The 72,089-nt window shown below is 42.9% G+C and overlaps 1 long non-coding RNA gene across 1 annotated transcript; it reads left to right on the top strand.

Annotated features, from left to right (window-relative positions):
- The first annotated feature begins 63,216 nt into the window (after positions 1-63,216).
- Positions 63,217-70,803, top strand: LOC149970617 (uncharacterized). Its single transcript, XR_016493443.1, has 2 exons — positions 63,217-63,422; positions 67,744-70,803. It is a non-coding gene; the product is annotated as an uncharacterized LOC149970617 (long non-coding RNA).
- The last annotated feature ends 1,286 nt before the right edge of the window (positions 70,804-72,089 follow it).

Below are 72,089 nucleotides of genomic sequence, written 5' to 3'. Positions count from 1 at the left end.
CTTTGGAAGTATGCTTTGGGTCGTTGTCCATTTGGAAGACCCATTTGCGACCAAGCTTTAACTTCCTGACTGATGTCTTGAGATGTTGCTCAATATGTCCACATAATTTTCCTACCTCATGATGCCATCTATTTTGTGAAGTGCACCAGTCCCTCCTTCAGCAAAGCACCCCCACAACATGATGCTACCACAAGGCACTACAGAGGGTAGTGTATATGGCCCAGTATATCACTGGGGCCAAGCTACCTGCCATCCAGGACCTCTATACCAGGCGATGTCAGAGGAAGGCCCTAAATTTGTCAAAGACTCCCGCCACCCCAGTCATAGACTGTTCTCTCTGCTACCGCATGGCAAGCGGTACCGGAGTGCTAAGTCTAGGACCAATAGGCTTCTAAACAGCTTCTACCTCCAAGCCATAAGACTCCTGAACAGCTAATCAAATGGCTACCCAGACTATTTGCATTGCCCCCCCCCTTCTACTATGCTGCGACTCTCTGTTATTATCTATGCATAGTCACTTTAACTCTACCTACATGTACATATTACCTCAATTACCTCGACACCGGTGCCCCCGCACATTGACTCTGAACCTAATCGAACCTAAACTAATCTACTGTATTCAATTCATATAGTATGTTACTGTTGTTCATAAAGTAATCTGCCGTGTGAAGTTTTTCCTTACCGTGTACTGTACAGGACATTATCTGAACGGTCACTTTTCTCCAGGGTGGTTATATTCGCTATGGCTTTCTACTACAATTTGTGCATACCAAATGAAAAATAAGATGTTATTTTAAAGAGGAGTTGGAGAATGAGACTAATTGCACTTATTGCTGAGATCCCAGCTATAGTGTTTACGGCTGTATACTAACCTGAATTTATTAGTAAACTTTGAGCTGCATTTTAGCGTGGTTAGGTGGTGTCTGCATGGGTCTCTCAAACTGAAATGGATCCATTAAATTGAACCCCAAACAAGGTCTCAACCTGGAATGTTAAACCATTTCTGACTGTTTTTTAAATATAATGGATGTGGTACTTAGGTCAAAATCCTGACTATAGTCTATAGTATACTGATTATTTCATTATATCTTCAGATGTTAGGAGTCTTGGGGTAACAATTCTCCAATACTTTATCATTTTGGATCTTGTTTGGCGTAAGTTAGCCTACTATAGATGTTTTTTTACACAAAGCCTCAACTTCTGCCTCATCCTCAGTAATAGCTATCTTTCCCTCACTACTTTTAAAGCAATGACATCATTGCTAAACTGCATGACTAACTCTTTGTCACTTCGCCACCTTTTCTTGGGATTGAATACTGTTGATTACAATGTGTCATAGCCGCATGCAGTCCCCATTGGCTCCCTCTTTAGCATCCGATGATAAACAAGTGTCCTTTATAGCACATCAGTAGCGGAATAGGCTGTGCCAAAGGCTTCCTTGGCTCCTCCAGAGAATTCTGGAGAGAACTTATCTCTGAAGGGGTCGGCAATAACACAGCCCTTCCGAGAGACAATGCAGAGCCATCAAGAAAAAGAAGTGGCGAAAGGGATGCGATATTTGCAAACACTCCATATACAGTAGATGGTGAACGAAGATTGGAGCGATAGAGAGATGAAAATAGAGAGAGAGAGATGTAGGAATAGCAGGGGAAAAACACAAATGGAGCAGGAGAGACAGAGAGAGGGAGAGAGCGATAACCCCGGCCTAGCTCTGGCGCTGTGACTGAGACGGGAGGAAGCTAGACCTCTGTGGACACGAGCTGGTAACCATGGCGACGGGGCGAAAGGAGGAACAGGAAGCAGAGGCAGAAAATAGAATCTCATTTGTGCTGAGATCTGCAGTAGTGCTGCAGTGCTGTGTGCCTTTTTCAGGAGATGAAGGAGAGAACAGGCGAATAATAACAGAGGGAGATAGAGAGATGGAGAAAAGACGGCAAATAGAGAGAGGGAGGGAGGGATACGAGGGTAGAATGAGTCAAAGAAAGGAGAAAGAAAAAGATGGGAAAATGGGGGTAAATAGACATGAGAAGAGAGGGAGTGAGGGATGCAAGGAGAGAACAGGAGAGCTAAAGAGGGAGAGGGAGAGAATGGAAAAAGACGTGGTAAAAAGACAAGGAGAGTGGGATTGAGGGATGCCAGGGTCATAGAGAGAAGGAAGTAGAAATAGAGAACGAACAGGAGAGATGGATAGAGTGAGGGAGTGAGGGATGCCAGGGGCATGGAGAGAAGGAAGTAGAAATAGAGAACGAACAGGAGAGATGGATAGAGTGAGGGAGTGAGGGATGCCAGGGGCATAGAGAGAAGGAAGTAGAAATAGAGAACGAACAGGAGAGATGGATAGAGTGAGGGAGTGAGGGATGCCAGGGGCATGGAGAGAAGGAAGTAGAAATAGAGAACGAACAGGAGAGATGGATAGAGTGAGGGAGTGAGGGATGCCAGGGTCATAGAGATAAGGAAGTAGAAATAGAGAATGAACAGGAGAGATGGATAGAGTGAGGGAGTGAGGGATGACAAGGGCATAGAGAGAAGGAAGTAGAAATAGAGAACAAACAGGAGAGATGTATAGAGTGAGGGAGTGAGGGATGCCAGGGGCATAGAGAGAAGGAAGTAGAAATAGAGGACGAACAGGAGAGATGGATAGAGTGAGGGAGTGAGGGATGCCAGGGCCATAGAGAGAAGGAAGTAGAAATAGAGAACGAACAGGAGAGATGGATAGAGTGAGGGAGTGAGGGATGCCAGGGCCATAGAGAGAAGGAAGTAGAAATAGAGAACGAACAGGAGTGATGGATAGAGTGAGGGAGTGAGGGATGCCAGGGCCATAGAGAGAAAGAAGTAGAAATAGAGAACGAACAGGAGCGATGGATAGAGTGAGGGAGTGAGGGATGCCAGGGGTATGGAGAGAAGGAAGTAGAAAGAGAGAATGAAGTGGAGAGATGGATAGAGTGAGGGAGTGAGGGATGCCAGGGGTATGGAGAGAAGGAAGTAGAAATAGAGAATGAAGTGGAGAGATGGATAGAGTGAGGGAGTGAGGGATACCAGGGGCATAGAGAGAAGGAAGTAGAAATAGAGGGGGAAACAAAAAATGATGAGAGGATGTGGACTCGAAGTGGGGATCGAAATGAGGGAGTGGAGGGAAAAATAGGGAATAAAAAAGGATCGGTAATGGGGAAATAGAAAGAGAAATGTGGGAGAGGTAAGAAAAAACAGAGGGGAAGAAGAACCGAGAGAGAGGGAGGAGAAGTGACGAAGAGAGCATAGAAAGAGGTAAATAAAAAACAATTGTGGATCGAGGACAAACAGATAGTGGGGGAAAGGGGAGAGATAAGGTCAAGAGTGATAGAGGTCAATATGTGAAAGGAGAAGTGGAAGCTGCAGCAGAGGAGGAGGAATAGGAATACAGAAGTGGAAGATGCAGCAGAGGAGGAGGAATAGGAATACAGAAGTGGAAGATGCAGCAGAGGAGGAGGAATAGGAAAGGAGAAGTGGAAGATGCAGCAGAGGAGGAGGAATAGGAATACAGAAGTGGAAGATGCAGCAGAGGAGGAGGAATAGGAATACAGAAGTGGAAGATGCAGCAGAGGAGCAGGAATATGAATACAGAAGTGGAAGATGCAGCAGAGGAGGAGGAATAGGAATCCAGAAGTGGAAGATGCAGCAGAGGCGGAATAGGAATACAGAAGTGGAAGATGCAGCAGAGGAGCAGGAATAGGAATACAGAAGTGGAAGATGCAGCAGAGGAGGAGGAATAGGAATACAGAAGTGGAAGATGCAGCAGAGGAGGAGGAATAGGAATCCAGAAGTGGAAGATGCAGCAGAGGAGGAGGAATAGGAATACAGAAGTGGAAGATGCAGCAGAGGAGGAGGAATAGGAATATAGAAGTGGAAGATGCAGCAGAGGAGGAGGAATAGGAATACAGAAGTGGAAGATGCTGCAGAGGATGAGGAATAGGAATACAGAAGTGGAAGATGCAGCAGAGGAGGAGGAATAGGAATACAGAAGTGGAAGATGCAGCAGAGGAGGAGGAATAGGAAAGTGGAAGATGCAGCAGAGGAGGAATAGGAATACAGAAGTGGAAGATGCAGCAGAGGAGGAGGAATAGGAAAGGAGAAGTGGAAGATGCAGCAGAGGAAGAGGAATAGGAATACAGAAGTGGAAAAGCAGAAACAGAACCCGGAAGTAAAGGAAAGAAAACGGTGATGAGTGGAAGATAGAGGGATTAGAGAGTGATAAAAAGGAGAGAAGAAGGGAGGAGGGAGTGAAAGAGAGCAGAGTTCTTATTAAAGATAAATGCCATATCTCTTCTCTCTGCCGTGGTCAACTAGTAGTGCTCCCACAAGTAGAGCTGAAGTGGAGGAGAAAGAAGAGCCCTTGTAATTCAGGATGAGTGGAGACCTCATAAACCATGTAAGCTTACCTGGAGCTGTTTGGGACAGTCTACGTCTCTTCCAATACTACCACAATCCCATTCCTCAACAATCCTCACAATTTTGGATCATGCACCCATTTTTTTACAGTTATTTCATCCTAGACCAATGCAGTGTTGGCAAGCTCAAGTATGGCTCCCTAGCCATCATTATGACAGGCGAAGCCTACATTTGCCACTGACAACATAGAAATATGCTCTATGGGAATATACTCTATACAAATCTACAGCTCTTGTCATGATGGATTCTAGTAGAGATAGTGTAGCTCTTCGACCTGCTCTGACGGACCTTGCTCCCTCACATGTGCTCCTTATTACCACCACTAAGTAGAGATTTCTGTAAATAAAGCCTAATGTCCTCTTTATCCCTCTGAAGCTGATTTACAGCCTTCTTAACGTAATTGTCTATTAAATAGCGATTTTCACCGCAATTCAGGGGGGATTTGGGAGAGAAGCAGACAATATATTTTGAAGGGAAACTATGTGGTTGTAAACTGGCCTGCTGGCTGGGGGTGGTCTATGTGTCAGCTGTCCGTGGAATTGGACAGAAGTCCGGCTGTATTGAGCAGACACGTGGCCATAGTGACCTTTTGTCTGTAATTGAGACTGTGGGCGGGCGGGCGGGGGGGGGGGGGGGGGGGGGGGTTGTGTGTGTGTGTAGGGAGGAGGATTAAACAGCTGCAGTCTGGATGGAAAGAACAGGGGAGCAGGCTCAGGACCTTGCAGATGGATGAAATGGTGGTGGTGGGGCTTTCCTTTTCTTTATCTCTCTGGATCTCTCTCCCGCTCTCCTTTTCTGTCTCTCTCTTCTCCAAAACGCAATTGTCTCAAGTCTACTCTATTCATTTGAGGGGCAGCTTGCACAAGCATCTCTCTCTCATCCAAGGATGTATGTCTCACCAAACATGAACTGTTTAATGTGTTGTCTATTCAAGTGAGAGAATATACTTATGTGTGTATCATTAATATTTACTCTGTCTTCAATATCTTGTCATTTTGAAGGATCTGATATTTTGTTTGGTACCAGACAGACGGCCAAATTACCATAAACAAGGTTGATGTGGTTCAATTCAACATCAAAACAAGGTACAACAATTGTTTCTCTGTGCCTGTCAGAGTTACCTTGTTGGATAATGGCTTCATTAACAGTTAAGTAACTCTGGGACGCCGTTGTCCCAGCCACGGTGGGTCTTGCTGGGCTGCGGCAGTAAGCCCGAAGTGGGTGTCTGAAGGACTGAGCGACCTTGACACCAGCCTGACACAACGGGCCATTCTTGCAGCAGGCTGGATGGAATGACTCATTGAGGCACTGTAGTCTGGGACTTTGTCTTGCACCCTCCACCCACCCTCTTTTCCCTCCCCTTCCCCATCTGTGTGTGGCCACCAACCGAAAGGTCTATTGCTGTACACCACCGATAGCTCCCGAAAATCTAGAGAGGCCTCCTTGACTCCACAAAGGAGCCTCTATGCTCTGGACGGGAGCGTCTGAAAGTCTGAATGGAAGCCTTCTTTTCTCTGTAACATCAATGGGGCTCCTTCTGCCCGCTCTGTAGACTTGGGCCTTCAAAGAACCATCCCTGTGGCGATTGAGGCCATAGCACTCCCTCCTATGGCCTTCCGTTCTCGTTTCAAATCACAACACTGGTGGCTCGTAACGGACGAGGCTCTCGCCAAGAACGGGTAGGTTCGAGGAGCCTCGCAGAATATTCTCTGTGTGACCATTTCTTTGTGGGAGGATGGCGATAAGAAAAGGTGAGATGACACTCATCTCTGTAGTCTCGAAGTCTTGAGAAAATCTCCCGCAAGTCATAGGCCGGGGCTTGGTTGGTCTGCGAGATTACTTGTGGGTGATGCTATCTGCAAGAAATGAGCTTTTCTTCATTCCACCATTAGACGACATGGCTGTGTGATACTGCTCCTCCAGTGTAGTCTTGTTCTGTGTTCAGTTGGCTATGGCACCCATTTTAGCCCAGTTTATACGTGGTTTTAACAGGTGTAGACAAACTAAAAGACGCATTGTGAACTGGTTTTGATCAGATCTTATAAGTGTGTAAATGGACAAGATCAGGACAAAGTATGCATTTTAGCAGCAGGTTTAAACTGGACTGTTGAAACACAATACCGCAAATGTATTTAATCTGTATTGTTGTGATGTGTAGCAGATTGTAGAGAGGAAGTACCTATCATCATAGAAAACCAAGACACATGTTTACATTTGGTAACACTTGGACAGTGTTTAAAGCAGGGCTCTCCAACCATGTTCCTGGAGAGCTACCCTCACGTAGGTTTTCACACCAACCTCAGTTGTAACTAACCTGATTCAGTTTATCAACCAGCTAATTATTAGATTCAGGTGCAATAGATTAGGCTTGGAGTGAAAATTTAAGGAACAGTAGCTCTCCAGGAGCAAGGTTGAGGAACCCTGGTTTAAAGTATAGATCGCTTCACATTAGGTTGCTCTTGTACCTGTGTAGTAATTATGTAATTATAGCGTCTGTTACTTAGTTTAATTGCATAACAACTGAATGTTCTTTATTCCAAGTAACTCCATTATGATGCAATTACAAAGCAATTAATAAGTTACTATGGAACAATATGTTAAAGGACAATACTGCCAAATTTCTAACTCATATTCATTATCTCCAGCACAATACTAGTGTCTACAAATGTAAAAACTGTGTGTTTCTATGATCTGTGGTTAAAAATATTACAGGGTAGGATTGAAAGTAAGAAAAACATTATTTCATTATGAAAATGAGATTTAAAAATGGTGGAGTTGCCCTTTAATACAATGTTGTTACAATAGTAATTGCATTGTTTCCACAATGGTTTAAGAGTAATTTAATGTTAAAGGGCAATTCCACCACTTTTCAACCTCATTTTCATTATATCCAACACAATACCAGTGTCTACAATTGTGAAAATGGCCTGTCTATGTTATGAAGAAAAAAAAGGAAGTTAAAAAGATCTACCCAATGAACTAATCAAAAGTTAAAACATTTTTAAAACAGTGATTTTCAAACACTGTGAGATTCGTGGTGACGTGGGGAGCGAGAAAATACCCTCCCACTGTCTAGAAACTAGTTGCAGAGTTTGGAAATCACTTTTTCTTACTTTTAATCTTATCCTATGATGTCACAATATAGGTTTCCATCCAAGAAAATATGTGCATTTTCCCACCAGTGGTGTTTCCACCAAATGATTGTGGATAAAAATCAGTGCGTGATCACGCAGTGCACACCAAATGTACTGTTTCGCTCTCTAGTCAACAGCTCACAGATACAGTGCTGGTAGGCTGTGCGGGTAGTCTACATGATGAGCTTATTATGGATAAGGGCGAGAATATTTTATTTGTCAATCAGCAGTCGAGCATCGACCATCGTCATCTCGCCAGAACCAGACCCTCGATGTTTATTAGAAAGGAGCATCAAGATCACCATGCACTTTCAACACCCAGTGAAGTTCACCATAAGCTATTTTATCTGTAGCTGAATAAACTGCATAGTTACCCAAGTTGTAGTGGGAGGACCACACACCATATCATCGCTGTGACTCCAAGTTACTTTGATATGATGGTTATTATACCAATATTTGCGCAAAAAAAGGCTTTTCCACCATCATTTCTTGCATAATGAATTTTACCGACACAAAAAGATCTTACCATGTTCAACGAATAAATTACATGTCGGCATTTATAACATTATACCAAAATGTCCTTTTCCATCACAGCTTCAGTGATCATTTTTTATACGGTGTTAGACACCTGTATGGTGCCGGAGACACTGAATATGAGGTTGAAAAGTGGCAGAATTGCCCTTTCAGTGTTGCAGATACTCCATGAAATGAGGTGTCAACTAGAACTCTGTCGATGTCCATAAAAAATGAATGTATTGACTCTGGTCGATCTAAAAATATAAAACAAAGGTCCACTGGTAGGGTGCACTGACCACCTCCACCCTGATTCCAGCTTGCCATTATGTCTCACAGACACCGAGACCCCAGTGTAAGGGATATAGGGGTGGAGGAAGGGTAGACATATAATCTGTTAACCTGAACAACGCACAGAGAACCCTGAGAGAACCTCCCCTCAACCCCCACCCAGCTTGCTCTGAGGAGGGAATGACATCATGAGCCGGATCAGCAGTGGTGGCTAGCGGTACCATGTGCCACAGTGCTGATTTAGCTGTTGTGGATAACAGAACCATTTCCGTGATTAACTGTCGATCCGACCCCATCAATCACCCCAGTGTGCTGCCTCCTGAGCCATATTCCTGCACCAAGCATGTTTTTTTGTGTCATTTTCCAAATGGGTTGTTTGTTGTGTGCCCTATGGTCAGTAGAAGGAGTATGCGTGTGTGTGTTTGTGTGTGTGTGTGATTGTGTTAAAATATGAGGAGGATAAAAAAGAGGAAAGGTGAGTGTGTGCGTGTGTGTGTGTGTGTGTGTGTGTGTGTGTGTGTGTGTGTGTGTGTGTGTGTGTGTGTGTGTGTGTGTGTGTGTGATTGTGTTAATGTGAGGAGGATAAAAAAGAGGAAAGGTGAGTGTGTGCGTGTGTGCGTATTTGTCAGTGGAAGAGATTCACAAATAAATCGTATTATTCTATAAAAAACAAGTCTAATTCCTCCAACTCATAACATAGCTCACAACCTGACCAGTTCTGTGAACCAAAGTTTAGGTCAGTTATATTTTACAATTCAGTTAATTCAATTCAGTGATTCAATTAGCACGTAAACATTTTTTTATGAATTGCAGAGGCATTACCTTGTGGAGCACCTTTTGTTCTCCAACCTCTATCCTATCTTGTTAATGAAGTTGACGCATATTCCAGAAACATTTAGTCGTGATGATGCTGTTGAAAAAACAAGTCTAATTCCAGGCTGAATTAATGTATAATTAAGACTGATTTAGAATGGGGTATCGATTGAACGTGAGCCGGTCATGTGTGTGTGTGTGTGTGTGTTTGTGCGTGCGTCTGCGCGTGTGCTTTTGTTCTCTATGCTGGTGGAAGCTGTCCTTGCCACACTTTGGGCTTCTCACAAGGCTGGATAAGAAAACCCACAGACACATTTCAATACCATCAGGTATTATTTTCTTGAAGCCCATCTTTCCTCTAGCATTTCACCATAAAGCACCATTTTAATGCTTTACCCCAAGAATATGTGTTGTTGCATGGTTTCCGCATAAGGGATGGGCAAAAAAGACACCAGTAGTAGGCAGGGCACAGTAGTGCAAACCCTTTTTGTTGATTTCTGGTGTATCATCAAAATAAATCCATTGCAGCACGTTTTTGGACTCATTCAGCAGTTTCTACATGATTAGGAACAATTCCATTAACTTCTTGACGCTACCCATCCCTTTAGCCGGATAATTGTAATCAACAACCGCTGAATTGTAGAGCGCCACATTCAAATAATATTACTAAAAATAAGTGCAATATAGCAAAACACAGTTTAGCATTTTGTTAATCCACCTGTCGTGTCAGATTTTGAAAATATGCTTTACAGCGAAAGCAATCTAAACTTTGGGTAAGTTTATCGATCACTAGACAAAACATTATGAACACCTAGCATCAAAGTAGCTTGGTCACGACAATCAGAAAAGCAATAAAATGAATCGCTTACCTTCACTCACGAGACTCCCAGTTACACAATAAATGTTCCTTTTGTTCCATGAAGATTATTTTTATATCCAAAATACCTCTGTTTGTTTTGTGCGTTATGTTCAGAAATCCACAGGCTCGAGCGGCCACGACAACGCAGACGAAAATTCCAAATAGTATCCGTAATGTCCACAGAAACATGTCAAACGTTTTTTTTAATCAATCCTCAGGTTGTTTTTAAAATATATAATAGATAATATATCGAACGGCACTGTCTTTTTCAGTAGGAGAGAGGATGGCTGCCCAAGCTCTGTTGTGCAAAACTCATGCGAACACCATTTTTTTTAAAAAGCCTGAAACTATGTCTAAAGACGGTTGACACCTCAAGGAAGCCGTAGGACAAGGAATATGGTTGATATCTCTTTAAATTGAGCGAAGGCAGGATATGGAACATGGAGCTTTCAAAATAGAAGCCACTTCCTGGTTTGATTTTCCTCAGGTTTTTGCCTGCAATATCAGTGCTGTTATACTCACAGACAATATTTTTGACAGTTTTGGAAACTTTAGAGTGTTTTCTATCGTCTGTTAATTATTTGTATATTCTAGCATCTGTGCCTGATAAATAGTCTGTTTACTTTGGGAACGTTATTTTTTCCAAACATAAAAATAGTGTCCCCTAGCTGAAAGAGGTTAAATCCCTAAAACGTAAGTTGAAAATGATGCTATTGCCGCTTCCTGTTGACAGATATATTGATAAAGAGCCAAATGTCAAAACACAGTTTTGACTTGTCCAACTCAATAAATCAAATCAAATCTAATCAAATCAAATGTATTTATATAGCCCTTCGTAAATCAGCTGATATCTCAAAGTGCTGTACAGAAACCCAGCCTAAAACCCCAAACAGCAAGCAATGCAGGTGTAGAAGCCAATATCCAGAAACAGATTGTGATATATTGAAAACATAAACATAAAATATACTATCTACACATACATGTCCAACAATAGTAAACCAATGACTTGTGTTTTTTTTATACGTGCCCTGGCCTTAGTATTTTGTGTTTTCTTTATTATTGTGGTTAGGCCAGGGTGTGACATGGGTGATTGTGTGTTTATCTTGTCTAGGGGTTTTGTAGATTGATGGGGTTGTGTTCAGTGTAGTATTCTAGGTAAGACTATGGTTGCCTAGAGTGGTTCTCAATCAGAGGCAGGTGTTTATCGTTGTCTCTGATTGGGAACCATATTTAGGCAGCCATATTCATTGGGTATTTCGTGGGTGATTATTCCTGTCTCTGTGTTTTGCACCAGTTACAGTGCCTTGCGAAAGTATTCGGCCCCCTTGAACTTTGCGACCTTTTGCCACATTTCAGGCTCACAGTGCAGGTGCATTTATACGGAGACTTGATTACACACAGGTGGATTGTATTTATCATCATTAGTAATTTAGGTCAACATTGGATCATTCAGAGATCCTCACTGTTCCACTTCCACTTCATGATTGTGTCCCACTTGTTGTTGATTCTTCACAAAAAAACAGTTTTATATCTTTGTTTGAAGCCTGAAATGTGGCAAAAGGTCGCAAAGTTCAAGGGGGCCGAATACTTTCGCAAGGCACTGTAGGACTGTTTTTGGTTTTCCACATGTTCTTATTTTGTATTATACATTGTTCAAGTTATCATCTTTATTAAAGATGTTTATAAATAACCACGCTGCATTTTGGTCCGCCTCTCTTTCACCAGAAGAAAACCGTTACAGCACTTTATAAACTTCACATGCACAAAAACCCTGTTGTTTTGACAAGTATCAATAAATCACTGAAATCAATTCAAAATTTATCTGGGATCATTGTCCCATCCACAGGACGGTTGAGCTAACTTAGGCTAATGCAATTAGCATGAGGTTGTAAGTAACAAGAACATTTCCCAGGACATAGACATATCTGATATAGGCAGAAAGTCAATATCAATATCTTGATGATCTAACTGCACTGTCCAAATTACAGAAGCTATTACAGTGAAATAATACCATGCTATTGTTTGAGGAGAGTGCACAGTTTTGAACATGAAAAGTAATTAATAAACAAATTAGAAACATTTTGGCAGTCTTGACACAAAACATTGCGCACCAGCGACTCCTGTGGCAGGCCAGGTGCAGTGCATGCTAACCAAGGTCACCAGGTGCACAGTGTTTCCTCCGAAACATTGGTGCACATTGGTGCAGCTGGCTTCCGGGTTGGATGCGTGCTGTGTTAAGAAGCAATGCGGCTTGGTTGGGTTGTCAGAGGACACATGACTTTCGACCTTCGTCTCTCCAGAGCCCGTACGGGAGTTGTAGCGATGAGACACGATAGTAACTACTAACAATTGGATACCATGAAATTGGGGAGAAAAAAGGGGGGTAAAAATAAAATAAATAAAAAATGTTTTTAAAAACAGTTGGATCCTACAAGTTTTTAAGAGGGAAATCAGGTTGTACTAACAGCTAGCAACTAGGGCGTTGCCACTCAAATCGATAGCAACTAGGGGGTTGCCACTCAAATCGATAGCAACTAGGGGGTTGCCACTCAAATCGATAGCAACTAGTGGGTTGCCACTCAAATCGAAAGCAACTAGGGGTTTGCCACTCAAATTGATAGCAACTAGGGGGTTACCACTCAAATCGATAGCAACTAGTGGGTTGCCACTCAAATCGATAGCAACTAGGGGGTTGCCACTCAAATCGATAGCAACTAGGGGGTTGCCACTCAAATCGATAGCAACTAGGGGGTTGCCACTCAAATCGATAGCAACTAGGGGGTTGCCACTCAAATCGATAGCAACTAGGGGGTTGCCACTCAAATCGATAGCAACTAGGGGGTTGCCACTCAAATCGATAGCAACTAGGGGGTTGCCACTCAAATCGATAGCAACTAGGGGGTTGCCACTCAAATCGATAGCAACTAGTGGGTTGCCACTCAAATCGATAGCAACTAGGGGGTTGCCACTCAAATCGATAGCAACTAGGGGGTTGCCACTCAAATCGATAGCAACTAGGGGGTTGCCACTCAAATCGATAGCAACTAGGGGGTTGCCACTCAAATCGATAGCAACTAGTGGGTTGCCACTCAAATCGATAGCAACTAGGGGGTTGCCACTCAAATCGATAGCAACTAGGGGTTTGCCACTCAAATCGATAGCAACTAGGGGGTTGCCACTCAAATCGATAGCAACTAGGGGGTTGCCACTCAAATCGATAGCAACTAGGGGGTTGCCACTCAAATCGATAGCAACTAGGGGGTTGCCACTCAAATCGATAGCAACTAGGGGGTTGCCACTCAAATCGATAGCAACTAGGGGGTTGCCACTCAAATCGATAGCAACTAGGGGGTTGCCACTCAAATCGATAGCAACTAGGGGGTTGCCACTCAAATCGATAGCAACTAGGGGGTTGCCACTCAAATCGATAGCAACTAGGGGGTTGCCACTCAAATCGATAGCAACTAGTGGGTTGCCACTCAAATCGAAAGCAACTAGGGGTTTGCCACTCAAATTGATAGCAACTAGGGGGTTACCACTCAAATCGATAGCAACTAGTGGGTTGCCACTCAAATCGATAGCAACTAGGGGGTTGCCACTCAAATCGATAGCAACTAGGGGGTTGCCACTCAAATCGATAGCAACTAGGGGGTTGCCACTCAAATCGATAGCAACTAGGGGGTTGCCACTCAAATCGATAGCAACTAGGGGGTTGCCACTCAAATCGATAGCAACTAGGGGGTTGCCACTCAAATCGATAGCAACTAGGGGGTTGCCACTCAAATCGATAGCAACTAGGGGGTTGCCACTCAAATCGATAGCAACTAGTGGGTTGCCACTCAAATCGATAGCAACTAGGGGGTTGCCACTCAAATCGATAGCAACTAGGGGGTTGCCACTCAAATCGATAGCAACTAGGGGGTTGCCACTCAAATCGATAGCAACTAGGGGGTTGCCACTCAAATCGATAGCAACTAGTGGGTTGCCACTCAAATCGATAGCAACTAGGGGGTTGCCACTCAAATCGATAGCAACTAGGGGTTTGCCACTCAAATCGATAGCAACTAGGGGGTTGCCACTCAAATCGATAGCAACTAGGGGGTTGCCACTCAAATCGATAGCAACTAGGGGGTTGCCACTCAAATCGATAGCAACTAGGGGGTTGCCACTCAAATCGATAGCAACTAGGGGGTTGCCACTCAAATCGATAGCAACTAGGGGGTTGCCACTCAAATCGATAGCAACTAGGGGGTTGCCACTCAAATTGATATCATGTTGCTTTACATGTTTTTTGAACACTTCACATGTGATCACGTGAAATTCATGTGGTTTTTCTATACGTTTTTCTTATTATGTTGAAACCAATAGAACAGGAGCAAAACTGGTCTGTATGTATGCACTGTTCAAATGTACATTATACAAGACCCCTCAGAAACCTCAGAATAATCTATATGTGCTTGAGGCTGCTATTTATATTTTGGGATGTCGGATGTTGATTTCAAGAGGCTGCCAATACGGAAATGGGAAGAAAACACTTGTTCTCTTATATAACTTCAACAAATCAAGACCTGGCATAGGATATCAACACTTACAAGGGTTGGCTGTTATTTGAGTGATTAAAATTCATGTTTTGGTGTGCGATCAACAACATTTTAAGTGACTGCCCCGAATTATCCGTGCCATTGACAAAGAAAACAATAGCTGCATTCTAAGTCATGCAACCCCTAATGTGTATGACAACATAAACTGTACAAAACAAAATATTTTTAAGCAATTGATGTTGTGTCATTGTGTTGACTATAAACTTTTATACTAACATCAACAATCTAAGGTAAAAATATTGTGTAATTACCACCAATTTGATGTGGTCAGAACGGCAGCTTGTGTAATGTAGTAGCACATACTGTCCACATCATAGAATGTAGCATAATACACATTAATTAGACATGGCAAAATAATTCAATATCCTAATTTAGGATGATAGTAAATGAAGCAAACTCACTGATTTGTTCAATAACAACATATATTTTTCACTAGTTAAACCATTTAGAGATTTAAAAAAGTGCTCTTATTCACTCCACTAACTTACTCTATCATATAGCAAGCTACCCTAAATAAATCACTTTTGATTTAACTTTTATCTAAATGAATTAATAATGCCTACATGAGGTTGTCATATACATGACTTAGAACCTGACATAGCATGTAAGAACAGCTATGCTTGTGGTAATAGCTCTCACCATTGCCCCTTGTGGCTATTATTGAAGGCACATCCCAACGTCCTGGACGAACGTTGAATATTGAATTGGTGCCACAGGGACCTGGCTGTCTTTATCGGGGTGCACTTCACTTGGTCACTGGTCAAAGACACTTCCAAAAAGACTTAGCGACAAAAGGTACTGTAGCGTATTCTGGGGGTAGCTTCGATTGGTATTTGAACTCAACACCTTAGCCAGCACTCCAACAGATTCAAACCACTTGGTGAGGTTGTTAAGTGTTTGGTCAAGGTCAGTACAATACTTTACTGACTGGTTCGAGCTCAACACAGTCTATATTCTGAAGGCGTAACTTCTGTCAGTTCATTACTATTTTGTACATGTTCTGTTATTTCTGGGCTACCGTCAGAACAGACTTGCTGTGTGGTGGGTAGACTCAGTTCTGGTGTATTGCAAGCCATGTGTCTGTGAGTATGGCTTCAAGTGTAGCTCGCTCTCTGAGGCAAAAAACAAAGAGAGCTTGTTGCCCAGGGAGCTGCTTCTCTAGGTATGGTTTGCTTTCATAAGGGCTTCTCTCTCGATTCAATTCAATTTTCAATTTGAGGGCTTTATTGGCATGGGAAACGTATGTTAACATTGGCAAAGAAAGTGAAGAAGATAATAAACAAAAAAATGAACAGTAAACAAACATTACACTCACAAAAGATCCAAAAGAATAAAGACATTTCAAATGTCAAATTATGTGCTAATAGTTAAAATACAAAAGGGAAAGTAAATAAACATAAATATGGGTTGTATTTAGAATGGTATTTGTTCTTCACTTGTTTCCCTTTTCTTGTGGCAACAGGTGCTGTGATGGCACAGTGTGGTATTTCACCCAATAGATATGGGAGTTCAGCAAAATTGGGTTTGTTTTCAAGTTCTTTGTGGATCTGTGTAATCTGAGGGCAATATGTGTCTCTAATATTGCCATCCATTGGGCAGGAGGTTAGGAAGTGCAGCTCATTTTCCACCTCATTTTGTGTGCAGTCTGCACATAGCCTGTCCTCTCTTGAGAGCCAGGTCTGACTACAGCGACCTTTCTCAATAGCAAGGCTATGCTCGCTGAGTCTGTACATAGTCAAAGCATTCCTTAAATTTGGTCAGGTAGTATGCCACTGTGTACTCTCTGTTTAGGGCCAAATAGCATTCTAGTTTGCTCAGGTTTTTTGTTAGTTATTTCCAATGTGTCAAGTAATTATCTTTTTGTTTTCCATTGATATGGTTGGGTCTAATTGTGTTGCTGTCCTGGGGCTCTATGGGGTCTGTTTGTGTTTGTGAACAGTGCCCCAGGACCAGCTTACTTAAGGGACTCCAGATTCTCCAGATTCATCTCTCTGCAGGGGATGGCTTTGTTATGGAAGGTTTTGTCTCCTTTTAGGTGGTTGTAGAATTTAACAGCTCTTTTCTGGATTTTGATAATTAGCGATGTCGTGACTCTCCTGTAAGGATCAGAATGGGTCAGATCAGACTGATCAGCCCACAGAGGGGGGAGGGAGCTGCTGAATGGTCAACAGTTCACACCCTGTTGTAAATTTTAGCAGACTTAGACTTTCTTTCCCCCTCCAGTATTTAACCCAATGAATGTTATTTGTTAACCCCCTTTTTCCCGCTAAAGCTCTAACACGGTCAAACGTGAATACTGGGACAATAAGTATTCTAACATAAGAATTTGGGGAATGGTCAGTGTGGAGCTATAGAAAACCAATGTCATATTGGTTTTTATTTTGTGATGTCATTAAAAAGTGCATGGACGATATACTGTAACGTGGAAAGTACATCCCCTTTATCTGTCAAGTTTCCATCCAATACATTGTGCGTATGAGATTCATAATGATGAAGGTATTTTTGTTAAGATGTGACTGTGATTCTTGGAGTCATAAGAGGTAACTTGCAATCACATCCTTTGCACAGTAAGTAGCCAGTCCCCGAGTGAGGTCAGAAGAGCGTGTTAGTGTGATAGAACCGTCCTTTTTGATTAGAGTGCTTAAAAGGACTGGCTAAGAATGAACATTTCAGACCAGAACATTGCCAGGTTGCATCTGTGCCTGTAAAGTGGGCTGAATCCTGAACCCTGAAAAATCTGCACGAGGTGTAGGAGAGACCCTCATTCCCCAGACAATCACTGGTATGGCTGATTAGCTGTCATGAGTCAGATATCGAGAAAAGAGAATCAAAGAGGGATCATCCTACGACTCTTCAAACCATCCCATCCTACTATGAGTCTCAAATCACCGTATTCGCCTACCATCATCACCCATGGGAACCTTCGACACGGCTGGCTATCTTCCAGAGTGAACAACAGTAGAAGGGACTGGTCCAACCCACATCCTTCCTAAGAAGGCCTGGTTCCGACAGAGATAAACGGTGAACAAAGGCACTCACACGTAAATACATTCATGATTTCTTATTCCAAACGGGCAATGTTTCTTGTGCAAAGTATTTTATTAATGTGAGAATAGCTCTAAAATGTATCCACGATAAGTGTCCCTTTTTCTCTCTCCCCCCCCCCCCCCTCTCCATCTCTGTTGTAACAAGCTGTCATATTGTCAGTCAGCTAGGGACCTTCCTCTCATGTATTACTTGTGTATGTTATCTTGTTTTCTCATTTATTTAGCTAGTAATGAGTAATAGCTAGTAATAGTAATGAGTAAGTCAGTTTTTTTTGCAGATGCATGAGGTTACGACTGTTCAGAGTGATCATATGATAAGAGGTTATGATTAATATGTTGACTGTTTTATGGATGTTATAGGTAAAGAGTTTAATTTGGGAGATGGTAACTCTTTAAACAACCTCTTCTGTGGTGCCTCATATTCCTAATGAGTTAATTGTGACATCATTAATTTTATCGGGTAACAATTAAACATAGTGGATAAAATAAATAACAGTCATCAGATTAATGAAAGTAAAGTCACGACAGCGGGTATCGGCCTATTTCTGCTCTGCATTCTGTGGGTATCGCCTAATTCTGCTCTCTCTCTGTCTCGCGCACACTCTCGCTCTCTCTCTTCATCGCTCTCTCTCATTCTATCTCTCCCTCACACCACAGCTTCCTGCAGTACTGAGAGTCAAAAGCACCCCTCTCCCCATCCCACGGTTGGCCTCTCTCTATCTTTCACTGCATCCCCTCTTTCTTGAATTCACTTTCTCTGTTAGTTATCTAACCAAACCCAACAGATTCTTCTCAGTGCTGACAAAATCTGTTCTTTTTTTTCTGCCTGGGTCCCCACTGGCTCGCTCTGCTGCTCACCCCCTCCTCTTCCCTCCCTCCCCCTTCCCTCCACTCCTTTCTCTCTGTTTTACTGGCTCCGCTTTCATTCTAACCTCCCCCTCCCCTTCCCTCAAGGGAATAAAGGTCATTGCGCAAATGATTACTCAGACCTTGGTCGCCATGGAAACGTGGTCATGTGACAGCGACAGGCATGCATCTAGCACAACAAAGAGGCCGATTAGTAATCCAGCAATGGAGAGCTATTGCTGCCTTTGTGTAGTTGTGTTTTCTATATCCCCCTTCTCTCTCCCTTTCTCCAGTTTACTGGGAAGGGAGGGAGTGAGTGGCTGATTGAGGGAAAGAAGAAAAAGAGAGCCTAGCAAACAGCCTGGCTCCAAGTGTTCTGTCTCAGTCTTTGCTTTACCATTTGAATGAAACCTGACCTCTTCAAAATAATTTACGCGCCTTTTAAAAACAGTTATGAGTTTTAGATCGACTCTCTGAGGCGGCATGGCTGGTGTGTTTATGATTTGGCGGAAAGGAGGAAATAAAGGAAGAATACGAATTAAAACAGTTTTTTCAGTCACAAACGAGCCCAAACGATCCCTGTCTTTGTTATATCAGAGCACAACAAGAGGAATTATTCATAACTTTGCTATCTTGAGTGTGGAAAACATCTTTATTTTCCCACACAAGCTGCTTTCAAGTTAGGAGATCCAAACCTCTTATCAACTGATGTTTGTGATTCCAACAAAATCAGAAATTACTCCACCAGCTAGATAATTGTAATATCAAACAAGAAGTAAATTAAAGAAATTATAAATGTATAGAGATATGTTTTTCTTTGAGTTACTATAACATTGAGATGAATAGGAGAATCCTAAAATAGGCTAGTTTCTTTTTTCAAATCATGTGGTGCAAATTACACCTTCAAACTAATAGTATTCAGTCATTTCAACAGCAAATTCTAATAAAAAGTGTCTTCTAGCAACTTGTCTTCTAATAACTTGTGTGTCCTAGTCCCAGCATGGTTCTCAGAAGTCTATTAGTTGAAACTTGGCTGCAAGGAACACAGGGTTATATTTATATATATATACACAGTACCAGTCAAAAGTTTGGACACATACTCATTCCAGGGTTTTTATTTAAAATAATAGTGAAGATCAAAGCTATGAAATAACACATGTGGATGTAGTTACCAAAAAAGTGTTAAACAAATCAAAAATATTTTGTGTTTGAAATTCTTCAAAATAGCCACCCTTTGCCTTGATGACAGCTTTGCACACTCTGCAAATAACATTGCCTTTAAATGTAAATTCTCTCAACCAGCTTCACCTGGAATGCTTTTCCAACAGTCTTGAAGCAGTTCCCACATAGAGTGATCATATCCGTAACGCTGAAGATCCGCATTATAGCACGATTGAAATGAAAAGGTAATCGACATATGCAGTGTTTACCGTGAAAGTGGGTAACATTGCCTTTAAATGTCAATCTTCCCCACTATGGATTGAATAGAGCCCATAGACAGAGAAAGTGAGAGAACAAGTGATGGGAGAAGAGGGAAACTGGAAGGCCAGGTCAACACGGCCTTTAAAAATTGAGATATACTGTACAAAGGTGACCCTCCATTAAATCCGGTGTGTTGCGAGGTTGCCATGGCACCACCAAAACATTGCCCCTTGAAATTCCGGAAAACCGGAAGATATGTGCATTTGAGGCATCAATGCAATTCCCATTTTGTTTTCACAGTGATCCTGAGATTTCTCAAATGTTTGTCTCTTCACTATTTTCTATTCAGTATTGACCGTCACTTGATCATTGCTGGTTTTGTACGGTTCTTATTCAGGAGGGACAGGGTAAGGCTCGTACCCTTTTTTTTTTTTTTTTTACATTTTAGCCTAAAATGTAAATGCCTGAAGCTCAGGACCTGAAGCAAGGATATGCATATTCTTGATACCATTTGAAAGGAAACACTTTGAAGTGTGTGGAAATGTGAAATTAATGTAGGAGAATATAACACATTAGATCTGGTAAAATATATTTTTTTGTTTGTTTTTTTACATTTCTTTGAAATACACGAGAAATGCCATACTTTCAGATAGGAGTCTAGGTATAGTTTAGATTTCGGCCACCAGATGGCAGCAGTGTGTGTGCAAAGTTTCAGACTGATCCAGTGAAAAAATACATTACTGCAAAATATGTTGTGTCAAGTCTGTCAGGAGTTTGCCCAAATGTGCTGAACTGGTCAATTGATACATTTTCAAGGACATAACTATAGAAAACATACAACAATGCTATGGTAAAAAAAACATTTACACACTCTCAGGAATGTCATGCATGATGTATCATTAGCTTATACACTAACTTTCACAATTCTAGATGGCCAGGCGGGTTGGGCGTGGAGCCAGAGACAGAAGTGGGTTCAAACTGTAGACCCCAGTTCTTACATTTGAACATAAAAATTGATTTTATCAAACAAAACTGTGCTACATTTTATCTATTGAACCCTCAGGATGACAAATCAGAGCAAGATTACTGAAAGTAAGTACATTTATTTACCTTCAGAGGTGAATGTATCAAACCAGTTGCCCCAAGATGGCGTAGCAGTCAGACGTCTTTGTCCTGTCGTGACCCTTGTATATATCGTTTTACATCTTTTTCATCGCATATCCTTTAAAATATTTTGCTAAACCTCAACATCTAAATACTCTCCTGCAACCCGCCTCACCCAATGTGGCGTGGATCTGAATTTTTCCCCTGAAGTATTTATATTTACTTCGGATCCGGAACCCCTCAACTGAAGCTAGCCAGCTAACTACCAGCTATCAGTCAGCAAACCATTGCCAGCGGTCATCAGCTAACCTTCAGCTCGGAAAGCTCTAGTCAGTTGGAACAACGTGACTCTAACCAGAGCATAACGGACCTGTTATTTTTATCCCCGGATTCCTACCGCAAACTGAACATTTTCATCTGGATCTTCACAACTAGCTAACCGCAATCCCGGATGACTACTCCTGGCTAGCGTTTCCATCCCAGAGCAAGCACAAATTTGCTTGAAGCTAGCCCGGCGAGGGCTCCTGTGCTACCACCGAAGTATACTCCTGGGCTACAATATCCAGACTTCTTCTACAGCCGGTATGGGGCATGGAACCCCGCAGATCCCCTACGACCGGAATACCGACATAATCTGCCCGAGGACTCCAACAGGCCCCTCAGGCACGACGCCCGCTGAAGGCCCATTATGCTAACCAGCTAGGCCTGCTAGCTACCTAGAGCTACTTGGAATCCTACTAATTCCATGACTGGTCTATCGACGTCACTGCACAAAGAGGCAAAAACAGACTTACCCCCATCGCGACGTCCCACAAAGGCTAACTTTCTAGCCCCTGCTATCTGCTTGCTTGCTAACCCGGCCTGCTAACTGCTAGCTTGCCCTGGTCTACTAACTGCTAGCTGCCGGCCCCGGCCTGCTAACTGCTAGCTTACCTGCCCGGGCTGTAACTGCTAGCCCATGCTAACTGCGTGCTAACCCGGCCTGCTAACTGCTAGCTTGCCCTGGTCTACTAACTGCTAGCTGCCGGCCCCGGCCTGCTAACTGCTAGCTTACCTGCCCGGGCTGTAACTGCTAGCCCATGCTAACTGCTTGCTTGCTAACCCTGCCTGCTTACTGCTAGCTTGCCCCGGTCTACTAGCTGCTAGCTTGTTTATCCCTGGCCTACTAACTGTTAGCTTGTTAGCCTGCTAACTGTCTGAATCGCTGTGTCCCCAGCCAACCCAACCACTCACTGGACCCATATGTTCACCTGGCTACGCATGCCTCTCTCTAATATCAATGTCTTGTCCATTACTGTCCTGGTTAGTGATTACTGTCTTATTTCACTGTAGAGCCTCTAGCCCTGCTCAATATGCCTTAACCAACCATGTTGTTCCACCTCCTACATATGCAATGACATCACCTGGTTTTAACATCTCTAGAGACTATATCTCTCTCGTCATTACTCAATGCCTAGGTTTACCTCCAATGTACTCACATCCTACCTTACCTTTGTCTGTACACTATGCCTTGAATCTATGCTATCGTGCCCAGAAACCTGCTCCTTTTACTCTCTGTTCTGAAATTGCTAGACAGCCAGTTCGTATAGTCTTTAGCCATACCCTTATCCTACTTCTCCTCTGTTCCTCTGGTGATGTAGAGGTTAATCCAGGTCATGCAGTGCCTAGCTCCACTCCCACCCCCCAGGTGCTCTCATTTGTTGACTTCTGTAAACGTCAAAGCCTTGGTTTCATGCATGTTAACATTAGGAGCCTACTCCCTAAGTTTGTTTTACTCACTGCTTTAGCACATTCTGCCAACCCAGATGTCTTAGCCGTGTCTGAATCCTGGCGTAGGAAAACCACCAAAACCCCTGAAATCTCTATTGCTAACTACAACGTTTTCCGCCAAGATAGAACTGCCAAAGGGGGCGGTGTTGCAATCTACTGCAAAGAAAGTAATACAGAACTCTGCAGGCTATCTAAGTCTGTACCCAAACAATTTGAGCTTCTACTTCTAAAAATTCACCTTTCCAGAAACAAGTCTCTCACTGTTGCCGCTTGCTATAGACCTCCCACTGCCCCAAGCTGTGCCCTCGATACCATATGTGAATTGATTGCCCCCCATCTGTCTTCTGAGCTCGTGCTACTAGGTGACCTAAACTGGGAAATGCTTAACACCCCGGCCACCCTACAAACTAAGCTTGATGCCCTCAATCTCACACAAATTATCAATGAACCTACCAGGTACAACCCCAAATCAGTAAACAAGGGCACCCTCATAGATGTCATCCTAACTAATTCGCCCTCCAAATACACCTCTGCTGTTTTCAATCAAGATCTCAGCGATCACTGCCTCACTGCCTGCATCCGTAATGGGTCTGCGAACAAACGACCACCCCTCATCACTGTCAAACGCTCCCTGAAACACTTCTGCAAGCAAGCTTTTCTAATCGACCTGGCCGGGGTATCCTGGAATGACATTGACCTCATCCCGTCAGTAGATGATGCCTGGCTATTCTTTAAAAGTGCCTTCCTCACCATCTTAAATAAGCATGCCCCTCTCAAAAAATATTGAACTAGGAATAGATATAGTCCTTGGTTCACTCCAGACCTGTCTGCCCTTGAACAGCACAAAAACATCCTGTGGCGTTCTGCCTTAGCATCGAATAGCCCCCGTGATATGCAACTTTTCAGGGAAGTCAGGAACAAATATACACAGGCAGTTAGAAAAGCTAAGGCAAGCTTTTTCAAACAGAAATGTGCATCCTGTAGTACTAACTAAAAAATGTTCTGGGACAATGTAAAATCAATGGAGAAGAAGAGCACCTACTCGCAGCTGCCCACTGCTCTGAGGCTAGGAAACACTTTTACCACCGATAATTCCATTATAATTGAGAATTTCAATTAGCATTGCTCTACGGCTGGCCATGCTTTCCACATGGCTACCACTACCCCGGTCAACTGCCCGGCACCCTCCACAGCCTGTTCAACCTCTCTTACGTGTCGTCTGAGATTCCCAAAGATTGGAAAGCTGCCGCGGTCATCCCCCTCTTCAAACGGGGTGACACTCTAGACCCAAACTGCTACAGACCTATATCTATGCTACCCTGCCTTTCTAAGGTCTTCGAAAGCCAAGTTAACAAACAGATTACTGACCATTTCGAATCCCACCATACTTTTTCCGCTATGCAATCTGGTTTCAGAGCTGGTCATGGGTGCACCTCAGCCACGCTCAAGGTTCTAAACGAAATCATAACCGCCAACGATAAGAGACATTACTGTGCAGCCGTATTCATCGACCTGGCCAAGGCTTTCGACTCTGTCAATCACAACATTCTTATTGGCAGACTCGACAGCCTTGGTTTCTCAAATGATTGCCTCGTCTGGTTTACCAACTACTTCTCTGATAGAGTTCAGTGTGTCAAATCGGAGGGCCTGTTGTCCGGACCTCTGACAGTCTCTATGGGTGTGCCGCAGGGTTCAATTCTTGGGCCGACTCTCTTTTCTGTATACATCAATGATGTTGCTCTTGCTGCTGGGGATTCTCTGATCCACCTCTACGCAGACGACACCATTCTGTATACTTCTGGCCCCTCCTTGGACACTGTGTTAACAAACCTCCAGATGAGCTTCAATGCCATTCAACTCTCCTTCCGTGGCCTCCAACTGCTCTTAAATGCAAGTAAAACTAAATGCATGCTATTCAATCGATCACTGCCCGCACCTGCTCGCCCGTCCAACATCACTACTCTGGACGGCTCTGACTTAGAATACGTGGACAACTATAAATACCTGGGTGTCTGGTTAGACTGTAAACTCTCCTTCCAGACTCACATTAAGCATCTCCAATCCAAAATTAAATCTAGAATCGGCTTCCTATATTGCAACAAAGCATCCTTCACTCATGCTGCCAAACATACCCTCGTAAAACTGACCATCCTACCAATCCTCGACTTCGGTGATGTCATCTATAAAATAGCCTTCAAAACTCTACTCAACAAATTGGATGCAGTCTATCACAGTGCCATCCGTTTTGTCACCAAAGCCCCATACACTACCCACCATTGCGACCTGTACGCTCTCGTTGGTTGGCCCTCGCTTCATACTCGTCGCCAAACCCACTGGATACAGGTTATCTACAAGTCTCTGCTAGGTTAAGCCTCGCCTTATCTTGGCTCACTGGTCACCATAGCAGCACCCACTCGTAGCACGCGATCCAGCAGGTATATCTCACTGGTCACCCCCAAAGCCAATTCCTTCTTTGGTTGTCTTTCCTTCCAGTTCTCTGCTGCCCATGACTGGAACAAATTGCAAAAATCTCTGAAGCTGGAGACTCACATCTCCCTCACTAGGTAAGTACCAGCTGTCAGAACAGCTTACAGATCACTTAACCTGTTCATAGCCCATCTGTAAACAGCCCATCTATCTACCTACCTCATCCCCATACTGGTATTTTTTTATTTTTATATTTTGCTCCTTTGCACCCCAGTATCTCTACCTGCACATTGATCTTCTGCCAATCTACCATTCCAGTGTTTAATTGCTATATTGTAATTACTTCGCCACCATGGCCTATTTATTTCCTTAACTTACCTAATTTGCAATCACTGTATATATACTTTTTGTTTTCTTTTGTTCTACTGTATTATTGACTGTATGTTTTGTTTATTCCATGTGTAACTGTGTTGTTGTATGTGTCGAATTGCTACCCTTTATCTTGGCCAGGTTGGATTTGCAAATGAGAACTTTTTCTCAACTAGCCTACCTGGATAAATAAAGGTGAAATAAATAAATATGTTTTTTTTTAAGTGTACTCTCCTCAAACAATATCATGGTATTTGTTCACTGTAATAGCTACGTTTAATTGGACACTGCAGTTAGATTAAGAAGCATTTAAGCTTTCTGCCCATATAAGATATGTCTATGTCCCAGAAAGTTGGCTGTTGTATACAACGTCATTCTAGACACATTAGCGCACGATAGCAACAACCGTCCCGGTTTAGGGACACCCATCCCGTAAAGGTTTTAAGCCATTTTACCACAACTTTGGAAGTATGCTTGGGGTCATTGTCCATTTGGAAGACCCATTTGCGACCAAGCTTTAACTTCCTGACTGATGTCTTGAGATGTTGCTTCAATATATACACGTAATTTTCCATCCTCATGAAGCCATCTATTTTGTGAAGTGCACCAGTCCCTCCTGCAGCAAAGCACCCCCACAACATGATGCTGCCACCCCCATGCTTCGCGTTTGGAATGGTGTTCTTCGGCTTGCAAGCATCCCCCTTTTTCCTCCAAACATAACGATGGTCATTATGGCCAAAATGTACGATCTTTGTCCCCATGTGCAAACCGTATTCTGGCTTTTTTTATGGTGGTTTTGGAGCAGCGGCGTCTTCCTTGCTGAGTGTCCTTTCAGGTTATGTCGATATAGGACTCGTTTTACTGTGGATATCGATACTTTTGCACCTGTTTCCTCCAGCATCTTCACAAGGTCCTTTGCTGTTGTTCTGGGATTGATTTGCACATTTTGCACCAAAGTACATTCATCTCTAGGAGACAGAATGCGTCTCCTTCATGAGCGGTATGACGGCTGCCTGGTCCCATGGTGTTTATACTTGCGTACTATTGTTGTGCTCCCAAGTATGAGGAGCGATTAGACTGTCATAAGCAATTTCTAGAGCAGAGGACATATGAGCCGGCCGTTTGGGAAATTTGAGTAGAAACATTCGTTTGACCGAAGCAAAGTCATTATCTTTACCTCTCACGTTTTGGTAATGTGAAGAGCTCAAGTGTTCAACTTAGTAAACCTGTTCCCTTGTTGGAGGGGACTTTCCTTGTGCTTCTAAGTAGAAATCCCGCACAAGTGAAGCTAAACATTGCACCAGATGCTAAGCTAACAAAATTATGCTAAGATAACAAAGGGGTGCAGCCATTTTTGTTTTCCCTTTTGTTCAAAGTGAAATCCCTCACCGGGTGGGAATCCCGTTTGATTTCAGCTCGTGCTATCAGTGACCTCTGGTGGAGAATCACCAGTATATATATTTTTAAAACTTCAGGTTGCACTGGATGGTATCCAACCATTCTCAAATGATTGGATACTATTGTCTCGTTCAATTTAATACATAAGTTACATTTCCATAGTACCTTTTCAGGGCATTTATTGGAATAATACACAAACTGATGTGTTCCAACCAATGAGACATTGTTAAACCTTTCCACATTAACTTAAAACAACGCTTTCAGGTTAAAGTTTAATTCCCAAATAGACTAGACAGGTATGATTCCTCAATAACATCGATTAATCGATTCAATTTGCTTTTACTAGGTCAGTGATGTCTACGACCACATTACTAACAGCATTGTAAAATTCTACCTTTGCTGGTACCCTGTCAATTTTAGCTGGTGCTACCAGTGACCTCTGGTGAAGAATAGCCAGTAATTGTTTTTAAATAATTCAGATTGCACTGGATGGTATCCAACCATTCTCGAATGATTGGATACGATTGTCTCGTTCAATTGAATACATAAGTTAAATTGCCATACTACATTTCAGGTCGTTTATTGGGATAATACACAAACTGATGTGTTCCAACCAATGAGACATTGTTAAACTTTTCCACAATAGAAAATACTTAGATACAGCATGGCTTTCAGGTTAATTAAAGTTTAGTTCCCAAATAGCTTATATAGGTTTGATTTATCATTCAAATTGATTAATCAATGAAATATGCTTTGGCAAATTCATTAATAGCCAAACTTCCACATTACTAGCCCAGTCTTGATGATTAATTGACGTTTATAAACTGATTTCAGTTGTGTTTACAGCTTCTAACTCAAAACCCAAACTTGACATAAATTGAAATAACTGATAATCATAAGAATGAGCAAGCTATCAGATGGATTTCCACCCATTACCACGTTAATAGGTGAACCTTCACCCACAGAAAGATTTATCTCTGACCTCAGCAGCGATGCAAATTCTATGCCGAGGGTCTGGAAATGTTAGATTTCGATGCCATCACTGAAAAAAATGCAGACATTGCGACAGACGCTCTCCAAAATAGATCATCAGGCGCAGGCCTTGTGAATGTTCTCTCCAGTTTATCCCTCAACTATGCCAACCAGCAGAGATAGACAGTGGTCCAATACCTCAGTGCCCAGCAGAGGCACGAGCAGGAAGCTGTGGAGTTCAAGAGACAGCTGGAGAGAACAAGGAAGTTAGCGTTAAAAGACAAGCTACTGCTAGCCGAGGAACTGTGTTTGAGAACAGATCAATTGAAAGATCTGGCTAACACTTATGACAAAGAATGCGAACAAACTCTTGACCAAGTCCGTATTTTACAGGAGCAACTATTTTTCGCCAAAACTAAACACAATGAGGTCCACGCAAAACTGGATGAGGTCCACGCAAAACTGGATGAATCTGACAAGCTAGCTAAAACCAGGGGCGAGCAACTTGATGCCCTGCAAACGGTTTTGAAAGAAACCACTCAAAACAATAATGTTCTATTCCAAAATCTGCAGACCAAAGATGATCAGTAAATGAACACAATGACCAAGTTGGATGACAAAACAGCAGAACTCCTTGAAGTAGTTGATTTAATGAAGGATGAGAAAGACCAAGTGAGTTTTCCAACCAAAGTTGGAAAACGTGACCTCTAAGCAAAAAGAGGACATCTCATCACTGGATCTAACAAAATCGCCCTAAACTTCCACAGACTATTCCTTAAGCTTGCAAGATGATAAATGAGTCCTCCATGGTGATTCCAGCAAGAACCAGAGGTTTCTGTATGACTGAACCGGGCGCCCGGATACCGGATGGAAGGCATCACTGTGTCCTTCCAACCCTCTCCACGACTATTCGACTTGGGGCTAACTATCAATGGCAACCCGCTGTTGGAACTAACCGCTGGATGCAACTACCTCCTGGTACAGAATCTGACTCAAGTGGATATTTCCATTCCTCGGCACACTCAGCTAGGAACATTGATTGATTACTCCTTCCATGATTTTGAACTTGTTGTTCCCATGATTGGACCTCTTCCGTCCTCCCTAGACCTAGGTGGCGAGGGAGGTACGTTGTTTACTTGTCCGTCAAAAGCAATCACAATAACTCCCGTATTGCTGGATGTCGATTCTGACAACAACCTGATAATATGCTCCATCGTCACGGAGGACGATATCGCATCTCCTCCTGCATGTGAGGTACACTCTTGTGAGGTAACAACCGATGATTCTCCCACCATTGACATGCCGTCACCACCCGATGAAGAACTGTTTAACAAACACAGTGAGGTCTGGTCGACAGACTCGCTGGATTGCGGTGTTATGGGCATTCATGTGGTGCTTACTCATATGCCACCCGGAGCAGCTGCTACGTTTGTGAGACAACACAAAATGCCGCTTGCAGCGCACGCAGTGGTACAAGAGATTATCGACTCCCTATTACCTAAACGGATAATCAGGGAATGTAACAGTACGTACAGCGCTCCTGTGTGGCCCGTTCTAAAACCAACAGGTAAATGGCGTCTTACCGTTGACTATAGACAACTCAACAAACTGGTTCCGTTGTTTCGCTGGCCAATGGCACAGCTCCACCAAGAGTTGCTAAAGGTGGCAAACGCCAAGTACTTCTCCTCCGTCGACGTGGCGAATGGTGTCTTGACCATGACAGTCGACCCTCGTGACACAAGTTGGCTTTCTCTTTCTCGAACAAGCTCTTCACGTTCAATCGTTGCCCGTTCATGTATACGAACTCCCCATCAGAGTTCAACATCTTCCTGTACAAGGCAATGTCAGACACAGCCTCCAGGAGGACGATTATCTACGTGGACAACGTTTTTGTTAGAAGTGAGACTTGGTCACACCACCTCAACGAGATGGACCACGTTCTTACCCAACTCAGGATGGCAGGAACTAAGTTGGCCATTATGAAAGGACAATGGTGCAGGACCAAGGTAAACTATGTTGGGCTTCTGGTGGGTGCTGACGGCATCTTGCCACAGTCTGACAGAATCCAAGCAGTCAAACATCAAAACACCTACAAACCTTCATGAGGTGAGCACTTTCTTGGGAGTATGTAATTACTCCCATTAATTAATTGAAAACTGCGTCGACTTGTCAAATCCTTTGACCCGTCTTCTTCAGAAAGACACCCCATTCGTTTGGGAGGGCACTCACAACAAAGCTGTGGCTTCCTTGAAAAACCAGCTTTGCGAGGCACCCTGCCTGTTATACCCCAACAAAGACAAGACATTCTTTTTGGAAGACGGTTTCTCAGAGCACTGCCTTAGTGCTGGGTTGTACCAAAAATACGACCAAGAAAAACATGTGGTTGCTTATGCGAGCTAAACACTCAACCCTGCTGAACACAAGTATTCAGAAAGTGAAAAGGGGCTGCTGTCAGCCGTCTGGGCGGTCAAACACTTCACCAGTTATGTCGCTGGACAAAAGGTAATAGAAACATGTCACCAGCTTGTGACTTTTCTGAAAAGCCAATGAATCTGTGAGGGTGCTGTACACAACAGCAGAATAGTGGCTTGGCTGATGACGCTGCAGAGCAGCGCTGCAGAGCAGTAAAAGTGAAAAAACATGCCTTTTGGGTGAGCTTTGGCGGTGTATCAATGGTGTGGTGACGATGAAACTGACTTTGCATCATCCCCGCATGACGTAGCTCCGCAATTGCCTTCGAACCATCACTACTTCGAAGACAACCTGTGTCAGGGCATGCTGATAGCATTTGTGGATGGCTGTTCTTGCCGTCATCTAGACCACTTGCAAGCTGGTATGGGATTCGTATGGCACAATGACATTCCGTGCAAACCACTTCAAATTCAGGTAGGCAACAAGACCAGCCAGTACGCAGAAGTGGCGGGCGTGCTTATCACACTGCAAACGGCGGTGAAACACGACTTGTCAGAACTCGCAATCTGCCCCGACTCAGTCTACACCAGACTCACCTTCTTATGCAACTTACCATTTTGGAAACAAAATCACATGACCACTTCAAGTGGCAGCGAAGAAAAAAACAAAGAGCTCATTCTATCTTGCGATGACCTCATCACCAAACACGGCATACAGGTGTATTGGAAGAAAGTCAAGGGACACCCCAAATCACCTGGTCGTGACAAACTTGGCAACGACCATGCCGACAGCATGGCGAAATCTGGTGCAATTCACGGCACCCCTTGGGTGTTCGATGCTCGAGATGCAAAAATCACAGAGGAGGTGATGGTGTCTGCGGTAATGCGAAGCCGTGTAGCACTGCTGGAAACGTCTTCTCACGAACATAATGTGTTGCTAACTAATTCATTCCTGAATGGTGACCTGGTAGCAATGCAACATCAAGAGTCTCTCACCACTTCGATGGCTTTCCTGTCTGATCTTGTCAATCCCCCAGTGTTTGAACTGGCTTTGGCAGGTTTACACGATTTGCGTTCGCTGTACGTAACTAAACAGCACCTCACACTTGTAGATTACCTACTGGTTTATGTTTCAGAATCGAACGCCAAACGAAGGTGGGGGGTTCCTTAAACACAGAGGTGGATAATGATAGCCCATGCCCACGACGAGCTGTGTGGAGGCCATAGGGGGTCAAGGCTACATGTAAAACATTGTGACAGGTGGCCTACTGGCCTCACATGGAACAAGACGTGGCACAATATGTGAGGGAGTGTCAATTTGCTGCCAGTTTCAACCCTCCAAGCCACTTCACAGAGCACCCCTGCAACTCGATCCAGATCGACTGGGTCGGCCCATTTTCCAGGTCAGGTCACAGTGGGTGGAGTGCCTGCCCGCAACCAATGACACAACGGGAATCATGGACGTTCTTTTGCTCAACCACGTTTTCAGTCGTTTCGGCCAGGAGAAGCCGTGGACAGCAACAGAGCACTTTTCGGCAGCTGTAATGACCGAACTGTGGCGGCTCCTGGGGGTCTAAACTCCACATCGCGAACAACCCTAGGAGCTCCGGCAGAGTAGAAATGAGCAATCAGACAATGGTCAGAATATGTGGCAGCCAACCACAAAGATTGGGACCTCAAACTCAGAGATCAGAGCCACACGCAACAGGTCTGCGGGAATAACACCATTTGAGATGACAGGCTGGCAAATGACACTTCCACTACATTCCCTGTACCAACCGGGAGATGTCACTCCAGCCACCGCCTACACGGCTCATCAATACGTGACGGACTTGCGAAACCACCTCCAGACTACCTTTGCATACGCTCAATGAAAGATGGAGAGAAGTGCAGAAGGTGACAAGACCTATTACGACAAAAAGGCCTCACACCAGGTATTCGAGGTCAGGGATAAGATTGGTGGTACATATACACCAAACCCACAGGCGTCGCGACAAAGTTCTTACCCCACTGGACGGGGCCACACGAGATTGTGTTGAAGCTGTCACCTGTAGCTTATCAAATCAGAATCAGCAAAGGGCGACAAAACACTATGTTAAAGCTGGTCCACAAGAACCAAATCAAGTTGTACACTCCTCCCATGGGAATAGAAGGGGTGCTAGCCAGCACCGAATAGACAAACCTAGCAAGTCAGAGGTACTAAGAAAATTCTTAAGTACCATCAGCTGATCCCTTCCAGGAGTACGTTGCATCTAACATATTTTCTTCTCTTCCCAGCTACAATATATACGTGTTGTCGCTATTGATATTGTCATGCGCTGTGCTGTCCAAAATAGAAAAATCAGAAAAGCTGTTGTCAAAACATTTTTGTTTACAAAAGCAAATAACTTAAATACTCAAACAATATCTCTGATTATGCGTTTCTGCAAGATGGAGTTCCTTTGGCTGATCCTGACACTCTGCGCCCTGGTCAAAACCAACCCAGCAGATGTAATCACGAACGGACCCCTTAAGGGAATCGTTCTCCGCAATGATCCAGGATTCCTTATAACTAACTCCAGAGTACACACGCAGAGGGTGTTCGTCCGCCTAGATGCAGAGAACATGTACCGCCAACACATTCCACCTTCAGCGCATTTGAGTTGGGCTGGGGCTGACTGGACCACCTAGGCAGGTAAGTATGCCCAGCTACCCATATGTTGGCCCAACTCCAAAAGTTCACAGTTACCCAGTCAGAACTAGCAGAGCCCAGGCGAGAAAATGATTAGTCGGGCACTACTCTCAATAGGTTCAGCCAAAGGGTCACTATCAGCCCTATGTACCACTGCCATTTAGGCAGTCAGTCTAGTCACAGTCAAGGGAAATGTTAGGGAGATTACTGAAGAGATGCCACTTATCCAGCAACAGATGAAAGCACAGGCACCCAGGATGCAACATGTGGGAAAGTCTCTCCAGGACACTATTTTGGTGGGAAACACAGACGCTACTCTCCTGAACAAAACCCTCCTGTCTGTAGGAAAGCTAGTAGAGGTCATGAACCATGACTATGCCCATGTCCAATTGGTTTGATTGTTATTGGGGGATTTTCTCTGTGAAGTTAGCTCTTCTATGGACCACTTGGCCATGAGTAGAATCCCATCATATCTTGTGCCACACCCAATATGTGCACGACATATTGACCTCAGCTACTACAACCACGAGAAGGCCGTTACAGTCACATTTGGCCTATAGTCTGGGGTCGCAAATCCAGTACACATTGATGTTGAAGTGGAATTTTTAATGCCGTTTCTTGAACTGGAGAATATCTATAGATTGAAAACGGTTCTAAATGTAGGATTTTGGAGCGACAGTACCCACGTAAAAATTGCCACACCCCCAGTCGTAGCTTATCAGGAAAACAATCCAGATTTCTATCTCACCCCTAACCTGTAATGTGTACTCTAACCAAAGATGTCCACTACCTCTGTGCTAGCAAACCATTCATCAGGGATAACACTGAGCATATTTGTGGTCTTAAGCCTATCACCAGCAAAGAACAATGTAGAGCCACACAAGTGGAGGTTGTAGGGAATCGATGTTTGGTTAACACACCATTCGCGTCCGCCACTATGACTTATGAACGCCATGACTCAACCACCCAATTGAACCTCCCCAACCAGACTGTTTTTGTTAAGGTACCAGATGGAACGATTATCCACATAGACGACCTCGCTCTATACCAACTTCCCGACGACAGGATAACGCAGAGATTGAAATGCCGGACGCTTTTTCTAAGCGTTCCCTTGAGTTACTACAACCCATTCAAAACCAAATCCAGTACGAGGAACCAATGACTGGTGATCTTATCATACTGGATGAGACACTTTAAGTTGACCCGAATGACTACAAGCCAAAAGATTGGTCTTTTCACCTGCTCTTGGATGGTGCCGGACAGTATCCTGACTGTTACCATGATCCTTGGTCTTATTTCCATTGTCCTTTGCACTTACTACGTACACAGGTGCATACATGCAATGGGTGACCATTGGATCACCCATTGGATGGAAGCAATCCCGATTTTCGGAAAGTTGGCAGTAGATCCTGAAACCCCATCAGGGGGTCCATCCACAGCATCCCCAGCCTCCTGTCCTGAATTCACAAGGTCAGCCCTGTAATGTCCCCAATGTAAGCTTTGTTTTTCAGGGTGCTATTTTTTCAAGTGCCTTAACTACCCACCTTCAAGTAGGATCCCCCTAGATATGACATTAAAGACGATGTCATTTAGCCAAGACCTTGGACATATATAGAACATAGTCCAAATTAGATGATTAAGGTGTGGTAGCTACAGTGCCTTGCGAAAGTATTCGGCCCCCTTGAACTTTGCGACCTTTTGCAAGTGGGACACAATCATGAAGTGGAACGACATTTATTGGATATTTCAAACTTTTTTAACAAATCAAAAACTGAAAAATTGGGCGTGCAAAATTATTCAGCCCCTTTACTTTCAGCGCAGCAAACTCTCTCCAGAAGTTCAGTGAGGATCTCTGAATGATCCAATGTTGACCTAAATGACTAATTATGATAAATACAGTCCACCTGTGTGTAATCAAGTCTCCGTATAAATGCACCAGCACTGTGATAGTCTCAGAGGTCCGTTAAAAGCACAGAGAGCATCATGAAGAACAAGGAACACACCAGGCAGGTCCGAGATACTGTTGTGAATAAGTTTAAAGCCGGATTTGGATACAAAAAGATTTCCCAAGCTTTAAACTTCCCAAGGAGCACTGTGGAAGCGATAATATTGAAATGGAAGGAGTATCAGACCACTGCAAATCTACCAAGACCTGGCCGTCCCTCTAAACTTTCAGCTCATACAAGGAGAAGACTGATCAGAGATGCAGCCAAGAGGCCCATGATCACTCTGGATGAACTGCAGAGATCTACAGCTGAGGTGGGAGACTCTGTCCATAGGACAACAATCAGTTGTGGCCTTTATGGAAGAGTGGCAAGAAGAAAGCCATTTCTTAAAGATATCCATAAAAATAAGTGTTGTTTAAAGTTTGCCACAAGCCACCTGGGAGACACACCAAACATGTGGAAGAAGGTGCTCTGGTCAGATGAAACCAAAATTGAACTTTTTGGCAACAATGCAAAACGTTATGTTTGGCGTAAAAGCAACACAGCTGAACACACCATCCCCACTGTCAAACATGGTGGTGGCAGCATCATGGTTTGGGCCTGCTTTTCTTCAGCATGGACAGGGAAGATGGTTAAAATTGTTTGGAAGATGGATGGAGCCAAATACAGGACCATTCTGGAAGAAAACCTGATGGAGTCTGCAAAAGACCTGAGACTGGGACGGAGATTTGTCTTCCAACAAGACAATGATCCAAAACATAAAGCAAAATCTACAATGGAATGGTTCAATAATAAACATATCCAGGTGTTAGAATGGCCAAGTCAAAGTCCAGACCTGAATCCAATCGAGAATCTGTGGAAAGAACTGAAAACTGCTGTTCACAAATGCTCTCCATCCAACCTCACTGAGCTCGAGCTGTTTTGCTCGGAGGAATGGGAAACAATTTCAGTCTCTCGATGTGCAAAACTGATAGAGACATACCCCAAGAGACTTACAGCTGTAATCGCAGAAAAAGGTGGCGCTACAAAGTATTAACTTAAGGGGGCTGAATAATTTTGCACGCCCAATTTTTCAGTTTTTGATTTGTTAAAAAAGTTTGAAATATCCAATAAATGTCGTTCCACTTCATGATTGTGTCCAACTTGTTGTTGATTCTTCACAAAAAAAAACAGTTTTATATCTTTATGTTTGAAGCCTGAAATGTGGCAAAAGGTCGCAAAGTTCAAGGGGGCCGAATACTTTCGCAAGGCACTGTATATTTTGTATATCTTTTGCTTTTATTCATTTTTGTTTCATTACTTTTGACACTTAGGAAGTGATAGAGACAAAAACAAGTTCCCCATACAACCACCAGTTAGAGACACAATGCCGCTCTTTGGGGAAGAAATTAAATGATGTATTGCCTGAGTGTTACTGCCTAGATCCACTAGCCGGGGAAACCGGACGACAGGCTGGAACACAGAGCCACTTGCCATAAAGACGGAAATACCCCTTTCTGACCAGAGGGTGTAAAACATGTGAGTTAAGAAGGAACATATCAGACTAGGTGACCCCGAGCTGCAGCCAAGGTCCGAGGTAGTCGCAAAGCCAAAACGCAACACGAGGTTGAAAAAGACAACGGAACCTTTTTACAATCCATGCTACAGACGAGTAGCTGTCAAAGAGGGTGAATTCAAACAGGATCACCCGGTTATTCTCTCCAAGGAATCGTGTGTCTACAGTGCTTCAAGGAATTGTGTGTCTACACTGCTTTCATTCCCACGCTGGAAGCACCTATGTGGCTGATTAGCCATCCTCAGAAGACCCCTCTTTCAGAACAAGGTCGAGGAAACAGACCACTAAGAGACAGGACACTGACATCGTGTGGACAATTAGAGTTACACCCAGTAACAACAGTGGTGCCGCCATCAGAGGAGAAGGAGGAACTCAGTCCACCTAGGAGATACCCCATCAGCGACCTTCAATACGTAATTACATAATTATATTCTGACCCATGAGAGCGGCAGTTCGGGGCAATGTTAGGGCTAAACTAAGCATAGGTTACAAATGTACCCAAGTGTGCTTTTCTCTCTTTCTCTCTCTCTCTTTCAAATCCCTATTTTGTGTAACACGTGTCAGATTGTGTTGGCCCGCTAGGGACCTGTTTCAATAGCCTAGATGGTTTGTTTGTGTATGTGTGTCTTATATAATTTTAGCTTGTTAGCAAATAAATTATCAACTCAATTGGTACGGACTTATTTAGTGGGACCTTTTGTGCAGATTCGCGGATTATGCGAAGTTCAGGATGAGACTGTACATAATTAATTAGCGACAGTTGTGAAATGGATATTCTGATATTTGGGAAATAGAAACTCAGTAAAACCAGACTATCCCATGGTGCCCCAGTTTAACCTCTCTAGGGTATGTGCGTCCCACCTGGCCAACATCCAGTGAGATTGCAGGGCGATCCTCCCGGGTGGCGCAGTGGTTAAGGGCGCTGTACTGCAGCGCCAGCTGTGCCATCAGAGTCCCTGGGTTCGCGCCCAGGCTCTGTCGTAACCGGCCACGACCGGGAGGTCCAATTGGCCTAGCGTCGTCCGGGTTAGGGAGGGCTTGGTCGGTAGGGATGTCCTTGTCTCATCGCGCACCAGCGACTCCTGTGCCGGGCGCAGTGCGCGCTAACCAAGGTTGCCAGGTGCACGGTGTAGCCTCCGACACATTGGTGCGTCTGGCTCCCGGGTTGGATGCGCGCTGTGTTAAGAAGCAGAGCGGCTGGTTGGGTTGTGTATCGGAGGACGCATGACATTCAACCTTCGTCTCTCCCGAGCCCGTACGGTAGTTGTAGCGATGAGACAAGATAGTAGCTACTACAACAATTGGATACCACGAAAAAGGGGTAAAAAGTCAAAAAAAATAAAAAAAATAAAAAAGAGATTGCAGGGCACCAAATTCAAATATAGAAATACTCATTGTAAAAATAGATACAACTATTTTACATTGGTTTAAGTAAAGATGAACTTCTTGTGAATCCAACCACGGTGTCAGATTTAAAAAATGCTTTACGGCGAAAGCATGCCTTACAGTTATTTGAGAACAAATCATTACAAACAGTAACCAGCCAAGTAGAAGAGTTACACAAATCAGAAATAGAGATAAAATGAATCACTTACCTTTGATGATCTTCATATGTTTGCACTCAGAAGACATTCATGCATTCAATAAATGTTCCTTTTGTTTGATAAAGTCTCTCTTTATATCCGAAAACCTGCGTTTTGTTCACATATTGTCTTCTGTAATACGCAGTCACAAAAGGCAGACAAAAAAATCCAAATTGTATCCGTAAGGTTCATAGAAACATGCCAATTGATGTTTATATTCAATCCTCAGGTTGTTTTTAGCCTTAATAATCGATAATATTTCAACCGGATAATAACGTTGTCAATATAAAAGGTAAACAAGAAAGGCTCTCTTTCTGGTGGCGCTCATGAAAAAGCTCTGTGACACTTTAGGGTCCACTCATTCCGACTGCTCTTACTCCCTCATTTTTCAGAATACAAGCCAGAAACAATTTCTAAAGACTGTTGACATCTAGTGGGAGGCATAGGAACTGCAATTTGAGTCCTAAATCAATGGATACTGTAATGGCATTGAATAGAAAACTACAACATCAACAAAAATTCCTACTTCCTGAATGGATTTTTCTCAGGTTTTGGCCTGCCAAATCAGTTATGTTATACTCACAGACATTATTTTAACAGTTTTGGAAACTTTAGAGTGTTTTCAATCCAAATCTACTAATTATGTGCATATCCAATCTTCCGGGCCTTAGTAGAAGGCAGTTCAATTTTGGGTATGCTTTTCATCCAAAATTCCAAATGCTGCCCCCTACCCTAGAGAAGTTAACTTCTTAATGTACAGGGGCAGCATTTTCACTTTTGGATAAATAGCGTGCCCAATTTCAACTTTCTGCTACTCATGCCAGGAATATAAGATATGCATATTATTAGTAGATTTGGATAGGAAACACTCTGAAGTTTCTAAAACTGTTTGAATCATGTCTGTGAGTATAACAGAACTTATGTAGCAGACAAAACCCAGAGGTTTCTGTCTGTTCACTGAGTTCTCATTGGCAAATGATATTTCTTAGGAACATGTTTTCAGTTTCTACCGCTTTCACAGGATTTCACCAGTCTTTGGAATTTGGTTCAGGTTATTCATTTGTGCAATGAAGAAGTAGGCCATCTAGGAACTGGGTAACACTGTTGAGAGTGCGCAAGACGTGAAAAGTAGCATGGTTTGTTGTCTTCCTGTATTGAACACAGATACACATAGCCTGCGACTATGGAACCCTTACCTGTTCACCGGACGTGCTACCTTGTCTCGGACCTGCCTTTTTCGACTCTCTCTACTGCACCTGCTCTCTCTAACTCTGAATGATCGGCTATGAAAAGCCAACTGACATTTACTCCTGAGGTGCTGACCTGTTGCACCTTCTACAACCACTGTGATTATTATTTTACCCTGCTGGTCATCTATGAATATTTTAACATCTTGGCAATGTACAGTCGTAGCCAAACGTTTTGAGAATGACACAAATATGAATTTCCACAAAGTTTGCTGCTTCAGTGTCTTTAGATATTTTTGTCAGATGTTACTACGGAATACTCCAAACTATGGAACAGCTCCAAACTATGCAATAAAAGCCTGAAACAATGTCTAACGACTGTTCACAACTAGTGGAAGCCATAGGGAACGGAAGCTGAAAAACCTCAGGTTTTTGCCTGCCATTTCAGTTCTGTTATACTCACAGGCATTATTTAAACATATATGCATATCCTAGCTCCTGGGCCTGAGTAGCAAGCAGTTTACTTTGGGCACGCTTTTCATCCGGAGGTGAAAATAATGGCCCCTACCCTAATGAAGTTATTAACTTCTGGGCCACATCCTGACTGATGGCAGCCCATTCTTGCATAATCAAAGCTTGGAGGTTGTCAGAATTTGTGGGGTTTTGTTTGTCCACCCGCCTCTTGAAGATTGACCACAAGATCTCAATAGGATTAAGGTCTGGGGAGTTTCCCCAGTTTTTTTTACTTTGGTTAGCGCGTTTGGTAAACAATTCCAAAGTTACAAACGAAATGTCCAAAAGTTCCGTAACAGTCAGTAGAAACATGTCAAACGATGTACTGACTCAATCTTTAGAATGTTGTTTACATATATCTTGAATAACGTTCCAACCGGATAATTAGAATGACTTCAGATGAGCGATGGAACGCAGGTCCTTCATCTGTGAACGCGCATAGTGGTCACGTGGCAGTGGTGACTATTTCCTGTGTCACTCTTCACATTAGAGTCATCAGACAAAGTTCTATTGACTGTTGATATCTAGTGGAAGGCGTAGGAAGTGAAAACTCATCCATATCTCGCTGTAATTTCAATGAGAGCTTTGTTGAAAATCTGCCACCTCAGAAAAAACAACCGGAAGTGGAATTTCTCAGGTTTTTGCTATATGAGTTCTGTTATACTCACAGACATAATTCAAACAGTTTTAGAAACTTCCGAGTGTTTTCTATCCAATAGTAATAATAATATGCAAACATTAGCAACTATGACTGAGGAGCTGGCCGTTTACAATGGGCACCTTTTCATCCAAGCTACTCAATACTGCCCCTGCAGCCATAACAAGTTAAATTAACAAACAACAAAATATCAGAAATACAGTGTAGCCATTGTAAATGTTGTAAATTACTATTATAGGTGGAAACGGCTGATTTCTTATGGAATATCTACATAGGTGTACAGAGGCCAAATATTAGCAACCATCACTCCTGTGTTTCAATGGCACGTTGTGTTAGCTAATCCAAGTTTATCATTTTAAAAGGCTAATTGAACATTAGAAAACCCTTTTGCAATTACAGTGGGGCAAAAAAGTATTTAGTCAGCCACCAATTGTGCAAATTCTCCCACTTAAAAAGATGAGAGAGGCCTGTAATTTTCATCATAGGTACACTTCAACTATGACAGACAAAATTAGATTTTTTTTTACAGAAAATCACATTGTAGGATTTTTTATGAATTTATTTGCAAATTATGGTGGAAAATAAGTATTTGGTCAATAACAAACGTTTATCTCAATACTTTGTTATATACTCTTTGTTGGCAATGACAGAGGTCAAACGTTTTATGTAAGTCTTCACAAGGTTTTCACACACTGTTGCTGGTATTTTGGCCCATTTTTCCATGCAGATCTCCTCTAGAGCAGTGATGTTTTTGGGCTGTTGCTGGGCAACACGGACTTTCAACTCCCTCCAAAGATTCTCTATGGGGATGAGACTGGCTAGGCCACTCCAGGACCTTGAAATGCTTCTTACGAAGCCACTCCTTCATTTCCCGGGCAGTGTGTTTGGGATCATTGTCATGCTGAATGACCCAGCCATGTTTTATCTTCAATGCCCTTGCTGATGGAAGGTTGGAGGTTTTCACTCAAAATCTCACGATTCATTCTTTCCTTTTCACGGATCAGTCGTCCTGGTCCCTTTGCAGAAAAACAGCCCCAAAACATGATGTTTCCACCCCCATGCTTCACAGTAGGTATGGTGTTCTTTGGATGCAACTCAGCATTCTTTGTCCTCCAAACGCGACGAGTTGAGTTTTTACCAAAAAGTTACAGTGCCTTGCGAAAGTATTCGGCCCCCTTGAACTTTCTGACCTTTTGCCACATTTCAGGCTTCAAACATGAAGATAAAAAACTGTATTTTTTTGTGAAGAATCAACAGAGCATCATGAAGAACAAGGAACACACCAGGCAGGTCCGAGATACTGTTGTGAAGAAGTTTAAAGCCGGATTTGGATACAAAAAGATTTCCCAAGCTTTAAACATCCCAAGGAGCACTGTGCAAGCGATAATATTGAAATGGAAGGAGTATCAGACCACTGCAAATCTACCAAGACCTGGCCGTCCCTCTAAACTTTCAGCTCATACAAGGAGAAGACTGATCAGAGATGCAGCCAAGAGGCCCATGATCACTCTGGATGAACTGCAGAGATCTACAGCTGAGGTGGGAGACTCTGTCCATAGGACAACAATCAGTCGTATATTGCACAAATCTGGCCTTTATGGAAGAGTGGCAAGAAGAAAGCCATTTCTTAAAGATATCCATAAAAAGTGTTGTTGAAAGTTTGCCACAAGCCACCTGGGAGACACACCAAACATGTGGAAGAAGGTGCTCTGGTCAGATGAAACCAAAATTGAACTTTTTGGCAACAATGCAAAACGTTATGTTTGGCGTAAAAGCAACACAGCTCATCACACTGAACACACCATCCCCACTGTCAAACATGGTGGTGGCAGCATCATGGTTTGGGCACTGCTTTTCTTCAGCAGGGACAGGGAAGATGGTTAAAATTGATGGGAAGATGGATGGAGCCAAATACAGGACCATTCTGGAAGAAAACCTGATGGAGTCTGCAAAAGACCTGAGACTGGGACGGAGATTTGTCTTCCAACAAGACAATGATCCAAAACATAAAGCAAAATCTACAATGGAATGGTTCAAAAATAAACATATCCAGGTGTTAGAATGGCCAAGTCAAAGTCCAGACCTGAATCCAATCGAGAATCTGTGGAAAGAACTGAAAACTGCTGTTCACAAATGCTCTCCATCCAACCTCACTGAGCTCGAGCGGTTTTGCAAGGAGGAATGGGAAAGAACTTCAGTCTCTCGATGTGCAAAACTGATAGAGACATACCCCAAGCGACTTACAGCTGTAATCGCAGCAAAAGGTGGCGCTACAAAGTATTAACTTAAGGGGGCTGAATAATTTTGCACGCCCAATTTTTCAGTTTTTGATTTGTTAAAAAAGTTTGAAATATCCAATAAATGTCGTTCCACTTCATGATTGTGTCCCACTTGTTGTTGATTCTTCACAAAAAAATACAGTTTTATATCTTTATGTTTGAAGCCTGAAATGTGGCTAAAGGTCGCAAAGTTCAAGGGGGGCGAATACTTTCGCAAGGCACTGTATATATAGAGTACAGGGAACATAAGGTCGAATATATTATTATATACTGTCTCTTTTATATTTTGACATTTCAGCTAGATCTACTGTCTCTATTATATTATGACAGACCAGCTAGATCTACTGTCTTTATTATATTACAACAGACCAGTTGTATCTACTGTCTCCATTTCACTTTGGCCATTGTTGTGGGCCTGCCCTCCCCTCAACAGCCTCAAATAGGCTATTTCATGTGGGTTGGGGTGGGGCGGCAGACACACGCATCTCACATCTCATGACATTGCATGTTTATATATTGCTTCTATTTTTTTTTTTATCACAAATAATATTTTATATTATTAATTTCAAACAAGGGCATTAGCATGAGAAGAACTTACCAGTTCAAAACGATGTCCTCTCCCGTTTAAAAAATATTCCTCCACAATCGCTAAATGAATCGTCCTACAACAATCTCTGTCTCACTTTCTCAATAAATGTATTCAAAATGGTGTGTACATCAGTATATCTTAGATTTAGCTTTCCCTGACTTAGTCACCATAATGATTGATATATAAACAGCTGAATATGCGAAACAACGCTGTGCGTAATATGTGTTGCTCCTTCCGGTATGAAACTTCAATAGCGAATTACTCTCTTTACACCGAGCTTACTACATGGGTTGGTCTTGCAACACATAAACATGACCTATTGCCGTTTACCTCAGCTCATTGGCTATCTACCCAGCTAGATTTCAAGACGATCAGTGGTCATTGGGTTAAAATACAGTCAATCAACGAAACAGCGGGCAAATCATTGGTGCACAATGATATCATGACTTGTTGTCTTCAAATCAGTTTCTTTCAGTCAATACGTCCCGCGAAATGACCCATCAGGTTTGATTGTGTTACAAACAAACCAGTTGATTGCAGTGAATTCAAACATGACTGGAAAAGTCACGTTCTGTGTGGGTTATTTACCTGGAATGTGTCATTGAAATTGGAATGAGATGGAAATCACGACACAAGTGGTTCAAATTGGCTGGTTGAAATTGTTTGTTTTTATGGGGCTCTATACTCAGATAATCGCATCATATTCTTTCGCAGTAAATCATTTTTTACATCTGACAACGCAGTTGGATTAGCAAGATTCTAGGCTTTCGATACATGTGAGACACTTGTATTTTCAGGAATGTTTAATATGACTATTTATGTAGCGATCACCTTATGTTGTGGAATTTCAGTCTGCTACCGGGTTCTGTGCTCAGAGAGGTTATCAGATATCAGATTATGGATTTTACAACAGTCATTAATTAATTAATTTCCTTTACATTCTCATCCTGAACGTCACGTAATCTGCAAATCTGCACAAACCCGAGTCCCACTAAATAATTCCGAACCAGACTAATTGAGTTGATTATTTATTTGCTAACAAGCTAAAATGATATAAGCACACACACAAACACAGTCTAGGCTATTGATTATAATTTAGTACAATGAAACAGGTCCCTAGTGGGTCCCTAGTGGGCCAACACAATATTACACGTGTTACACAAAATAGTGATTTGAAAGAGAGAGAGAAAAAGAGGAAAGCACACTTGGGTACATTTGTAACCTATGCTTCGTTTAGCCCTAACCTTGCCCCCGAACTGCCGCTCTCATGGGTCAGAATATACTTATGTAATTACGTGTTGAAGGCACACTCCATGGGGTATCTCCAGGTGGACTGAGTTCCTCCTCTGATGGGTTATCTCCTGGTGGACTGAGTTCCTCCTCTGATGGGGTATCTCCAGGTGGACTGAGTTCCTCCTCTGATGGCGGCACCACTGTTGTTACCGGGTGTAACTCTAATTGTCCACACGATGTCAGTGTCCTTTCTCTTAGTGGTCTGTTTCCTCGACCTTGTTCTGAAAGAGGGGTCTTCTGAGGACGGCTAATCAGCCATATAGTGGTACCAGCGTGGGAAACGGATATCCGACAGAGAAGATCTAAACCAGGCAAGAACTTGTCCGTGTAGACCAATTTGGGTTTCGAATCTCACAAAATGATTTATTTATTTATTTTACTAGGCAAGTAAGTTAAGAACAATTGTGCGCCGCCTTATGGGACTCCCAATCACAGCCGGTTTTGATACATCTTGGATTCGAACCAGGGTGTCTGTAGTGACGCTTCTCGCACTGAGATGCAGTGCCTTAGACCGTTGTGCCACTCGGGAGCAAATGTGGTGCGGTGATAGATGGTGTCAATAGCAGCACTAAGGTCTAGAAGCACGAGGACAGATGCAGAGCCTTGGTCCAATGCCATTAAAATATATTTTACCACCTTCCCGAGTGCAGTCTCAGTGCTATGTTTGACTTCAGGAAGGTGGTGAGTTCCTGCGCAACAGCTTTTTCAACATTTTTTGAGAGAAATGGGAGATTCAATATAGGAAGATAGTTTTGTTTTTTTTCTGGGTCAAATTTTGGCTTTATCAAGAGAGGCATTATTACTGCCATTTTTAGTGAATTTGGTGCACTTCCGGTTAATAGGGAGCTGTTTATTATGTTCAACAGAGGGCCAGGCACAGGAAGCAGCTCTTTTAGTATTTTAGTTGGAATAAGGTCCAATATGGAGCTTGAGGTTTAGAGGCCATTACTATTTTCATGAATGTGGTAAGAGATATAGGATTAAAAAACTTGATATTCCTTGGTCCTAGGTCCTGGCAGTGTTTTGCAGACTCGGGACAACTGAGCATTGTAGAAATACACTGATTCAAAGAGGAGTCTGTAATTTGCTTTCTAATGATCATGATTTTTTTTTGCCAAAGAAGTTCATGAATTTACCACTGCTGAAGTGAAAGCCATCCTCTCTTATGGAATGCTGCTTTTCAATTAGCTCTGCAACAGTATCAAAAATACATTTTGGATTGTTCTTATTTTCCTCAATTAAGTTGGAAAAATAGGATGATCGAGCAGTAGTGAGGGCGCTTCGATATTGCACGATACTATCTTTCCAAGCTAGTCGGAGGACTTCCAGTTTGGTGGAGCATCATTTCCATTCCAACTTTCTGGAAGCATGGTTCAGGACTCGGGTATTTTCTGTAAACCAGGGAGCTAGTTTCTTATGACAATTATTTTTAGGGGTGAGACTTCATCTAGGTTATTACGCAAGTTAAATTTAATTCCTCAGTTTGGTGGTTAAGCAATATTTGTACTCTGAGGTAGAGGGAGTCTGGAAGGGCATCTAGGAATCTTTGGGTAATCCGAGAATTTATAGCACAGCTTTTGATGATCCTTGGTTGGGGACTAAGCAGATTATTTGTTGTGATTACAAATGTAATAATAATAATGTAATAATAATAATGGACATTAGACTGGTGGAATCTGTGCTTTGGTCTGATGAGTCCAAATTTTAGATTTTTTTTCTTCAACCACCGTGTCTTTGTGAGACGCAGAGCAGGTGAAAGAATGATCTCCGTATGTGTGGTTCCCACCGCGAAGCATGGAGGAGGAGATGTGATGGTGTGGGGGGCTTTGCTGGTGACGCTGTCGGTGATTTACATAGAATTCAAGACACACTTAACCAGCATGGCTACCACAGAATTCTGCAGCGAAATGCCATCACATCTGGTTTGTGCTTAATGGGACTATCATTTGTTTTTCAACAGGACAATGTCCCAACTCACATCCAGGCTGTCAAAGGGCTATTTGACCAAGAAGGAGAGTGATGGAGTGCTATATCAGATGACCTGGCCTCCACAATCACCTGACTTAAACCCAATTGAGATGGTTTGGGATGCGTTGGATCTCAGAGTGGAAAAGAAAAGCAGCCAACAATTGCTCAGCATATGTGGGAACTCCTTCAAGCTGATTGAGAGAATGCCGAATTGTGCAAAGCTGTCATCAAGGCAAAGGGTGGCTACTTTGAAGAATTTAACATATAAAATATTTTTGGATTTGTTTAACTTTTTTTGTTAGCACAAGATTCCATATGTGTTATTTCATATTTCGATGTCTTCACTATTATTCTATTCTGGTACTGTACTTTATGCTCTAGCTCAGCCCATCAGTTTCTGGACCAATCAGATGGCCCTGAATGTGTTTGCATTGCGGAGAATAAAATATGTCCATGGGTGTGGCGTAGCATTTGTAAGTTGAGTAAACACATGGCTCTATGCAAACTCAATTTGATTTAATACATTTTGAGATTTTGAGTGAGTTGAACAACTTAACTTAAGATGTTTGGTCAATTTAACACATTTTATTTACTTGGCTAGATAAAACAAGTCATTTTGACTGAATATCCATGTATGTCAGCCAATGAGAAGGTTGCTTTGATTTCCACAGACCAGCTAGGTCACCATCGCCCGGCCCCACCTCTTCATGGTGAGCATGTCATCACGAGTCCACCAGCGGATTTTTCTGCAGTTGACGAATCACCCACAAAAGGGGTGATTGGACAATGTTCTTGGCTGGAGTTCGACAAGGGACGCTGTTTTCTGTATAAATGTGTATACATTTTTCCAAGGCCACTATGGAAGGCTCATTTGTTAGTGACAGATATAAGGATTGGAAGCACCTTCACAATTCATTCTTCAAGCACCAGGCTAGCAAACGCTACTTTTGCACAGAATACATTTGAAGACTACAGTGCAAGCCATCGCCATCAAAGCCAAGGCTGTTTTAAACCAATTTCGACTTCATAAAGCCCTTTTTACATCAGCAGATGTCACAAAGTGCTGTACAGAAACCCAGCCTAAAACCCCAAACAGCAAGCAACGGAGACGTAGAAGCACGGTGGCATGGAAAACTCCCTAGAATGGCAGGAACCTAGGAAGAAACCTAGAGAGGAACTGGGCTCTGAGGGGTGGCCAGTTCTCCTTTGTCTGCTGGCAATATGTGATCACTATATCTCTGTTGAGGATACTGAATTAACCAAAAAGTGGGGGGAGGTCAGGAATTCCCATCCCTTATGAAGTTTTGGACAACTGCAGCCTTGACATTTTCCCAAACATCAATAGACTACTAATATTAGGAATCAAGGTAAGACCCAGATGCAGACTGTCAAAGTTAACATGTTTAATGTGGCAACAGGGCAGGCAAAGACAGGTCAGGGCAGCCAGGGGTTGAACATCCAGGGTAAGGCAAAGGTACAGGACGGCAGGCAGACTCAGGGTCAGGGACAGGCAGAGTGGTCAGGCGGGCGGGGACAGTGTCAGGACAGGCAAATGTCAAAACCAGGAAAGAGAAGCTGAGAAACGATAAGAGCTGACAGGAAAAACGCTGGTTAGCTTGAACGAACTAGATGAACTGGCAACAAACAGACAGAGAAAACAGGTATAAATACACAGGGGATAATAGTGAAAAGGGTGACACCTGGAGGGGGGATGGAGACAAGCACAAGGACAGGTGAAACAGAATAGGGCGTGACAACTAAGGGTCATCATCACCCTTCCGATGACTTCATGATGTCTGTATCAAAATATCCATCAAAACATACCCGCTGTGATATATCATAATGTAAAATGTTTTCATTCCTGAATGCCTATGCAGTAGTGTTTGCTTATTCAAAGTGAGCTATTCGCTTCATACAGTTCAAGATATAAGCCTAAAGGGTTTGTATTATATTGTGTGTGGCTGTTTTCATATGGCAAAATGTGTGCACTTTTGGGCTTAATGAAAACACTTTCAGGGCTTTCTATTTCTATCATTTCTTGCTTCTTTGTGCAACAATCTGTTTGCGCAAATTCCAGTGTCAAGCTGGTGTCCGGGCCGATTCGCTGACCATGGTTCTGAATACACCTATTGTGCCTGTACTGTAGATCGCTGCTTTGAATGGGAGTGGTCGATCTGATCTGATGATATGATGTTCATTTCAAGAGTTTGGACTGTCAGACTGAACACATCAATTATCTGTATTTTGTGACAGTATAATTTTATCACTACTCTTATCTGCTGCTGTAGAATCTCTCTCTCTCTCTCTCTGAATATGTAGGGGATAGACATGTTGTCTATTTCATTATGGCCTGTTTTGTCAGTTGTGTTGTTATAAGAGTTTGTGTAGTTCCGCACTTGCACTGCCTAATTGGCAATAATAAGGGGCTTATTTGTCAGGGGAAATGTGTGGTGTTCTTTGGTAACATTTATCCTGCGTTATGTGTTATGTGTTATATGTTATGAATATGTTGGGGTATGGGGTATTTTAGCTGTATTTTTGCTGAAAAAAAGTTTCCCAGACACTTTTACTTATCCCCAGCCACACAGCAATTTCTTGATGTGTCTGGTATGTCTGTGTCCCAATGTCTATACCTTTGACTTGCATGGCACTGTGGAAGGGAGAGAAGGGGTATGGTCCCTAGTGCCTCAGCTGATTGACTGAGTGCTTTAGTGACCAGTCTGAAATGGGGTCCTTCGGGGAGGGAGGGCTCAGCTGCACCTGCTCATGTAAAAGGCTATTTAAAGTGGCCCAGGCAAAGAGATAAGGACACACACACACAAACTAACAGCTACCAGACATGGCCAGATTACATTTTGGGCTGCCAGATTTGGTTTGGGTTGCCAGAAAGTGGTAGATGGCAAAAACACCCACCCCTAGTCCATTAGTTTGGCTGAATGGACTATGCCATAGAGAGGGGATTTCTGTATAAACAAGGGCTTATGGATGAGAGGTGACAGGGCTATTGCCCTTGATGAGCTCCTTTGTCCAATGCCACCATGGTTCACAACATTTGGACAGACCAAAGCCTTTGGAGACCCCCAATCTGGGGATACTTACCTATAATCCAAGTTTACTAGTCTCAGTGACGCTATCTAAACATTCATAAAGGCTTATGTCAACAACCGCAGGTTGACGTACAGTATGTGTTATGATCTATTAGCCAGTGGTTGTTGACATAGGCATGAATGGACATCATGCATTGCCTTTGAGTGCACTACATAGTCTCAATGTAGGCTGTTAAGATGATACAAAACAGGGCGGGATTTGCTCAGGTGACCACAAGGGGTTCTCAAGAGATTCGGGGAGTACAGTACATACTGGAATATCTTGTAGAGTGTATGCAGTGCTTCCAAAGAGGGAAGTGGTTCCATATATGGTTCAGGAGTGGCATGTCATTCTCTTCCTGAATACTGAAGCCTGCATATTTCTAGCTGGTGAGTAGTTCCTGTCTTATCAAGAGATATGAGTACAGTACATACTGGAATATCTTGTAGAGTGTATACAGTGGTTCCATAGAAGGAAGTGGTTCCATATATGGTTCAGGAGTGGCATGTAATTCTCTTCCTGAATACTGAAGCCTGCATATTTCTAGCTGGTGAGTAGTTCCTGGCTGGTCTTCTCATGGTACTCCTGAAAAGCTATTTCCCTCTCTGCTAAAATAGAGATATATTGTCTCCAGAGCTGGTCGTGGAAAATAAAAATATCAAAGCTCAACTTGAATATTAGGTCATGGATGGGGGCGGTTCCCTGCAGTGTATTTGAACAAGGGACTGTCTGGCAGTCAATCAGCTGGTGGAGATGAGAAAAACCAAAGATGGAGTTAGAAGAGAGAGAGGAGGGTGGGGGAAGGGAGGGATGGTTAGTGAAGCGTGGCTATTCAGTCTGGCCCACAATCTGTGGCATTTCAGATGACGAAGGACCAAGTTTACGAGGTTCACAAGGTGAGGAGGGCAATGGGACTTGCCTAGTGAAATAAAGGTAAACAACGAAAGAAAGATCTAAATAAAACGGGGCTGGATTTGCCACCAAAAATGTTCCATTATATTCCAATTACCCCTAAAGCCAGCGCACCGACCACACCATCAGAGCCAACCCTGCCGATCAGGTCTGTGGAACAACGGAAGGAGGAGGTGGAGAGGGAGGAGGGGGAGAGAGTATCGTCCAATTGTCCGTAATCCCAGTATTTCTGGGGAGTTTTGCTTCGCTTTGCAGAATCAACATGAGAAACGGGGGGTCACTTCGTCCCCAACGAGAGTGAAGTGACCAAGCGAGTGGACATTGACATTCAACGATTCAACAATCCTCCCACATTCTTTTTGTAGGAGGGCCGCCATGATGGGTCAGTTTTCACACTGTAATGTCTAGATTGTGAAATGTAAAACCACTGATGGGGAGGGGGGGGGTTCTGCAGATAGTATTCAGTGGTCACTTTATACTAGCTTTTTATCTACTGGCTGTTTTCCACACAGTAAAATATATATGGTTCGCTATTCTTCCCAAAGGATATGGCTATTAATGGGTATTGAATTCCCCTGGGACCCCCAAGCTGCTGCTCCCAGATCTAGGTTCAGATTGTCCAAACCCCTACCAGAACCTAAACTATTATGGGGATTAGTGGAGGTTGGTGACTTGAAACATTTAGGAGAATGAGAGACCCATCGTATAGGTGTGGACCGCATGGAGACAACAAATATTATGGGGAATGGGAATGAGAGGGCTACTACCACGGTGTTGGGAAGGGATCATAGCAGTGATTGAATTAGGGTATGAGGCATGAGTTGACAGGAGTAGAGGTGTTCAGAAGCTAAGCAGGACAGCCTCATCATGGATGCATGTTGGAGAAGAGCTCAACAGGATTTGACTGGGAAGACAAAAATAAATAACACCACAGTTAGACAAAATAATTAATTGATCCAAGCAAGGAGTACAATCATTGAGGTGTATGTGTAATAAGTAGATTGTGTTAGTTGCTGGTCTATTATGGTATTTATCAAAATATGAGAGGGCTTCTTAGATAGTGTTGCGAAGGGATTATAACAGTGATTGAGTGAGGGTATAAGGCATGAGTTGAGATGTTCAACGGCTTGACTTCAGTGCAGGACAGGCTTGAGGTGTTCAGAGGCTAGGCTTCAGTGCAGGACAGGCTTGAGGTGTTCAGAGACCAGGCTTCAGTGCAGGACAGGCTTTAGGTGTTCAGAGACTAGGCTTCAGTGCAGGACAGGCTCATCATGGACGGATGGTGTTAGAGAAGAGGTCTACTCTTCCACTGAGGGCAGGACAGGATTTGAATTGGAAGACAAAAACAACAACACAGTTAGACAAAAGAGCTAGGAATGAGCTAGTCTAAGCAAAGAGTAAAATCACAATGATGTGATTGTGTATGTGATGCAGTAGTGCCAATAAGCTGCATGAGATCATTCCTGTTTCTTCTTACCTTCTCGTAAATTGCATCATTCCGTCATTGCACCACACTATCACAAGGGGGGGGGGTAGAAGGCTGATCTATCGGTAGTGTAAACTGTGGCACAAATTGACTATCTTTTGGTAAATTAATGGAGGTGTGATTGTTTCAGTCTGAGAATCTCTCTTCTCTGGCACTAGAGTCCTGCATCAGGCCCAAAACACTTTGCTGGCGGGTTGTCCCAGAGTTAATTAATTTGTCTTCAACATTTGGCTAAAAAGAAACCACACATCCATCTGAAGGTGACTCCTTATCAACCGTGTCTGGTCCCAGGCTCACAGCTGGCTTCTAACCCAAAACCACACATCCATCTGAACGTGACGGTTTATCCTTTGGAAGGACTCTAGTGCGATAGGAGAGAGACTGACTGAAACATTCACACCTCCATTAATTCACAAAAGGATCGTCTAATACCTCGGCTAGGTGTGAAAAATCCCCACATTTGTACCACAGTTTAGACTACCAATATATGCTGTGGTCAGTCACAGTTGAGTCCTATTGTAAAGTGTAGCATAACGGCCAAAAAAGGGCAAGCTTGCAATGTATCCGATGTTTAAGTACTCTAAAGGTTTACATTTCTAACCCAATTTCACAGACCAGATTTGCCCTAACGAAAAATGCATCAACCCCTACAAATATATTAATTTATTATAATCCACATAATAAAGAATTGTTGCCTATTTGAGTGTTTGTTAAATATCCTACTGATTCTGTGCTCACCAAGCCTTATGCAACCGCAAAATGTTGGATAAAGCAATTTCACAAATCCAGCTGTTTTTAAACTTTACTTTGCTTTACAATTGTTTTGTCAAGTTTTTCCACACCAATCTCGACAAACCATTTCTGTATGGACCTCACATTGTACAAGGGGCATTGTCATGCTGAAAGTGCCTTCCCCAAACTGTTGCCACAAAGTTGGAAGCACAGAATAGTCTAGAATTTCATTGAATGCCGAAGAGTTAAAATTTCCCTTCACTGGAACTAACAGCCGGAACCATAAAAAACAGCCCCAGACCGTTATTTGTCCTCCTTCAAACAGTTGGCCCTATGCATTGGGGCAGGTAGTGCTCTCCTGGCATCTGCAAACCCAGATTCGTCCATCGGACTGCCGGATGTGGAAGCTTGATTCATCACTCCAAAGAACACGTTTCCACTGCTCCAGAGTCCAATAGCGGCGAGCTTTATACCACTCCAGCCGCCACCTGGCATTGCGCATGGTGATCTTAGGTTTGTGTGTGGCTGCTTGGCCATGGAAACCCATTTCATGAAACTCCTGACAAACAGTTACTGCACTGACGTTGCTTCCAGAGGCAGTTTGGAACTTGATAGTGAGTTATGCAACCGAGGACAGACGATTTTTATGAGCTACGCGCTTCAGCACTCGGTGGTCCCGTTCCATGAGCTTGCTTGGCCTACCACTTCGCGGCTGAGGCGTTGTTACTCCTAGACGTTTCCATTTCACAATAACAGCACTTATATTTGACTGGGGCAGCTCCAGCAGGGCAGAAATTCTACAAACTGAAATTGTTGGAAAGGTGTCATTCTATGACTGTGCTTTGTTGAAAGTCACTGAGCTCGTCAGTAAGGCCATTTACTGACAATGTTTGTTTATGGAGCTTTCATGGCTGCAACACTCACTACCAAGTTCCAAACTGCCTCAATTTTATACACCTGTCAGCAACTGGTGTGGCTGAAATAGCTGAATCCGCTAATTTGAAGGGGAGTCCTAATACTTTTGAATATATAGTGTAGCTACTTGCTACTGAAGTTAGCAAGGCAAATTTAAATATATATATTTTTTTTACCCCCTTTTTTTCCCCAATTTCATAGTATCCAATTATTAGTAGTTACTGTCTTGTCTCATCGCTACCACTCCCGTACGGGCTTGGGAGAGATGAAGGTCATGCATCCTCTGAAACACAACACAATCCAACCAAGCACTGCTTCTTAAAACACGGCGCGCATCCAACCCGGAAGCCAGCCACACCGATGTGTCGGCGGAAACACTGGCGACCTTGGTTAGTGTGCACTGTGCCCGGCCCGCCACAGGAGTTGCTGGTGCACAATGAGACAAGGATATCCCTACCTGCCAAACCCTCCCTAACCCGGACGACGCTAGGCCAATTGTGCTTCGCCCCACGGACCTCCCAGTCGCGGCCGGCTGTGACAGAGCCTGGGCGCAAACCCAGAGTCTCTGGTGGCACAGCTAGCGCTGCAATGCAGTGCCCTAGGCCACTGCGCCACCTGGGAGGCCAGAATGGCCTTATTTGTACATAATATTGCCGCTATCGTCTCTTAGGACTGCGATTACTCACCACGGTCTGGCAGAATCGTTTTTTTCCTTTAACGAGTCTGACGAGCCTGACGCAAATTAAATTCTGCTTTCTCGGAAACAGGCCCAGATCCCTGTGATTTGCGTGAAGAGGAGGCGGAGAAATAGAGGCCAGAGGGCGGGCTGCCTTCTGATAATTCGTAGGTGATGTAATAAACCTCCATTCCATTCTGCTAGCAAATGTGCCATCGTTGGAGAATAAAATAGATGACCTACGTGGAAATTTAAACTACCAACGGGACATTCAAAACTGTAATATGTTATGCTTTACGGAGCCGTGGCTGAACGACGAGACGATCAACATATAGCTGGCTGGTTATACGCTGTACCGGCAGGATAGAACAGTGGCGTCGGGTAAGACAAAGGGCTGCGGACTATGTATTTTTGTAAAAACAGCTGGTGCACGATATCTAAGGAAGTCTCGAGCTATTGCTCGCCTGATATAGAGTATCCCATGATAAGCTGTAGACCACACTATCTACCTAGGGAGATTTCATCTGTATTTTCCGTAGCTGTTTACATACCACCAAAAACTGATGCTTGCACTAAGACAGCATTGAATGAGCTGTATTCCGCCATAAGCAAACAAGAAAACGTTCACCCACAGTCGGCACTCCAAGTAGCCGGGGACTTTAATGCAGGGAAACTTCCCTGCTGGAGCGTGCCAGGGAGAATTGGATTGGATACATACAGTGCATGAGCAAACATAGGCAAATCAAATACAATTTTATTGGTCACATACACGTGTTTTGCAGATGTTATTGCGGGTGTAGTGAAATGCTTGTGCTTCTAGCTATGACAGTGCAGTAACATCTAACATGTAATATCTAAAAGTTTCACAACATACAGTCGAAATCGGAAGTTTTCATACAACTTAGCCAAATACAGTACGGCAAAAAAGTATTTAGTCAGCCACCAATTGTGCAAGTTCTCCCACTTAAAAAGATGAGAGGCCTGTAATTTTCATCATAGGTACACTTCAACTATGACAGACAAAAAGAGAAATACAATTCCAGAAAATCACATTGTAGGATTTTTTATGAATTTATTTGCAAATTATGGTGGAAAATAAGTATTTGGTCAATAACAAAAGTTTATCTCAATACTTTGTTATATACCCTTTGTTGGCAATGACAGAGGTCAAACGTTTTCTGTAAGTCTTCACAAGGTTTCCACACACTGTTGCTGGTATTTCGGCCCATTCCTCCATGCAGATCTCCTCTAGAGCAGTGATGTTTTGGGGCTGTTGCTGGGCAACACGGACTTTCAACTCCCTCCAAAGATTTTCTATGGGATTGAGATCTGGAGATCTGGAGATGCTTCAATATATCCACATAATTTTCCTACCTCATGATGCCATCTATTTTGTGAAGTGCACATGTTCCTGCTGCAGCAAAGCACCCACACAACATGATGCTGCCACCCTCGTGCTTCACGTTTGGGATGGTGTTTTTCTGCTAGCAAGCCTCCTCCTTTTCCTCCAAACATAATGATGGTCATTATGGCCAAACAGTTCTATTTTTGTTTCATCAGACCAGAGGACATTTCTCCAAAAAGTATGATTTTTGTCCCCATGTGCAGTTGCAAACCATAGTCTGGCTTTTTTTATGGCGGTTTTGGAGCATTGGCTTCTTCCTTGTTGAGCAGCCTTTCAGGTTATGTCAAGATAGGACTCGTCATCGCCCCCACCCTTCCCAACCAGCTATGGATCTGGGACACTTTCTATGTCTTCCACTAGATGTCCTCATTCAGTAGAGCGTTTAATAGTTCAAATCCCGCGAGAATTGGCCCTATGGGAGTGAATTGAGTGAGTGCCGTGAGAAAATACCTGTGCGTTAGGGCGCGAATTGGTCCCAGCCATTCCTTTGTTCCAGCACTCCGGAGAAGGACAAACAATGACCGGTTGAATTGAAAATTGTTTTGTATGTTTATAACATCATAAAGCTTGGTTCTGCACTTAGTTTGACCTGTTAAGTCGACATATAATATGTAATTTTGAAGTTTTGATGCGCAACTTTTCCGGACCAGAGGACATTTTGGGTGCATTTCAGCTGATGTTATTTGCAGTAGCTAATACAAAGACGCAAAACTTGAAACCAAACTATGTTTTGGGTAAGTATGAACCCTTCCAGTACATTCTGAACGAAGACCATCAAAAGGTAAGGGAATATTTATGCTGAAATCTGTGTTTCTGTTGACTCCAACATAGCGGAGAAATATAGCTTATATCTGAGCGCCGTCTCAGAATATTGAATAGTGAGCGATTTCTGTAACGTTAAAAATAAATGTAACAAAGCGATTGCATTAAGAAGCAGTGTATCTTTCTAACTATATGTAGAACATGTATATTTAGTCAAAGTTTATGATGTCTATTTACGTTATCTTGCGGCGCTACCTACATTTTCTGCGGACATTTTTGAGTATTTTCTGAACATGAATTCAATGTAAATGGACATTTATGGATATAAATGTGGCATATTATTGAAAAAAAAAATGTACTGTGTAACATGTCCTATTACTGTCATCTGATGAAGATTTTCAAAAGGTTAGTGAATCATTTATTTTTTAATCCTGCTTTTATAATTTTATATTTTCTGGGACAAAATGGCTGCCTCTTGTCTTGGTTTCGGTGGTGGTCTAATATAAATATGTGGTGTGTTTTCGCCGTAAAACATTTAAAAAATCTGACATGCTGGGTAGATGAACAAGGTGTTTATCTTTCATTTGAGCTATTGGACTTGTTAATGTGTGGAGGTTAAATATTTCTAAGAATAGTTTTGCGTTCCATGCGCCACCGTTCCAGCTGAACGTGGGAGTGGATGTTCCCAAAGGGGATCCCTAAATCCTCATCAGGTTTTAATGCAGGGAAACTTAAATCCGTTTTACCAAATTTCTATCAGCATGTTAAATGTGCAACCAGAGGGGGAAAAAACTCTGGACCACCTTTACTCCACACACAGAGACATATACAAAGCTCTCCCTTGCCCTCCATTTGGCAAATCTGATAATTCTATCCTCCTGATTCCTGCTTACAAGCTAAAATTAAAGCAGGAAGCACCAGTGACAAGATCAATAAAAAAGTGGTCAGATGAAGCAGATGCTAAGCTACAGGATTATTTTGCTAGCACAGACTGGAATATGTTCCGGGTTTCCTCCAATGGCATTGATGAGCACAAAACATCAGTCATTGGCTTCATCAATAAGTGCATTGATGATGTCGTCCCCACAGTGACCATACCCCCAACCAGAAGCCATGGATTACAGGCAACATCCGCACTGAGCTAAAGGCTAGAGCTGCCACTTTCAAAGAGCGGAACTCCAACCCGGAAGCTTATAAGAAATCCCGCTATGCCCTCTGACAAACCATCAAACAGTCAAAGCCTCAATACAGGACTAAGATGTAATTGTACTACACCGGCTCTGATGCTCGTCGGATGTGTCAGGGCGTGCAAACCATTACAGACTACAAAGGGAAGCACAGATGATCTAAACTACTTCTATGCTCGCTTTGAGGAAAATAACACTGAAACCAGCTGTTCCGGAAGACTGTGTGATCACGTTTTCCGCAGCCGATGTGAGTAAGCTCTTTAAACAGGTCAGCATTCACAAGGCCGTGGGATGGATGGATTACCAGGACGTGTACTGCGAGCATGTGCTGACCAACTGGCAAGTGTCTTCCCTGACATTTTCAACCTCTCCCTGTCCGAGTCTGTAATACCAACATGTTTTAAGCACACTACCATAGTGCCTGTGCCCAAGAACGCTAAGGTAACCTACCTAAATGACTACCCACCCGTAGCATTCACGTCTTTAGCCATGAAGTGCTTTGAAAGGCTGGTCATTTCACACATCAACACCATCATCCCAGAAACCCTAGACCCACTCCAATTTGCATACCGCCCCAACAGATCAATAGATGAAGAAATTTCTATTGCACTCAACACTGCCCTTCCCACCTGGACAAAAGGAACACCTATGTGAGAATGATATTCATTGACTGCAGCTTAGCGTTCAACACCATAGTGCCCTCAAAGCTCATCAATAAGCTAATGATCCTGGGACTAAACACCTCTCTCTGCAACTGTATCCTGGACATCCTGACTGGCCTCTCCCAGGTGTTAAGGGTAAGTAATAACACATCCGCCATGCTGAACCTCAACACAGGGGCCCCTCAGGGGTGTGTTCTCAGTACCCTCCTGTACTCCCTGTTCACTCATGACTGCAAGGCCAGGCACGACTCCAACAACATCATTAAGTTTGCCAATAACACAACAGTGGTAGGCCTGATCACCGACAACAACGAGACATTGGTGCCAGGACAACAACCTCTCCCTCGACGTGATCAAGACAAAGGAGATGATTGTGGACTACAGGAAAAAGAGGACCAAGCATTTCCCCATTCTCATACACGGGGCTGCAGTGGAGCAAGTTGAGAGCTTCAAGTTCCTTGGTGTCCACATCACCAACAAACTAATATGGTTCAAGCACACCAAGACAGTTTGGAAGAGGGCACGACAAAACCTATTCCCCCTCAGGAGACTGAAAATACTTGGCATGGGTACTCAAAAGGTTCTACAACTGCACCATTGAAAGCATTAAACCTGACTGGTTTCATAACTGGCTGGCATGGCAAATGCTCAGCCTACAGAGGGCAGTTCCAAACGGCCCAGTACATCACTGAGGCAAAGCTTCCTGCCATCCAGGACCTCTATACCATGTGGTGTCAGAGGAAGGCCCTAAAAATTGTCAAAGACTCCAGCTCCCTAGTCATAGACTGTTCTCTCTGCTACTGCACGGCAAGCAGTACCTTTGCGCCAAGTTTAGGTCCAAGAGGCTTCTAAACAGCTTCTACCCCCAAGCCATAAGACTCCTGAACATCTAATCAAATGGCTCCCCAGACTATCTGCATTGCCCCCTCCCCTCCTCCTCTTTTACACCGCTGCTACTCTCTGTTGTTACCATCTATGCATAGTCACTTTAATAACTCTACCTACATGTACATAGTACCTCAACTAACCGGTTCCCCACCACATTGACTCTGTACCGGTACCCTGCATATACTATAGTCTCACTATTGTTAATTTACTGCTGCTCTTTAATTACTTGTTACTTTTATTTCATACTCTTATCCGCATTTTTAAAATTTCATTGTTGGTTAGGGGCTCGTAAGTAAGTTATGGCTAACGAGACATGGTGTGATGAAAGAAACATACAGGAACTCAAATCCTTCTGTTCACCTGATTTAGAATTCCTCACAATCAAATAGACCGCATTATCTACCAAGAGAATTCTCTTTGATTATAATCACAGCCGTATATATCCCCCCCCAAGCAGACACATCGATGGCTCTGAACGAACTTTATTTGACTCTTTGCAAACTGGAATCCATTTATCCGGAGGCTGCATTCATTGTATCTGGGGATTTTAACAAAGCTAATCTGAAAACAACACTACCTAAATTTTATCAGCATATCGATTGCGCAACCAGGGGTGGAAAAATCTTGGATCATTGTTACTCTAACTTCCGCGACGCATATAAGGCCCTGCCCCGCCCTCCTTTCAGAAAAGCTGACCACGACTCCATTTTGTTGATCCCTGCCTACAGACAGAAACTAAAACAAGAGGCTCCCACGCTGAGGTCTGTCCAACGCTGGTCCGACCAAGCTGACTCCACACTCCAAGACTGCTTCCATCACGTGGACTGGGATATGTTTCGTATTGAGTCAGATAACAATATTGACGAATACGCTGATTCGGTGTGCGAGTTCATTAGAACGTGCGTTGAAGATGTCGTTCCCATAGCAACGATTAAAACATTCCCTAACCAGAAACCGTGGATTGATGGCAGCATTCGCGTGAAACTGAAAGCGCGAACCACTGCTTTTAATCAGGGCAAGGTGACTGGTAACATGACCGAAAACAAACAGTGCAGCTATTCCCTCCGCAAGGCTATCAAACAAGCTAAGCGTCAGTACAGAGACAAAGTAGAATCTCAATTCAACGGCTCAGACACAAGAGGCATGTGGCAGGGTCTACAGTCAATCACGGACTACAAGAAGAAATACAGCCCAGTCACGGACCAGGATGTCCTGCTCCCAGGCAGACTAAATAACTTTTTTGCCCGCTTTGAGGACAATACAGTGCCACTGACATGGCCTGCAACGAAAACATGCGGACTCTCCTTCACTGCAGCCGAGGTGAGTAAGACATTTAAACGTGTTAACCCTCGCAAGGCTGCAGGCCCAGACGGCATCCCCAGCCGCGCCCTCAGAGCATGCGCAGACCAGCTGGCCGGTGTGTTTACGGACATATTCAATCAATCCCTATACCAGTCTGCTGTTCCCACATGCTTCAAGAGGGCCACCATTGTTCCTGTTCCCAAGAAAGGTAACTGAGCTAAACGACTACCGCCCCGTAGCACTCACTTCCGTCATCATGAAGTGCTTTGAGAGACTAGTCAAGGACCATATCACCTCCACCCTACCCGACACCCTAGACCCACTCCAATTTGCTTACCGCCCAAATAGGTCCACATACGATGCAATCTCAACCACACTGCACACTGCCCTAACCCATCTGGACAAGAGGAATACCTATGTGAGAATGCTGTTCATCGACTACAGCTCTGCATTCAACACCATAGTACCCTCCAAGCTCGTCATCAAGCTCGAGACCCTGGGTCTCGACCCCGCCCTGTGCAACTGGGTACTGGACTTCCTGACGGGCCGCCCCCAGGTGGTGAGGGTAGGCAACAACATCTCCACCCCGCTGATCCTCAACACTGGGGCCCCACAAGGGTGCGTTCTGAGCCCTCTCCTGTACTCCCTGTTCACCCACGACTGCGTGGCCACGCACGCCTCCAACTCAATCATCAAGTTTGCGGACGACACAACAGTGGTAGGCTTGATTACCAACAATGACGAGACGGCCTACAGGGAGGAGGTGAGGGCCCTCGGAGTGTGGTGTCAGGAAAATAACCTCACACTCAACGTCAACAAAACTAAGGAGATGATTGTGGACTTCAGGAAACAGCAGATAGAGGATAGAGGGAACACCCCCCTATCCACATAGATGGAACAGTAGTGGAGAGGGTAGCAAGTTTTAAGTTCCTCGGCATACACATCACAGACAAACTGAATTGGTCCACTCACACAGACAGCATCGTGAAGAAGGCGCAGCAGCGCCTCTTCAACCTCAGGAGGCTGAAGAAATTCGGTTTGTCACCAAAAGCACTCACAAACTTCTACAGATGCACAATCGAGAGCATCCTGGCGGGCTGTATCACCGCCTGGTACGGCAACTGCTCCGCCCACAACCGTAAGGCTCTCCAGAGGGTAGTGAGGTCTGCACAACGCATCACCGGGGGCAAACTACCTGCCCTCCAGGACACCTACACCACCCGATGTTACAGGAAGGCCATAAAGATCATCAAGGACAACAACCACCCGAGCCACTGCCTGTTCACCCCGCTATCATCCAGAAGGCGAGGTCAGTACAGGTGCATCAAAGCTGGGACCGAGAGACTGAAAAACAGCTTCTATCTCAAGGCCATCAGACTGTTAAACAGCCACCACTAACATTGAGTGGCTGCTGCCAACACACTGACACTGACACTGACTCAACCCCAGCCACTTTAATAATGGGAATTGATGGGAAATGATGTAAATATATCACTAGCCACTTTAAACAATGCTACCTTATATAATGTTACTTACCCTACATTATTCATCTCATATACATACGTATATACTGTACTCTATATCATCGACTGCATCCTTATGTAATACATGTATCACTAGCCACTTTAACTATGCCACTTTGTTTACATACTCACCTCATGTATATACTGTACTCGATACCATCTACTGTATCCTGCCTATGCGGCTCTGTACCATCACTCATTCATATATCCTTATGTACATATTCTTTATCCCCTTACACTGTGTATAAGACAGTAGTTTTGGAATTGTTAGTTAGATTACTTGTTGGTTATTACTGCATTGTCGGAACTAGAAGCACAAGCATTTCGCTACACTCGCATTAACATCTGCTAACCATGTGTATGTGACAAATACAATTTGATTTGATTTGAAGTAAGCATTTCACTGTAAGTTCTACACCTGCTGTACTCGGCGCATGTGACTAATACAATTTAATTTGATTTGAAACATGCTTCCTAGGATACCCCTGTAGTCCAACAGATGAGCCAGGTTGATGATGAGCCCCCTCTCTCTGTTCCCCTGAGGTATAACTCCTTCTAAAGGGTTATTAAAAGACGTCAAGAAAATATTGAGAGGGGATAATATTTTATTGCTTTTAACCAGTGAAGGCATTAGAGGGGGCAGATCGAAGGGAGAGACAATTAGTAAAACAAAAGGAATGGAAATGAGAGGAAAAAGAGAGAAATTGGAGGCAGAAAACGGAAAAGAGGCCTAATGGGCACTGAAAAATCAGAACCCATAGCTGGCTTTTTCAAAACTCCCTGTCTACTTCTTGCTCGGGCCCATGTTGCTGTGTGTGTGGCTCCGTCGGCTTTGTCCCTCACACAGCTTTCTTTCCCCCCTCCCTTCCTCCCTCCCTCTCGCTCGCTTCTTTTTTTTTCTTGGAGAGAGAGGCTGGCGCCAGCAGTCTGGAACAAGGCTGACAGAATTTGAATTATAGAAGCAGAGCGTGAGGAGGAGGTGATGTGAGGGAGGGTAGGGATAGGGAAAAAGAGAGAGATGCAGTTGTGTGTGTCAGTTGCGTGTGTGCCTGTGTGTGATTGAGTAAAGCAGAGAAGGGGTTGCTCTTTCAAATGCAGTGCTGAAAAAGGAGAAAGACCACTGTTTTATTGCTATTTTTCTCATTTCCATTCAAGAAAATAGATTGTTAATCAACGATAATGGAGTGTAAAAGAGAAAGACACTTTAAAGTGTTTCTTTTTAGTCCACGCTCCAGAGTCAAGTGAGTATCATAGTCCAAAGTATTATTTTACCACGGATCAGAGCTGACAGGAAGGCTATTTGCCAGGCTGTTTGAGAGCCCTGAGGAATGGCTGAGAGGGCATAGATGCAACTGCAGTGAACATGCAACTTTTCGCTAGAAACAGAGTGCAAAGGTGGAAGATGGCCGTGTAGTAGATGGCTTATGGCTAAGTAACTGCTATTTGACTTTAAAATTTGAAATTAAACTAAACTAGAGTATTTAATCCCCGTGTTGAGCGAGTGTGTAGCAGCTAATTGCTGCATGACATGTGCAGGGCCGGCTCTAGCGTTTTGGGGACCCTAAGCGAGATTTGGATGGGGGCCCCCACACCTCGCGGGAAAAGATTTGTGTCCCCTGTCTTGATGGTTGCGAGAAACCAATTCCACACATTTTTCCATGGAGCGTAGAGAAAATGTTGCCGTTTTAAAGCAAGTTTTCTTAAAGTCTATACATTTTGCAATGGGCCGGAAAGAAAACTTTGCAATTTTATAACAAATGTCATGCAATTCTACCCATTTTGCCATGAGGCTGGAGAGACATTTTTACAGTTCTACACACTTTTTCATGGCTTATGCCATGTTGATACGATATCTGAGTGAGAATGACTAACAAAATCAAATGGGGGCCCACTGGAGGCCAGGGCCCCTGGGCACATGCCCTGTATTCGAACATGATTACTACACGTTTAAATAGCTGGCTAGACTAACTTATCGATCAAAAAATGTTTAGCTGACATGGCTAATTGAGTTACAGTCAGTGACTGACATAACCAGAGAAAAACTGCTGATGCACAGCAACATTTTGAAATGACATCTGGTGTATTCTACTATTCTTGTTCCCAATAGTAAATTCAAACCCTGACTGAGTTCCAGATTTTTTTAGGTCTGGGGCCCCTTAGTGGCCGTGGGTCCTAAACATCTACTTACGTTGCTTATGCCTGAAATTGGCCCTGGACATGTGTTTGTAGAATATTAAATCCCCTATCGACTGAGGTGAACCAACCTACAGCAGCCAATGTGATAATGGCTGGAGTCAATTTTGCTGTATTCTGTTTTTTGGCCACATTTGGGAACCACACAATCGGAAATCCCACCATCAATGTTGTCTAAGTTCTAACACATGGTAATAGGCTGGTCTCTGGTCATTGGACCCATTCTGGTTAGGGGCTCCCGAATGGCGCAGCTGTCTAAGGCACTGCAGCTCAGTGTAAGAGGTGTCACTTCAGGACCTGGTTTGATTCCAGTCTGTATCACAAACAGCTGTGATTGGGAGCACAATTGACCCAGATTTATTTGGGTTAGGAGTTGGCTGAGGTAGGACATCATTGTAAATAAGAATTTGTAAGGATCGGACACTTTTCTTCCAATTTTCGCCTAAAATGACCTCTCAAGGATCGGACACTTTTTTCAATTTTTGCCTAAAATGACATACCCAAATCTAACTGCCTGTAGCTCAGGACCTGAAGCAAGGACATGCATATTCTTGGTACCATTTGAAAGGAAACCCTTTGAAGTTTGTGGAAATGTAAAATTAATGTCAGAGAATATATCATATTAGATCTGGTAAAAGATAATCTTTGAAATGCAAGAGAAAGGTAAAAATGTTATATTCCAGGTTAGGCTCAATTTAGATTTTGACCAATAGATGGCAGCAGTGTATGTGCAAAGTTTTAGACTGATTCAATGAACAATTACATTCCTGTTCAAAAGGTTGTATATAGATTGCCCAAATGTGCCTAATTGGTTTATTAATACATTTCCATGTTCATAATTGTGCACTCCTCAAACAATAGGATGGTATTATTTCGCTGTAATAGCTACTGTAAATTGGACAGTGCAGTTAGATTAACAAGAATTTAAGCTTTCTGCCCATATGTTCTTACAACCTCATACTAATCACATTAGACGTCGTTAGCTAACAGTCACGTGGGGGGGACACCGATCCTGTAGAGGTTTTTAACTGACTTGCCTAGTTGAATAAAGGTAAACAAAAAAACATAACTGTCTGGTCCATTTTTAGCCTTGTGTGCTTGTCAACCTTGGGTTTTTGTGCAAAATGATCATTATCTGCTCCTGAGTGGCGCAGCGGTCTAAGGCACTGCATATCAGTGCTAGAGGCGATATTACAGACCATGGTTTGATTCCAGGCTGTATCACAACCGGCTGTGATTGGGAGTCCTATAGGGCGGAGCACAATTGGCCCACTGTCGTCCGGGTTATGTTTGGCCAGTGTAAACCATCATGGTAAAATAAGAATCTGTTCTTAACTGACTTGCCTTGTTAAATATAAATAAATAAATTAAAAATAAATACAAATAAATACAAAATCTGGCTAATAATACTCAAGGAAAAAAATGGTCCGTGTGTTAAAAACAACAAGGAATGATTTTTGGTCCCAGTGCACGCCTGAGTCTGGTTGACTATAATGAGGCTCTCATGTAAAAAGTGTGTTATTACTACACTCATAATGCTCTGTAGAGTTTCAATAGTGCTCACCATTAAAAGTGTAATGTTAAGTATATCATCCTAAGCAAGTGTCATATGTGGACTTCACTAAGAATGCAACCCCATTTAATCTGAATTTATTGGAATATCACATAAATTAAAAAAATCACTAACTGGTGGAAGTTGTATTAACAAGGTAAAGCAAAGCCAGCTTCATGTAACCTGACTGATTCAAGCATAGTTTACTCATTATGGCTCATGTATTACATTAGCCCTTCCGTACTACTGAAGAATTCAGCTACCCAGTGTCCACTGTGCAAAAATTGTACCCTTTACTCTCACAGCCTTTTGGTGTAACCAAAACAGAATATACTTATGCAATGAACATATTATTAAATGGGTAAGAAACTCACTGGAGAATGCATTTCCAGATATCCCCCTTTCTCAAATCTCATCAGTGTCCAAATCGCTACTGGTTTTAATTCTTCCCCTCCAGTCAAGGACTGATTCAGACCTGACACAAGGTGAGTTTACAATTTCTGGCCAATCAATGACATTAATGAATCAATGAACTACTAGGCAGAAAAGAAAACCAAAAGTACTCCACACTACCAGTTTAGTTTTTGAGCACCCCTGCTCTATAGTGCACCCCACCCCCTCCTCCCACTTACCAACCAAGCCAATACTGGAATTGCTTCAGCATGTGTAGAGGATTCCAAAGAGACTGTTCTTACTCCTATTTGTCCAATAGTTGCTCTTGGTAATGCATGGTGTTCTAAAGTGGCATTTATCACCATACCAAAGGAAAATTGCACTTTATGTTCCATTATGTATACAATCATAAAACCTACAAAAAAAAACATTATAAGCTGGTTGAGAGAATTCCAAGAGTGTGCAAAGCTGTCATCAAGGCAAAGGGTGGCTACTTTGAAGACAAAGAAATCTAAATATATTTTATGTTTGAGTAACAGTTTTTTTTGTTACTACATGATTACATGATGTCTTCACTATTACAGTAAAAATAAAGAAAAACCCTTGAATGAGTAGATGTGTCAAAACCTTTGACTGGTACTATATACATGTATATATATTCCGGACTCGGCCATCGCTTGTTCTGATATTTCCACATTTTCTTCTTTGAATTTTTTGGGGATTTGTGTATTTTTTTGTATTGTTAGGTATGACTGCACTGTTGGAGCTAGAAGCACCCCCGATAGATAACATCTCCAAAATATGTGTACGCGACCAATACAATTTGATTTGATTTACAATTATGATGCATTATGTGATATATGGTGATGGTAGATAATTTATATACATTTTACAACTGGTCAACAATGATGTGCAAAGCAAATGGGATGGCGTATCGCTGCAGAATGCTGTGGTAAACATGCTGATTAAGTGTGCCTTGAATTCTAAATAAATCACAGACAATGTCACCAGCAAAGCACCCCCACACCATCACACTTCCTCCTCCATGCTTCACGGTGGGAATCACACTTGTGGAGTTCATTTATTCAACTACTATGTGTCTCACAAAGACACGGCGGTTGGAACCAAAAATCTCAAATTTGGACTCATCAGACCAAAGGACAGATTTTCACCGGTCTAATGTCCATTGCTCGTGTTTCTTGGCCCAAGCAAGTCTCTTCTTCTTATTGGTGTCCTTTAGTGGTGTCTCAGCCTTATTGGTGTCTCAGCCTCCAGTATTTATGCTGCAGTAGTTTATGTGTCGGGGGGGCTAGGGTCAGTTTGTTATATCTGGAGTACTTCCCCTGTCCTATTCGGTGTCCTGTGTGAATTTAAGTGTGCTCTCTCTAATTCTCTCTTTCTCTCTTTCTTTCTCTCTCTCGGAGGACCTGAGCCCTAGGACCATGCCTCAGGACTACCTGACATGATGACTCCTTGCTGTCCCCAGTCCACCTGGCCGTGCTGCTGCTCCAGTTTCAACTGTTCTGCCTTATTATTATTTGACCATGCTGGTCATTTCTGAACATTTGAACATCTTGGCCATGTTCTGTTCCAATCTCCACCCGGCACAGCCAGAAGAGGACTGGCCACCCCACATAGCCTGGTTCCTCTCTAGGTTTCTTCCTAGGTTTTGGCCTTTCTAGGGAGTTTTTCCTAGCCACCGTGCTTCTACACCTGCATTGCTTGCTGTTTGGGGTTTTAGGCTGGATTTCTGTACAGCACTTTGAGATATCAGCTGATTTACGAAGGGCTAGATAAATACATTTGATTTGAATTTGATTTGACTTTAGTAGTGGTTTCTATGCAGAAATTTGACCATGAAGGCCTGATTCACGCAGTCTCCTCTGAACAGTTGATGTTGAGATGGTTCTGTGAAGCAATTTTTTGGGCTGCAATCTGAGGTGCAGTTTTAATTGCCGATTTTTGAGACAGGTAACTCTGGGTCTTTCTTTGCTGTGGCGATCCTCATGAGATCTAGTTTCATCATAGCACTTGATGGTTTTTGCGACTGCACTTGAAGAAACTTTCAAAGTTCTTGACAATTTCCAGATCGACTGACCTTCATGTCTTAAAGTAATGATGGATTGACAATTCTCTTTGCTTATTTGAGCTGTTCTTGCTGATTGGCTCAAATGCATTAAGAAAGTAAGAAATTCCACAAATCAACATTTTACAAGGCACAGATGTTAATCAAAATTTATTTCAGGTGACAACCTCATGAAGCTGGTTGAGAGAATGCCAAGAGTGTGCAAAGCTGTCATCAAGGCAAAGGGTTGCTACTTTGAAGACACTCAAATATAAAATATATTTTGATTTTTTTTTTAACACTTTTTTGGTTACTACATGATTCCATATGTGTTATTTCATAGTTGTGATGTCTTCACTGTGATGCTACAATGCAGAAAATAGTACAAATAAAGAAAACCCTTGAATGAGTAGATATGTCCAAACCTTTGACTGGTACTGTATATATAATTCTTTGTGCCTGTTTTGCATGTTATTTTGGCATTAATACGGGTCCCATATCAGTTTGCAAACAATGTACAGTGGGGCAAAAAAGTATTTAGTCAGCCACCAAGTGTGCAAGTTCTCACACTTAAAAAGATGAAATAGGCCTGTAATTTTCATCATAGGTACACTTCAACTACGACAGACAAAATGAGGAAAAAAAATCCAGAAAATCACATTGTAGGATTTTTAATGAATTTATTTGCAAATGATGGTGGAAAATAAGTGAGTGAGTGAGTGTGTGTGTGTGTATCTCTCTGTATCTGTCTGACCACGTGGGCGTGGATGTTATGTTTTTGTTTTTTTACATCTATTGTATGCAGAGCATAATCGTCCCTGTGATTGACTGTGTGTACCTGTGTGTTCCTTGTCAGAGATAGACAAACTCTGGTATGTCAGGAGCTCAGAGTCAAAGTAAGACAGACAGCTGTGATGCCCTGGAATACGGGAAGAGGTCTGAAAGATAATACGCCTTTATCTATAAGCCCAGGCATTTTATGTTATATATTTCATTATTCAATCGATGACACCAAGAGTAACACCACCACTTCGAGACCAGTGGGCCCTGACACTGTCCAAAGCCATTTTGTTACTAAGATAGACATTTTTGTTGAAAAAATAAATTCTAAAGGTGAATTTTAGAAGATCAGGTAGATTGTAAACAATAACCTAATAAATGCACATTCTGCATGTTCATGCTAGTGTCAAAACAACTAGGAGAAATGGTGCTATATCAAACAGAAAAGGTTATTAATGGCTTGAACGATCGCTTCCTATGGCCCTCCAACAGGTTCTTTATCCTCTAAAGGTCTACTAAGCCATCATATGGATTTGTTTTAATGGATTTAATGGATCATTTAGCTATTTAATTTGAATATTAGGACCCTTTAAGGTATTAAAAAATATATATACAGTTCCAGTCAAAAATGTGGACAAGCCTACTCATGCAAGGTTGTTTTTTTTGTTTTTTTCATTGTAAAATAATATTGGGGGAGGGGGTTCTACTAAGCCATCATATGGAATTGTTTTAAGATGGTCATACCATGGATCATTTAGCTATTTAATTTGAATATTAGGACCCTTTAAGGTATTAAAAAATATATACACAGTACCAGTCAAAAATGTGGACATGCCTACTCATGCAATTTTTTATTTATTTTTTCATTGTAAATTAATATTGAAGACATAAAAGCTATACAATAACACATATGGAATCATGTATTAACCAAAAAAAGAGTTTATAAAAATCGAAATACATTTTAGATTCTTCAAAGTAGATACCAAACGTTATAGTTGACACTATGCATTGGAGCAGGTAGCTTTCTCTTGGCATCCGACAAACCCAGATTCACCCTTCGGTGATGGTGAAGTGTGATTCTTCACTCCAGAGAACGCGTTTCCACTGCTCTTTGACTGAGTCCAATGGCGGCAAGCTTTCCACAGCTCCAGCTTACACTTGGCATTGTACATTGAGATCTTAAGCTTGTGTGCGCCTCAGTTATTGTGCTGACCTGGCTTCCAGTGGCAGTTTGGTAGTGAGTGCTGAAACCGAGGAGAGAAAATGTTTACACGTTAAGTGCTTCAGCACTCGGCGATCTCATTCTGAAATATCCTAATCCACTAATTTGAAGGGGTGTCCACATACTTTTGTAAATATATAAGGTAGCTAATAGAACTAACGCTTTAGTAAACCCACTACAATCATGCAGTACCGTGTACAGTCAGTAATCATTTTAGACATTAAAACCAAAAGCTTACCTTGACTTGGAACTGTTACAGTGTAATATCACTCTGTTTGAGCTGGGTGTTTGAGTAGGCTAAACTAGATGGCTGCATTTGCTAGCTGAGTAAGTGAAAGTTCATATTTTTTGTTGAAATATTGCTAGCTCTCCCTCTCTTGCACCTCCATTTTTGAAGAAATACATTTTTTCAAAACTTTTCAACTATTGTCTTTCTCTTTGAGTCAACAACTCACCACATTTCATTTTTTTTATTTCACCTTTATTTAACCAGGTAGGCCAGTTGAGAACAAGTTCTCATTTACAACTGCGACCTGGCCAAGATAAAGCAAAGCAGTGTGAACAGACAACAACACAGAGTTACACATGGAATAAACAAACGTGGTGGCAAAGTAATTACAATTTAGCAATTAAACAAGAGTGATAGATGTGCCGGAGGTGAATGTGCAAGTAGAGATACTGGGGTGCAAAGGAGCAAAAAAAACAAAAAAACAATATTGGGATGAGGTAGTTTGATGGGCTATTTACAGATGGTGCATGATCTGTGAGCTGCTCTTGCAGCTGATGCTTAAAGTTAGTGAGGAAGATAGGAGTCACCAGCTTCAGTGATTTTTGCAATTTGTTCCAGTCATTGGCAGCAGAGAACTTTTTTTTATTTTATTTTTTTATTTTACCTTTATTTAACCAGGCAAGTCAGTTAAGAACAAATTCTTATTTTCAATGACGGCCTGGGAACAGTGGGTTAACTGCCTGTTCAGGGGCAGAACGACAGATTTGTACCTTGTCAGCTCGGGGGTTTGAACTCGCAACCTTCCGGTTACTAGTCCAACGCTCTAACGCTCTAACCACTAGGCTACCCTGCCGCCCCGGGAACTGGAAGGAAAGGCGGCCAAAGGAGGAATTGGCTTTGGGCGTGACCAGTGAAATATACCTGCTGGAGCGCGTGCTACAGGTGGGTGCTGCTATGGTGACCAGTGAGCTAAGGCGGTGCTTTACCTAGCAAAGACTTATAGGTGACCTGGAACCAGTGGATTTGGCGACGAATATGAAGTGAGGGCCAATCAACGAGACCATACAGGTTGCAGTGGTAGAGTAGAGTGTTGAAGGCTATTTTGTAAATTACATCGCCAAAGTCAAGAATCGGTGGGATAGTCAGTTTTACGAGGGTATGGTTGGCAGCATGAGTGAAGGATGCTTTGTTGTGAAAATGTTAAATTTGGATTGGAGATGCTTAATGTGAGTCTGGAAGGAGAGTTTACAGTTTAACCAGACACCTAGGTATTTGTAGTTGTCCACATATTCTAAGTCAGAACCGTCCAGAGTAGTGATGCTGGAAGGGCGGGCAGGTGCGGCCAGCGATGTGTTGAAGAGCATGCATTTAGTTTTACTTGTATTTAAGAGCAGTTGGAGGCCACAGAGGGAGAGTTGTATGGCATTGAAGCTCGTATGGAGGTTAGTGTCCAAAGTGTCCAAAGAAGGGCCAG

The sequence above is a fragment of the Oncorhynchus mykiss genome, chromosome 29 (genome assembly GCF_057628025.1).
Source record: "Oncorhynchus mykiss isolate SJ-2025 chromosome 29, ASM5762802v1, whole genome shotgun sequence".
NCBI classification, from domain to species: Eukaryota; Metazoa; Chordata; class Actinopteri; order Salmoniformes; family Salmonidae; genus Oncorhynchus; species Oncorhynchus mykiss.
This window is presented reverse-complemented; position numbering and strand designations above follow the sequence as displayed.